Source organism: Bidens hawaiensis, unplaced genomic scaffold (genome assembly GCF_021521415.1).
Source record: "Bidens hawaiensis isolate Kalapana, Puna unplaced genomic scaffold, B.hawaiensis_p1.1 tig00419617_1, whole genome shotgun sequence".
Taxonomy (NCBI): Eukaryota; Viridiplantae; Streptophyta; class Magnoliopsida; order Asterales; family Asteraceae; genus Bidens; species Bidens hawaiensis.
In genome coordinates, this window is record NW_027504913.1 from 59,178 (window position 1) to 116,805 (window position 57,628).

The window sequence follows — 57,628 nt, forward strand, 5'->3', positions numbered from 1 at the left end:
TTTATAAACTCATCTTTAACGATTTAATATTATCTACTTAACATTTAGTGCATTAAAGCTAATATATTAAAGAAATGAAAGAGCAACTAATTTTAGCGGTTTATAGTTAACAAAACTAGTTGGTTCAACGAAATTGGAAGTTATGTTTTAGTTGAACGTGATTAATTATAATTTAAAATTTATTTAGGTTAAAAATAATTTTATTTAGTTTTAAAACAATTTTATTTGATTTAAAAATCATTTTAAATATTTATTTGGTTTGATATATAAAGAAAAGAAGGGTTTTAAAAATATAAAGAAAAACAAGTGCACTGACCCGGGTTCGAACCCGGGTCTTGTGAGTGTTGTACATTTGTCTTAACCAGTTGAGCTACCATAATAGTTGTTAAGAAAACCAAAACATAAAAATATATATACAATGACATATGTTCTTCTTCAACCTTAGAAAACCCTAAGATCTTTAATATTCTTAATCCGTTCTAAGTTCGATTAAATTGGTTTAGGGCTTATGCAAAGCGTAGGAAAACGATTTAAAAACATATAACAGTTACCTCTAAGGTTGCCGGAAAGAGTCAGGACGACGAGGTGACCGGAAAACGGTCGGAATTTCATGGTTATGGCTACTGAATGTATTATGATGTCAATTGGTGTTTGGCGTGAGTTTTAGGCTTACGGGATTAATCTATTTATACCATCAATTGCGCGTATAGGTGTTAATTACATAGTTAATGATAATTCCAGAAAATCCGGCGGGTCATACGGCTAAATCTACGGTTATTGGTTGCTAAATCACTATTAATACATTGATTATATTATAATATCGACGGTTAAAGAAGTTATGATAATTATTTTGATTGATTAAAGAGATTAACGGCCAATATATATTAACCGGCGCCGGATTCCGGCGACCGGAACACCACCGGAAAAACGAGGGTGACCGGGGGGGGGGGGGGTGGGATGGATATAGGCCGTTAAACGTTATTGTTAAAGGTCTCTATAATATTTATTTCGATTATGTGGGAGAAGTCGAAATATTTGAGCTCGCCGGAAACGTTTTCCGGCCGCCAGACATGGCGCCTGAAAAACCGAAATTAATCGGTTTAACGAATATAAATACAAGAATATGAAACGAAGCTATAAGATATATATATACAAAACCGAAAATTCAAAACGGGTCGGGTTTTCGAGTTTGAAAAGTAACGAATGTTACAAGAAACCCAGTATAGATGTGTCTTTCTGAAGAATAAACATAGCATATGATTGATAAATAAACAAAGGGACTAAAGGTCTAAATGTTTTATATAAACAAAATGATTTGTTAAGGTTAAAGCTATACAAAACATACTAAAGGTCTAATGCTAGATTGTTTATCTAGATATTTATACAAAGGTTATTCTCGTACTATAGGTCCGAGATAACAATTAAAAATCAGAAGCCGGGATCAGTAACAAAAACTGATCTTAAACGTGATTCAGTATCAAAAACATATTACAATAAGAAAAGGTGAATATGCCCTAAACTTTACAAACTCTTTTAGAGTAAAAATGATTGCATAGGATCTATGAATTCTTAAAATCTTGTGTTATAATAATAAGAAACGGACAATCTGATTAAAAGTATAGATGTGTCTGGATCCATTCATACATGGTTTCTCGGATTTACCCGGGGCCATGCATATCATCTATACGCCTCTGGAAGTCCACTGGGTTGTTTAAAGAAATAACATTGTGTATATGTTTTAATCGTACATGTACTTAAAGTCTCAATGTTTTATATAAACAAAATGATTTGTCAAGGTTAAATCTATACAAAACAGACTAAAGGTTTGATGCTAGATTGTTTATCTAGATATTTATACAAAGGTTATTCTCGTACTATAGGTCCGAGATAACAATCAATCGGTCAATCAAAAATCAGAAGCCGGGATCAGCAATAGAAACTGATCATAAACGTGAATCAGTGTCAAAAACAGATTACAATAAGAAAAGGTGAATATGCCCTAAACTTTACAAACTCTTTTAGAGTAAAAATGATTTCATAGGATCTATGAATTCTTAAAATCTTGTGTTATAATAATAAGAAACGGACACTCTAATTAAAAGTATACATGTGTCTGGATCCATTCATACATGGTGTCTCGGATTTAGCCAGGGCCATGCATATCGTCTATACGCCTCTAGAAGTCCACTGGGCTGTTCAGAGAAATAATATTGTGTATATGTTTTAATTGTACATGTACTTAGAGTAATTTTATCCCAATTGAGTTGGGTGCATAATGAGTAGTCACTAAGGTATTATTGTTGATTTCACAATGGTATAGAAAAGATTTTACAACAGAGTCAGCGTCATTCACCAGCTGTGTGCTGATGTATTTTTCTCCCACATTTATGGGAAACAGAAAATGTTAGATCAGAAAAACACATATTAGAAGATTAGAGATATAGTCATTAGACATTATCTGATGGCTTAGATATTTTATTCAGAATATTATAAAAAATTATATTTTCAAAAGACAGGTATTTGAATTACCAAAGGGTATTCAAATCCCGAGTTTCCAATATTATAATATTTTATTCAAAGACTTCCACTAAAAGAACATAACTCTGATATATTTACAATTTATACACATATAACATGTACCAACTAACGGGTGTCATGCCTAGGCCCTAAGTCGGGGTGTGATACCTTGTATGGGAAACTTATTTGGGATCGTTTATTGTAAATCATAGGGTAATGTAATATATCTTGACACGTTTTTATAGTTTTCTTGTAATTTTTGTAAGAATTTTGTAGAATGGATTGTTAGGTATACTGTATGTATAATGTATTTGCAAACTACTATCAATATCTGAATTTATTGTAGACCAATATCGATGAAGAAATAGAATTAAGCACACACAAATCATTGAGCGTGAGATGAATACATGCCGTTTTAGGTTTACGATGTGTTTTTTAACGGCTAAAGTACTCCTAATCCACCTAACCTGCCTACTGCATGATTTGAGCTATCGACCTCCGACGGGAAGGAGCACCTGTTACCCGATTTACGACGTTGTTAGTTGAGAAAACCAAAAGAGCTTTCTTATTCCCTTGTATACTTTTCCGATGGAATATTGGTGATAGGTGCAGAAGATTGTGATTAAGGTTTATATCATAGTTCGGTGTGCCTCCTAGACTCCGTTTGTTCCTCTCGGGGTTTGTTTGTGCCTTTCGGGGTCCATTTTTGTTTATGCCTTTTTGGCTCAATTTATTCATTTTGAGCTCCGTTTGTGCCTCTCGGGCTCCACTTGTGCCTTTTGACTATGTTTGTGCTTTTTGTCTCAATTTGTGCCTTTTGGGGTTCGTTTGTGCCTTTTTGGAGTTGTTTGTGCCTTTTGGGCTTCGTTTGTGCCCTTTGACTATGTTTGTGCCTTTTGGGCTCTACTTATGCCATATGGGTCCGTTTGTGTAAGGCCCCTGAACCGAGTGACCTACGTTGACGTTAGATTTACTCATAAACACCATTATAAAATCAGAGTGAATTAAAACATTTTACGGAATACTTGAACTTCAGTCATTCATCACACATAACCATTCAACTTATTACAAACGTAACCAATTCTTTGTCTTAACAATTTAGAAACATAAAACAACCATTCTTCTCTTTGTATTCGAGTCTCGTCATTCCATGCCATGTGTCTCTGTCATGCTAGCTGCTTTATCCTATTTGCTTGTGTGCATACTAAAAGTCAGATACGTTAAGTGAGTTCTAGTTTAATAGGTAAAATATCATACATTCACATTTATATACATACACATTCTTACATACATTCTTTCTTACCATACTTAACACCTTAGCACTTACTCATTCATGGATATTATAAGGTCCGTAACCCTAACCTTCATGGACATTATAAAGGGTTCGTAACCCTAACATTCACGGATATTATAAGGGTCCATAACCCTAACGTTCATGGATATTTTAAGGGGCTGTAACCCTAACATTCATGGGTAATTTAAGGGTCCGTAACCCCAACATTCACGGAAATTTTAAGGGTCCGTAACCCCAACATTCACGAATATTATAAGGACCCGTAACCTCAACATTCACGGATATTATAAGGGTCCGTAACCCTAGCATTCACTTGCATACATTCAATATGTGTGTGTGTGTGTATAACATTCGCATACGCTGCACATTGCTAGTTCAAACAAGCATATTACTTTCTTACTTAAGAGTATGCAAACCCCCCCCCCCCCCCCCCCCCCCCGGCACCTAAAAAAAACGTTTAAAAGGAAAGGGGGCAAGAAACTCACCTGGGTGCTTAAGCGTTCGGAGTTAATCGTAATCCTTTTTCTTTAATTGATTAGACTTTGGATCGAGCCCAATCACACTCCCTTATACCTGGTCCAGCTCCCTTATATACAACATGAACTAAAGCAGTACTAGACTTGTAAGACAGGCCCAATTGCCTGCTATTTGGGCCTCCTGATTAATAATGGGTGATTCAGGTTTGGGTATCGGGTTTTCGGTGTTCGGTAATTAGATTATAGTGTTCGGAGTTCGGGTTCGGGTTATATTGGTTCAGAGTTCGGTTTTTGGTAAATGATTCTTGGGCCCAAGCCCACTCGAGGTTCGCTAGTGGATCGTGGACTTCAGGAATTGGGCTGGGGTGTTCAGATCTTAGTGGTCCGTGTTCTCTATTCGTTGTAGGGCCGTCGAAACTGCTCGTCGCTCGAACTTGCTCGCCGCTCACTCCGAAATTGCTCGGAAGTTGCTTGCTCATTTTTCGCTCGATTGTAAACGAGCCATTCTGCTCGGTTCGATTTGCAAACGAGCTAAGCAACGAGCAAATGTCCGCTTGGTTCAGTCCGTCTCGAATATTTTTAATTTATTTTATATATAATTATATATGTACAAATATATAATTAATTTTATAATTATCTTCTATTTAAATTTAAATGAATGATATGCTCCTTACATATTACATATTTAGTTCTTTGTTTTTTTAAAAAAGCTTTGTTTTGATCTCTAAATGTGTGCCTATCTTATCTGGGTTTTCCCACTCACCCACCCATCTACCATCATTTACAACTCCCACTCTCCAAAAACCCTAGAAATTCTTCTTCCCAGTTAGAGATTGATTGTTTCAGTTCAACGCTAAACAAATACAAGAACGAGGAAGATAATGACGGTTGTAGGTCTTCCTGTTTCGATTAATCTGTTGCGAGGAAAACCTATAATTTGAAATTCGTTTTAGGTTCAAGTAGTCCTATCAAATCGTCACCGGTTAATATCAGTTGTTGTTGCAGCAATGATGGCGCTGAGTCCGGTTATGCCACGCCTTCGAACAGGGTATGGAATCGGTGGAAGACGGAAGCCATCATTTTTCTATAATTGTTAACGAGCAGAACCGAGCTGCTCATTTGTAAAACAAGCAAGTTCGAGCAAGACTTTTCTGCTTGTTTCCCTATATTCGAACCGAACCGATCTGCTTGGTTTTAATACGAGCCGAGTTCGAGCATACGCTTGCTCGGTTTGGCTCGTTTTGTGACCAACCCTAATTCGCTGTTCATCAAAAAAATCATATACATGTTTGTGTCTTAGGGGCATTTCCATTGTCTATATACTATATTTTTATTCCATGTTTGTTATTATTATTATTATTATTATTATTATTATTATTATTATGTATGTATGATATTTAATGTCGTCATCGTCATCGTCGTCGTCGTCATCATCATCATTGTTATTATTATTATTATCTTTATCTTTACCATTTTTTATTACTATTCTCGACCAAGATCTAGCTCGTTTGGGAAAAAGTTCGAATCTTTATCGATTTATAAAACCCGCTTTAGCTAGATCTTGAATTCTTAATGAACCGAACATAAATGGACAAGCTTTTAACCATGAAACGTACCTTGTAAATGCGATCTTGATCCGGACTAGATCTTAAACGTTTTTGTTTCTTAGATGTTTTAGGACACCAACGAGCCGGACTCCTCATGTGAATCTTGGATTTAAAATTAGGAGAAGGATGTGTGTGTTTTCAGTGTGTGTTTGGCTAGTATGAAATGTGAGATCTCGGGTTTAGGGGAGGTTTAAGGTGTTTAAATACCCCAAACTCATGGACCTTAGGCTCATAATACTCCTAGTCCATGTTCTAAATTCTAAGTCCATATTTTAATGATTATCTATTTTAAAACCATAACATAATAACACACCATATAAATATATTTATTTATTATTCGATAAAGTCGGACATTACAGTTTGTGCCTTTTGGGGCCCGTTTGTGCCTTTTGGGCTCCGTTTACTCCTTTTGACTCCCTATATGCCTTTTGACTCCGATTGTGCCTTTTGAGGCCTCGTTGTGCCTTTTGTGGTCCCTTTTGTTCTTTTTGGGCTCCACTTGTGCCTTTTGACTCTCTTTGTTCCTTTTGATTATGTTTGTGCCTTTCGGGTCCGTTTGTGCCTTATGGGATTTGTTCGTGCCTACTGGGCTCCGTTTGTGCCTTTTGAGGCCGTTTATGCCTTTTAGGCTCCGCTTGTGCCTTTTGAGGTCGTTTGTGCCTTTTGGGCTTTGTTTGTGTTTTTTGACTCCTTTTGGGCATTTTGACTTCGTTTATGCCTTTGGGGTCCCTTTGTGCTTTCTCTTTTGGGGTCCCTTTGTGCCTTTTGGGGTTCCATTTGTGCCTTTTGGGGTTTCATTGGGCTTGACCCCCAATCACAGTTTGGACATGGGATGTACGGACGTCCTTGCTTTTATTGCTCATTACTATCCTTCTTTTCCACAACCTATCATATCTGCAATGACTTCATCACTATTCTTCTCCAAGATCATATTGGTGGACTCAAGGTCTTTATGATAATCAATGGACTGATGTTTCTCCTATAATGGGAGCTTTTGTAATGAACGCTGAAGATTATCTGCAGACATCTCTCTTAAGTTGCAAGCTTCAATATTGTTTTATTGGTCTATTATGTTAAAAACTTGGTATCTCATGCTTGCTTGATTACAGTGGCGGATCTAGAACATAATTTTAGGGGTAGCGCAAAAATGTTTTTGACCGTACATTAACGAAAAACGTTTGTAACCATTTAGCACGTATGGGTAGCTGGTTTTCGCGCTTTACGCATATGGGGGCTCGGTAACGAGTTTCGTACTTCCCCAATCTGGTTACGCACTGCACGTACCGGCGTTAGATTACCTATTTCGCGTGTACTGGCGCCCAATTACCAGTGTCGCGGGTCTGGTAATGCAATTCGAGTGTACTGGCATCGGCTAACGCGTTTCACTCATACAACCACCTTGTTATGTGTTTCACGCATCTCGGGCCTAGTTTAGCATTACGCGCGTCTCCACGCTCGGTCACCTATTTAGCGCATACGGGTGCCAGGTTACGCGTTTTGTACCGGCGCACGATAACCCGTTTCATGCCTACCTTCAGCCGATTATTTAAGTTGGGTTTTTAAGTTTTAATTAAATGGTAGGCTTTTTGTCATCTTGGGCTTTTAAAACTTTAAAAGGTAAAGTTTTGGGCTTTTCTAAATTTTTGAGGGGTAGCATAATATAATTTTCAGGAGTAACGTAATACATAAAACGTAAAAATTTCCACTTCACCGGAAAAGTAGAGCAGTAGCGGGTGCTACCCCTCATTATAATAAGCTATGTCCGCCACTGCTTGATTACTGTAATTAACAAGAATGAAAAATATGCGAAACTATGATTTTTCTCTTAGACGTTAACAGCATAGTGTCTTATTATCAATCGATTGGGATTTTGCAGTTGATTACAAACTATAACTTTGTGAGTTTGCAACACAAACCGGTGGCAAACAAGGTTGGGCCAAGAGTATCGGTGGCATAATTCATTACCACGGGCCGGTTGAGAAATCGAAGGAGTATGAACCAATTAGTGAGTTGCTTTCAAAACCCCGGCCAAGTATAGGACGTAGATTATTTTAGGACAAAAGGACTTGATGGTAATGTAATATATCAATCATCTAAACCATTTAGAAGTCATTTTAAGAATCATACCAATGGGTTAAAGCTGTTATTTGTTTTGAATCATATGGTAATATAATATATCTTGAAACATTTTTATAGTTCTGGTGTAATTTTCGTATAAATTTTGTTAAATCGATTGGTTGGTATATTTGTATGTATAATGCATTTGCAAATAACTATCAATCTTTCCCACAACCTGAATTAACAATGTAGACGAATTCTAAATTAATGCCTAAATTTCCGTACTAATATCCTGCCAATATCAAGACCCAATCTTTTAGTTATTCCATTTATTTTCCTTCCTTGTTTAGTGTTTATGGCTAATTTTTTTGCTTGACTTTTGTATTTGTTTAAAAAGAACTTGTAATCGAATGGAATGTGCAGAACATTAATCTCAATTTTTATATGGCATCAGAGCCAAAATCCTCAACAAACCCTAAAACCACCAATTGGTGTTCTTAGTTTTATGTTTTCAAGATCTCCTCAAAGCATCTGTTGTAACTTTCGCGACTCGATGGATTCTTGAACCGACAACAATTCGCCATCCTACATTCACACTTCCGCATATACTCGATCACAAGGCAGTATATTGATCCAACTTGATGTGAACAGAACTCAAACCGACTTCAACTCAAGCCCATAACTAGGTTTGAACACCGAACGATATCATGTACTCTTGAGTCACCTTGCGGGAAAGGGAAATGGCTCCAATGACGAACCATCACTAGAAGCCAACATGGCGAATAAAGTTAATCAAGGTAATGATTGGGTAATTGACTCGGGTTGCACCGAACATATAACAAACCAATCAGAATGGCTAGAAAATAAAACGGTATCGATTCATGAGTCTCCGGTTATGGTACCAAATGGCGATTCCATACCCGTTAAGGGTAAAGGAAACTGTCGTTTGCCGAATGAACCACCATTAAAGGGGTATTATACGTACCAAAGTTTAAATGTAATCTCTCATCCATAAGTCGGTTGTCAAAAGAGCAACAATGCTCCATAACCTTTTTCCCGGAGTTTTGTTACATGCAGGAGTTGCGTCCGAGGGAATTGGTTGGAATGGGTAAATGCAAATATGGGCTATATCGGATCGAGATGGTAGAAAACAAAAGGAAGGCAATGTTGTCCATGGTCGATATTTGGCACAAGAGGCTAGGTCACACTTCTAGTAACAAACTTTCTCATTTCGATTTTGTTAAGAATGTTTCCTTTAAAACAGTGGACTCTGACTCATGTGCTAAGGCCAAACATACTTGATCACCATTTCAAATAAGCTCTGCTAAAAGCAAGGAGTGTTTTGAATTAATTCATTGTGATATATGGGGGCGGTATAGACATTCATCACTTTCAGGGGCAAATTATTTTTTAACGATCGTAGACGACTATAGTCGATCCGTTTGGGTTTTTCTTTTGAAACATAAATTCGAAGCAGGCGACCCCATAATAAACTTTCGCAAAATGGTTAAAACCCAATTTGGAAAGTTAATTAAAAGGATTCGTTGTGACAACGGGGGAGAATTCATTTCAAACCGAATGACAATTTTTATGCCGAAGAAGGAATAATCATCGAGGCGACATGTCCACACACACCGCAACAAAATGGTGTTGTGGAACGAAAGCACAGGCACCTTCTCGAGACCGCACGGGCCCATAGGTTTGAGGCAAACTTACCAAAAAAAATTTTTGGCGAATGTGTCATGACCGCGGCTTATATAATAAATCGTCTTCCTTCAAAGACCATTGACAACAAGACCCCGTTTGAAATTTTGTTCGAGCGAAAGCCCGATTACGAACATATGAAGGTGTTTGGATGTCTTGCTTACTTCCGAAACACCGACACAAAGGGTGACAAGTTCGAGTTAAGAGGAAGACCCGGAGTCTTTCTAGGCTACCCACCATGAACAAAAGGGTACAAAATATATGACTCGAACCATAACAAGATTATTGTGTCAAGAGATGTAAGTTTTGCTGAAAGCAACTTCCCTTATGGCAACTCTGAACCTGTTGACAGAGAAGAAAATAAGAGACTCTTTGATTTCCCACCATGGTATTATGGAGCTGTCGATAAAACCATTAATGAAGTAACGGCCCCAATCAACAATAAAACAAAAGTAAATGAGTTTGAAATAATGAAGGCAAATAATAATAAACAATTGGAAGGTGAAAACGAGTCTGGTGAAAATGGGTTACCTAATAATAGTCACACAGAACCAATCCCTGAAGCTGTGGATGGCGAGGCTCACACAAAATCAAATCTTGAAACTTTGGACAGTGAGGTCCATGCCCAAAACCAACCAAGTGAAAATCTCATTGAAGTGGAAATGGGTCGTGAAGGGGTTGAAACAACCAGACAACAAAGGGTCAGAACTCGACCTAAATGACTAAATGATTTCATTGTCAGCTTACCACCTTCTATCGATCATTACTTAACCACTTCAGATCAAGAACCCTCGACAACGACGGTATACCCTATAGCAAATTTTATTTCTTATAAAAATTTCACTAATAAACATAAAGCTTTTTTAGCGGCCATCACTTCAAACGATGAGCCAAAATTTTTTAATCAAGCCGTACAGAATGAAAAATGGAGAGAGGCGATGAAAAAAAAAATACAAGCGTTAGAAGAAAACGGAACATGGGCCCTTGATGAATTGCCCGCAAGGAAACGAGCTATAGATTCAAAATGGGTGTATAAAGTGAAGTACAAGCCTAATGGTGAAATTGAAAGGTACAAGACAAGACTTGTTGCAAGGGGGTTCACACAATTGGAAGGGGTGGACTTTCACAACACGTTCGCTCCGGTCGCTAAACTTGTCACAGCGCGTACGCTTTTATCCATTGTCGTAAAAAGAGATTGGGTCATCCACCAGTTGGACGTAAACAATGCCTTCTTGCATGGGGATCTCTATGAAGAGGTGTATATGAAGATTCCACAAGGATTTGATAAGGGAAATGAGAACAAATTTGCAGATTAAGGAAATCATTTTACAGCCTAAAACAAGCCTCACGAAATTGGTATCAAAAGTTTACTTCAGCTCTCTTAGCACTTAATTTTAAACAATCGAAAGCAGATAATTCACTTTTCATATGTAAGGATAAAATTTCTTCCGTTGCTGCCTTGATATATGTTGATGATATCATCATTGTTGGCGACAGCCCATCTAAAATCCATGCCACAAAGAGTTATCTCAACGAAAAGTTTAGCATTAAAGACCTGGGGAACCTAAAATATTTTTTGGGAATTGAGGTAGCCCGAACGAAAGAAGGTTTAGTTCTTAGCCAACGGAAGTACACGCTCGACATTTTTAAGGATAGTGGTGTTCTAGGGTCTCGACCTAGCGCATTTCCCATGGAACAAAATCTAAAATTGGGAAAGGATGACGAAAGGGCGAGAGTGGACGCTAGTCAATACAGGCGCCTCACAGGAAGGTTACTTTATTTACAAGCTACACGACCAGACATCATTTACTCCGTGAACGTCTTGAGTCAGTTTGTCACTGATCCTCGCCAAAGTCACATGGAAGCAGCCATGAGAGTTTTAAGATATTTGAAAACAACCCCTGGACAAGGAATCCTATTACCAAAAGAAGGTGGAACCGACCTTACTACATATAGTGACTCCGATTGGCATGGATGTCCCTACTCGAGGAGATCAAGAACCGGTTACTTACTTCTCTTAGGTGGAGCTCCTATCTCGTGGAAATCTAAAAAGCAATATGTTGTGTCCCGCTCTTCGGCAGAGGCAGAATATTGAGCCATGGCCACTACCGTAAATGAAATTTTATGGTTGCGATGGCTCTTGAAGGAACTTGGTTTACCACAAGACAATCCAACCCCTCTCTTTTGTGATAATCAAGCTGCAAGTCATATTGCCAACAATCCCTTTTATCATGAACGCACCAAACACGTTGAGATAGATTGTTGTTTCGTTCGTGAACGAGTGGAGTCAAAGGACATTCAACCAAAGGCCATTGACACAAAGAATCAAATAGCCGATTTCTTTACCAAGGCTTTGGGTTCTCAACATCTACAATATCTCCTTGGCAAATTGGGCGTTCGTGACTTGCACGCTCTAACTTGATGGGGAGTCAAAATTAATGCCTAAATTTCCGTACTAATATCCTGCCAATATCAAGACCCAATCTTTTAGTTATTCCATTTATTTTCCTTCCTTGTTTATGGCTAATTTTTTGGCTTGACTTTTGTATTTGTTTAAAAAGAACTTGTAATCGAATGGAATATGCAGAACATTAATCTCAATTTTTATACGAATATCATGAAGAAATAGAATAAACACATCATTATGTTTAAGATGAATACATATTGTTTTAGATTTACAATGATTTTTCAATGGCTAAACTACTCATAAATTCACCTAGCCTGCTTACTGCATGATTTGAACTCTCGACCTCGGAAGGAGCATCTATTACTCGATTACGACGTTGTTAGTTAACAAACCAAAGGAAATTCCGATTATGACGTTGTTAGTTAACAAACCAAAGGAAATTCCGATTAAAATGTGCAATCGAACTTAGCAATACAATAAATGACGTAAAATTTGTTTGTTATAAAATTTAAACAATATAACAAATATATGTGCTAAGAGCTTAAAAATTATAAAAGCATACTATTTCTTAATAAGTATTAGGGCCGGCCAAACTCTATTAGAGGCCTAAAGCGAAACGAGAATTTAGAGCCATTTTCGAATTTATTGTTACAAATTAAAACAAGTAACAGCAAATATGTTTGTCTTTTCAAATAACTTATGGTTATTTTAATCATTGTATGATTTTTTTCAACTTTAGTTTAAATTAGAGGCTTAAAGCCCTAGCTTTAGTTTCGTCCATAGAGTCCCCTTGATAAGTATAATCCAAAAATATTTTGGAAATAAGTTCAAAGAAGTCGTTATCTTGACTTAGAATAAGAGATAAGTCGTTTTGGCTGCTATCATAGGTGATAATATTAATATATATTTTTCTTCTATGTATTTAAAAAGAAAGAAACTCCAATTATTCTGATGAGCAATATGGACACGTTATATTTATAAACTCATAGTTAAGTTATAAATATCATCCTATTAAAATTTAAAGCTCATTAGTCGTTATTTATCACTTCTCTAAAGAAAATGGTTCTGAGTGAGAAACTGGTTCTTAGTGACGCGTCTGCCCAATTACCGGACTATGACAGGAAAGCGGAGCTCACAGTGTTTGATGAAACCAAAGCAGGCGTCAAAGGACTTGTTGATTCCGGAGTTACAGAGGTCCCTCGAATATTTCATCTGCCTTCACCTGAAAACCTCAACAACGAACAACCACAACTAACTATTCCGACTATAGACCTCCAAGGAATCAACGAAGATCCTATACGACGTAAGGAGGTGATCAGGCAAGTGGAGAGTGCGTTGGAGAGCTGGGGATTCTTTCAGACGGTGAATAATGGGATTTCGGTTAATGTTTTGGATGAGGTGCTAAAGGGAGTGATGGATTTTTATGAGCAAGACACGGAGGTGAAGAAGCAATGGTACACGAGAGATCGGAGTGGGAAGATGAGGTTGGTGTATAATAGTAACTTTGACTTGTACGCTGGACCTGTGACTAACTGGCGAGACACCTTTTACTGCAACATGGCTCCGAACCCTCCCCAACCACATGAGTTGCCACTGCCTTGCAGGTTTTATTTCCATAAACGAATTCAGATAGTGATATCAACTATCCAAAAGTTTTGGATATTTGAATTTTCGGATATCGTACTCACACGCTTTTAGTGACTTTCAATGAAATCAACATGTGTTATGCTTAATATATTTAATTTTAATAACTTTTTATGCGCCAAAATGAGCTAAAACTCATGAATTTTGTCAATATTGAAACCGAAACAACTATATTTTTTTAAGCTACAGATTTAACAAGAACTTACGTTTAATCATTGGATACTTTTGTTTGATCGGGATATAATTTCAGGGATATACTGATGGAGTACTCTACACAAGTGATGAAACTTGGGATATCGTTATTGGAGTTAATCTCTGAGGCACTTGGGCTAGACCCTAATTATCTTTTGGACATGGGATGTGCGGACGGGCTTGGTGTTCTTGGTCATTATTATCCTTCTTGCCCCCAACCAGAATTAACAATAGGCGCCCAAGTCCATACCGACAATAGTTTCATCACTATTCTTCTCCAAGATCATATTGGTGGCCTTAAAGTTTTTTATCAGAATCAATGGACTGATGTTCCTCCTATACCTGGAGCTCTCATAGTAAATGCCGGAGATTATTTGCAGGCATCTCTCTCCAAGTTTCATGCTATTATGTGTTTTTATTGGTCTTTTTCAGTTTAAAACTGATATTTTAGACTTGCTTTGATTGCCATAAAGCTTTTTACAATAATCAAATAAATATAAAAACTGAGATTTGGTCTTAGAAGTTAAAAGGATAGTGTTCTGATACAAAATCCATTTGAATTTGCAGCTCATTACAAACGACAAGTTTGTGAGTTCACAACACAAAGTGGTGGCAAACAAGGTTGGGCCAAGAGTATCGGTGGCTTCATTTTTTACCACGGGTCAAACTGAGACATCGAAGGTGTATGAACCAATAGGTGAGTTGCTTTCGGAAGATAATCCGTCCAAGTATAAACGCATAACAATAAAAGAATATGAAAAATATTATTTGGCAAAGGGACTCGATGGTGTCTCAGCCCTTTTGCATTTCATGATTTAACCCATTTAGAAGTCAAGATAACAATCATCGCAGTGGGTTAAGGCATGATACTTTATGTTTAATCATATGGTAATGTAATATATCTGAAACACTTTTATAGTCTATGTCTTATTTTCATAAAATTTTGGTTAAATTGGGGGTGGGTGGGGGTTTAGGAATGATATTGAGCGATGCTTCAATTCGGGACCTGGAAGATACGCGATACTACTAATATGTTGACTTGTTAAAAATCTTTCTGAAAAACAAAGCGAAACGAAGCTTAGCGAACAACGAAAAATCAATAGATGAGTTGATTTGGATAAAAAAAATAATTTTTTGTCCATCCTAGTTATATAACGATTGATTAAATGAGCCGACACACCCACTGCCGCCACCTTAACAATTTACGACACCACTTACAACACCACCACAACCGCAAACACCAATTAGGGTCGTCGCTGAGAGCCTTCATGGACCCTGTACGATTTATACAAATGGGCCTACAACTGCACCAATAAGTAATTAGAAGTACATATTATTTTAATAGAAGTAGTTTTGATATTGGGCGTGGTTTGATTTGATAAAGCCAACTTAAAAAGTAGCCAATTTTAGTAGAAAAGCAGAAAAGCGGGTGTGAAAGGGATGTTCCTTCTATACGGGGTGCTCTTGTAGCAAACAACGGAGATTATTTGCATGCATCTCTCTAAGTTTCAAGCTATAATGTCATTTTACTGGTCTAGTTTAGTTTAAAGGGATTTGATGGAACTTCACCCCATTCGCATTTCATGATCTAACCCATGTAGAAGCCATTTTAAGAATAATCCCAATGGGTTAATGGTGTTTGTAAGGCCAATTTAAGTGATTTGTGATATCAAATAACGAAACCTATTATATATTAATGGTCAAGATAATATTTAATGTCGGCGAGCAAAACCGGACATGAGACGAGAACTTCGACACTGTCAACAAACCAAGGTCTGATGATATTCCTCCATAGCTACTCCTGCACGAAGTGAGGGATTAATTAGACTTTGGCACCCAGTCCATAGTAACACTGGGTACACCTGACTCATTTACACTCGTTACGGGCTGCCATGACATATCTTCTCGATTATCTAAAATGGTAGAAGAAACCTTCTTTACCGGAGACTTAGGCATCTATTTATGTTTACCATTGTAAGATTTACTGTTGTTTGTACGAATGGATGGTTCGGTCTCTGGTTTGCGTGTAGAGGGAACAGACGAATTTGTTCTCCCGACAGGCTGTGATTTAGAGATCGAGTTAGTTTTTGAAGTCGAATCATGGTTTATATCACTTCTACTAAACAGGTTAGGCTTGGTCTAATGAGGATTAAACCTACCAGATTTGTTCTTGTTCCAATCACCTTAGAGGGATTTGCCTTATGATGCCCGAAATTTCATCGATAGGTATCACAAGGCATATTCCTCTGATAAAATCCATAGTAAGGAACATATGGACGATGTGGACAGTTTCTAGCAATATGACCAGGAATCCCACAATTATAACAAGTTTGACGTTTTATATAAAAATCATTGTGGTGAACTTTTTCTCTTGACCTATTGTGTGGGTTAGGTCGCTTAGCTTGATGTTTACCATTAGACATGTTGTTCGGTTCGACCCCCTTTTGTTCATTTGAGCATTGCTCTTTAATGAACTTGGGTGGTGGGTAGTTTTTAGCAAATTTTTTATTTTTATTTTTCTTATTAAAAACCACATCATCAGATTTCACAGTTTTAACAGAATTAACCACACAATTGTTTTTGCTCTTAAAACCAAAACCCACACAAACAGTCGAACTAACAGAATTCAAAACGGGCAGTTTTAAAGAAACATCAGAATAATGTCTTTATTAAACGAAACACAAGAATCATCATCCTCATCAGTCCATTCCTCAACAATTACTTTCTCTACACATGAAGCAAACACGTTAGAATCGTTCACTCCTGAAGTGGATACATTTGTATTCACAGGATCAGACTTGTCATTCTTATCTTGTTTACCGTACTTCATGCCCTGTACCTTTTCATCCTGTTCTTTGGTGATAGGAAGTCGAACATAGTTGTCATTGTAAGGCAAGGGTAACCGATTATATCCTATGCCCTCACCTTCTTTTTCCTTCCACCATAACTGATTATCAATCATTGAATTAACTACTTTACTGAAACCCTCGAATTTTTTAAAATCAAGTTCAGCTCTTTCAAATTTAGCATTTAAATTCAAAATCTCTATTTTGGAGGCTTCCAGTTTAGCGGTTAATTTAGCAATTTCCTGCTTGGCATCTAGGTGGTGACAACACTTTATGCTGAATTTAGACTTAAGCTTAGAAAAATCCTTTTGATTTGCTTCTATTTTATCTAAGAAAGCTTTTTCATTTTTCTTAAGTTTAAAATTTTCAGATTCACTCTTTCCATTTCTCTAATCAAGTTATCATTGTGGAGTTTATATAAATTAATTTTATCAACACAATCTTGAGAACATGGTTGAAAGCTTACCTCAGATGAGCTGGAAGGAGTGAAGGCCATGAATGCAAATTGAAGTTCCTTGATTTGCTCCTCAGTAGCATTTTCTTCTTCAGTGTCTTCAACATGAGCATAATTAGCAATCTGATTGCTAATGTTGAGAGCAGCCATCTGATCAGCCCAAGAAAATTGTTGAGCAACCAAACCCCTTTCAGCATTTCCCGAACTACCCCCAACTTCTCCTCTAGCGTTTCCCACTGGAACCAGCGCCCTTTCCGTGTTTCCTTCCTTTGCTGGGTTGATACATTCACGAGCAAAGTGACCCGGCTCGTAACAGTTGTAGCACCTCAGAGTGTCCTTGTTAAAACCCACCTTCTGATTATTCGGCATATTCCAATTATTCCTTCCCGTTCTCTTAGTGAATTTCTTAGCCCGAAACACGACCATGGCGATCTGCCAAGAGATATCCATTTCTTCAACATCATCTGGATGGATTTGATTAAGCTCAGCATCAACAACAGGTTGAACCAAATCTCCAGCTAGGAATGCATTGTAGCAGTTCATGAATCCCGCCATTAAAGCTATGTTCTCTTGAGTTTCCTTTGGGATAGAGGGAATATGACTGGAGTTCTGACTGGGAGCATCACCAGATGATTGAGGTTGGATATTAGCATCAGGAGATTGAGCAGGTTTAGTGAAGAAGACTGGAGCTGGTTGTGGTGAGGTAAAAGATGATTGACTCTGAGTGGATTTAAATATTTGGAAGTTGCTTTAAGGTTGAAATTGCGGTTGTCCCTGAGTAGTCTTGAACATTGAGAAGTTGTCTTGTGAGATGAGTGCATTATTGGAAGCAACGTTGTACCCAGCTGCACTGTAGGAGTTTGCGTGATTTATAGCACGTTGCTTGTCATCCATGTCACATGCCTTAATGGTAGCCATCATCTCGAATATAGACATCCTGTTGAGATCTTTTGTCTTCTTGATAACGGCAACATTCATATCCCAACTTTTAGGCAGTGAGTTCACCAACTTGTTGTTTATTTCAGAAGTTGCCAGATAGATGCTTGCAGATTTCATCTCAGTCACAAGAGCTATGAACCTTTGAAGTTGAGTTTCCAACGACTCTCCCAAAACATGATTAAACATATTGAATTTCTGTCGCAGCAAATCTTGGCGACTTCTCTTCATGTCTTCGTTTCCATCATACACCTCAATCAACGCCTCCCACAACTCCTTAGCAGATTGAAGTTCTCTAAAACCCAGAGCAATCTCATGTGAGAGTGCCATAGTTAAGGTTGAGAGAGCCCTTTCATCCTCTTCAATTTTAGCAAGATCATCATCATCGTACATAGCAGTAGGCTTCACAACAACTTCAGTTGAGTTCTCACGTTGATACGTAATGATTTGGAGTCCCCTAACTATGCTTCTCCAGATTTTTGCATCTTTCGTCTTAACATACTTCTCGAATCAAAATTTTCACTTGCTGAACCCCTCATGAGACAGTAGACGAGGCACACGAGTGGTGGTCCCCATTATGGAATCCATTTCTTGATGGAGTGAAGCATTGGATGACATATTACTGTTAGTTAATTGTTCCATTTTAGTTTAATCAGTCCACAAATCTTACGTTCAGAAAACTCTAAAGTACAATACACAAAGCCCAAATCAGATTGATCAGGCCCAACTACGTTCACAGTATGCGTTAACCGAGAACCAAAGATGACCTAGAACTGAATGAGTTGACCGAGAACCAAAGAATGTTGACCGAGAATAAAGGTTGGTAACCGAGAACAGAAATTTGTTGACCGAGAACCACAGAATTTGGCCAAGAACCCTTAAATCTAACCAAAAACGATCAGATTTTAGAAGAAAACTTGAACAAATTGCCGAAAACCCTCAAAACTAACCGAGAACCGATTTCCTTGGCCGAAAACTAGAGATTCAGTTGGATTTTGAGTGTAACAAACTCCCGAGTTTAGTGGGATTTGATTTGTTTCCAAAACAAAGTCAATCTTTCACCAAAAACAATCCTTTCTCTTCTCCGATCAACAGTTCGCCAGAAATACAACCAAACCACCAAACACTTAGATCTTGAATCCGTTGATATCACAATAATGAGCCTGAATAGGTCAAAGGCTCTGATACCAATTGTAAGTCCCGAATCTGGATCACTACAATATGATATCAAGTATCTTGATGTTAGTGCGGAATCCTAACACAAGATGATTCAAGATAATAAGCAAGAACACGTAAAACACACGATGGGATGCTTCAAAACACACGTTATTATAAACGTCGGGTGCTTAAGCACTTGCTTACAATACTCGTTCTACCAACAACGCAGTGAACGACTAATCTCTCTCTATCAAAACGCCAAAAAAACAACCCCAAAAACCCTATACAATATGATCTATATATAGGGTAACAAAACAACTAGCCCAATAAAGCCCAAACCCACCGAGATCCTATTAGGTGATCTCGGTTTACATCCACAAGCACACTAACACGATATACAATAATATAAATAAGTACAAACCACAAAATATAGACCCAACAATTTATGATCAAGATAATATTTAATGTCGGCGAGCAAAACCGGACACGAGACGAGAACTTTGACACGCGTTTAAGTTTAACGAGAATGCTTCTAGAATGTTTTCTTTTTACTATGTTTAGCTATAAATAGAAAACTTGTTTTCTTTTATAGTGTGTGTTTTCTAGTGTGTAAATCACCCACCCAAGGGGAGCTCACCTTGAGTGGGGTCGGTTCGTTTACTTAGTATATTAAATCTTTCAACCGATAACGAGATCGTTCCTATACTTTATATTATCTTTATATTATGTTCGATCGTTTGATTTACCGTACCCGTCTCGAGTACTTACCAAGAACAAAGCTTTTCGTTGTCGGATCCGGTTTCGGGACCTACAGTGTTATCTATTTTTATGGCAATGTAATATATCTTCACACATTTTTATTTTTATAGTTTTGGTGTTTTTTTTAAGAATTTTGTTAGAATCAATTGCTCGGCATGTTGCATGTATAACGTATTTGCAATTTACTATCCATCTTACCCACAACTTGAATTAAAATTGTGGACGAATATCGACGAAGAAATAGAATAAGCACGCATATCATTAAGTTTGAGATGAATACAAACCATTTTGGATCTACGATATTGCTTTATTTGATGGTTAGTTAACTATTCCTAAATTCACTTAACATGCCTACTACAAGCCAGATTTGAACCCTCGACCTACGATAGGAGGGAGCACCTATTACCCGATTTACGATGTTGTTAGCTGTGCATACCAAAGGAAATGCCAATTAACATGAATTATCAAACTTAACTAAGCAATATAATAAATGATATATTATTAGTTTCTCGTAAATTTTTTAAAAAAATTGGATTTTAATAATCTCAAATATTGACTATTGACAAATAACAGTCTCAACTAACGATGCCTGCTAACAGTCATATCTTTTAGCATATATACTCACAATAATCTACGACTAAAAGAATTCTAATGTTGTTAGTTGGCGATCATCGGAAAAATGTTTCTGCCGGAACACTCAACCTTTTCGTCTCAAACCTCTTTGTAGCCTTAGATCGGGCATTTAGGAACTTTTTTCTAGTAAAAGTCTCAATTATTTAGATCGCTGGAACCTATAACCACCATCAGAGTCAATTGGTGGTGGTTGGTTGGTGGTGGTTGTCGGCAGTGGTTGTGATCAGCGGTGGTTACAAGTGGTGGTGGTGTTTAGGTGGTGGTTGTCGGTGAAGGTGGTGGTGGTGGTGGTGGTGATATTTAGGTGATGGTGATCAGCAATGGTGTTGATGTTCAAATTGAGTTTTCTGGCGAAAAAAGTTGAGTTTTCAAGGTAAAAATGCTTTTCCAACGACCGGAATAACGACGTTAGGATTCTGTTAGTCGCGGATTGTTCGAAGCAAATATGTTAAAAAATGAGACCATCTGCATACATTTCATTAGTTGCGACTGTTATTTACCAATAGTTAATAGTTGGAATTATTTAAATGTCTTAAGTCAATTCGTTGCAGATCCAAGACAAAATCACCTTGATGCCGTGCATAGAGTCTTACGGTATCTAAAAGGAACGCCTGGGCAAGTCATTCTTCTCCCTCGTGAAGGAGGTTGTGCTCTCACGGCCTACAGCGACTATGACTAGCTCGGGTGTCCGTATACTAGAAGATCACGAACAGGATATTTGGTTTTACTTGGTGGGGCGTTGGTTTCTTGGAAAACCAAGAAACAATTAGTGGTTTCACGTTCTTCCGCAGAAGCAGAATACCGATCCATGGCATCTACAGTTAGTGAAGTTTTGTAGATAAGATGACTTTTAAGTGAATTAGACATTCCCTCGAACAGACCAACTCCCCTATTTTGAGATAATCAGGCGGCTAGACATATCGCTAACAATCCAGTTTTCCACGAACGAACCAAACATGTGAAAATGGATTGCTACTTCGTTCGAGAAAGAGTCGAGTCAAAAGAAATCAAACCTATGCCCATTGATACCAAAATGCAAATTGCGGATCTCCTTACCAAGGGATTAGGGACACAACAACTCAGGTTTCTACTCAGCAAGTTAGGCATGAAAGACTTACATGCTCCAACTTGAGGGGGAATATTGAAGATGGAATATGCTCTCCTTAATCATCTCCCTAATAATTGCTAAATCACTTTTATTCTGGACCTTATTTTTAGCCTTCATTCCAGCCTTCTGTTTGCTAAATTCCTTGTATATGGATCTATGTATAGTATTTATTTTCATCTCCTTTTCATTGTAATTCATTCATAGAATATACAAGATTACTAAAGGCTTTAACCATCAACTTTTATGAAAATATATGTGCTAAGAGCTTAAAAACTATAAAAGCATACTATTTCTTAATAAGTATTAGGGTCGGCCCAACTCTATTAGAAGCCTAAAGCAAAAAGAGAATTTCGAGCCTTTTTCGAAACAAGTAACCGTGAATATGTTTGTCTTTTCGAATAACTTATAGTCATTTTCATCATTTAGTATGTTTTGTTCCAATTTTATTTTAAATTGAAGGCCTAAATCCCTAGCTTTAGTTTATCCCTTAGAGTCGCCCTGATAACTATAATCCAAAAATATTTTGGAAATAAGTTCAAAGAAGTCGTTATCTTGACTTACCATAAGAGATAGTCGTTTTGGCTGCTATCATAGGTGATAATATCAATATATGTTATTCTTTTATGTAATTAAAAAGAAAGAAAACTCCAATTATTCTGATGAGCAATATGGACACATGATGGTTATAACCTTATAATTAAGTTATAAATATCTTCCTTTAAAATTTGAAACTCATTAGTTATCATTCAACACTTCTCTAAAGAAATGTTGGTAATCAATGAACAAATCAATACACACAATTCATAATTGTGTTGAATAAGAACAAGATTATGATCATGAATTCTGAATAATAATAATAATACTAAATCTGCGATTGTTAAAATTGAACACGTAATATAAATCTGTCTGATATCATTCCCTATTTATAGACTAAATAATTTCATATTAACCCTAGTGAATACAATAATTACAAACAGACCTCCCTATACTTAATATAAATATTAATAAGTTGAGTTTATACACTAATACTCCCCCTTAAACTAAACTTCGTTTAAGCGAGGTCTTTGTATCTTCTTTGAGATTTGGCGTTTCCATCACAGTAGTATTGAATCTTCATCTTCTTCCCAGATCAGGTTTGCCTGCTCCCTTCTTTTCCAATTTGGACATTCATGCCTGAAATGCCCACGCTCATTACACTTTGAAACATTTTTTTGATCCTTGTTCTGCTGGGTTTGATTTCCTTGTTTATTCTTCCAAGTCTTCCCATACTGGCCTCGGCCACGTTCTTTGTTTCCTTGCTTTGAACTTTCATGACCGCAATGTTCACACTTTTGTTCATTTACTCTCTTTTCCTTCATCTTAAGTGAACATAAGTCTGTCATGCATGTCTACTTCCTTGTTTTTCTTCTTGGTGCGTTCCTCGAAAGCCTTCAAACTTCCAATGGCTTCTTGGAATGGCATTGCACCAAGATCAACAAACTGCTCGATCGCAGCAACAATCTGAATGAACTTTTCTGGCACTGAACTGAGTAGTTTTCGGATCAGTTTCTTGTCATTCATAGTATACCCAAGATTGCTTGCTTGTGCTGCAATCTCACTAAGTTTCCCGGCATACACATCAAGTGACTCGTCAACACCTATTTTTAGGGACTCAAAGTCTGACTCGAGTATTTCTAAATGCGCCTCTTTAACTCTATCAACTCTGACATGTCGAACCTTTAATGCGTCCCAAATTTCTTTGGCTGAAGTAAGATTAGCAATTTGCAATACCATTTTTCTAGAATTGCTTGGTATAGTAACGCAATTGCTGTATTATTCTTTTTCTCATCAACTTCACTGCCCTCTTTTGGTTCGATGGCTTCCAAATTCCATGGACGTTAAAGATCGATCTGATCTTTATAGCCCAAATGGTGTAATTTGTTGAGTTTACACAGGGCATTGAAAACTCATTGATGTCCCTTCTTCCTTCGAAGTCATAACTTCTTTATCTTTGGACTCAACCATTTTCCGAGTTTTCTTTTTCCCAATCTTGATAAATTGGCTATCACAAAATTAAAATAATTTGTTGTCAATTTACTCTAAACGGTACTTGGGTTATTAACAAAGCAATTGTTAATCCCAGAAATAGTGAACGGGTTTTTCGAAACCAACTATTTCAAAAACGGTACTCGGGTTTTCCGGTCACAATGTAAATAAAAACCAAACCGTTTTCTACCAAGAATAGTACACGGGTTTAACAAGGCAAAGCAAAAACCAACTGTTTGTCTCAACAAACAACAGTACTCAGGTTTATCCGTTGCCTAAGCCGACTATTCTAAATTCAAAAACAACTGTTTCTTTTAATCAAGAATAGTGCATGGGTTTAACAAGGCAAGCGAAAACCAACTGTTTGTCTCAACTGACAACAGCGCACGGGTTTATCCGTTGCCTAAGCCGACTATTCCAAACACAAATAGTATACGGGTTTATCGGTCACAAAGTGAAACAAAACAACCGTTTCAAGCAATATTCAGGTTTCTTTATAACCAATGGTTACTAATAACAATGGTACACAGGTATCAAAACCAACCGTTAAATAACCAAAACGAACCAAACTCGTTTTTAACCAAAAACACAATACTTTGGGCAGGCCTGAATTGTCCCAAATAGAGTTGTTTCTAAATAATCCCACAAAATCACTTGATTCTGTAACCAGATTAAACAATCAATACAATCTATTGTGTTCTTGAATCGATATCCGATAGAGTATGCAACCTTCAAGAATCACAAATTAAACAAGAACCAGATTGATTATGAAAAACTCAAATTGATTCTACATAAACGAATTTTGATATAATTTCAATTCTGATTCAGTAATGAATTGATCAATGGCTTCAATCAGATTGTTTTCTCCTCTTATTTTCTGGATATCAATTCTTGATTGATCAGATGCCCTTAGTAGACCGACAATTACAGGGCCTCTCAAATCAATTTCTTTTGGAAAACAAACCCATTTGATCAAATTCTTAATCAATTTCAAAAGGCTCTTGTTTGATCGATCAAATCCTAGAATTCAGCAGATTGATCGATAACTGCAGGACTTCCCTTGATTTAATCGATTCAGTTGTTCACAATCAATTATCTTAAAGCCTCGTTCACAACCTTCTTCTGATCGATGACAATCAATAGATTCAATTGATCACAATAGATTATCAAATTGGTTTTGATACCACTGTTGGTAGTCAATGAACAAATCAATACACACAATTCACAATTGTGTTGAATAAGAACAAGATTATGATCATGAATTCTGAATAATAATAATAATAATAATAATAATAATAATAATAATAATAATAAATCTGCGATTGTTAATATTGAACACGTAATATAAATCTGTCTGACATCATTACCTATTTATAGACTAAATAATTTCATATTAACCCTAGTAAATACAATAATTACAAATAGACCCCTATACCTAATATAAATATTAATAAGTTTAGTTTATACACTAATAAGAAAATGGTTCTTAGTGAGAAAATGGTTCTCAATGACTATGACAGGAAAGCGGAGATCACGGCGTTTGATGAAAGCAAAATGGACGTCAAAGGACTTGTTGATTCCGGAGTAACAGAGGTCCCTCGAATATTTCATCTGCCTTCACCAAAAAACCTCAACAACAAACAACCACAACTAACTATTCCGACTATAGACCTCCAAAGAATCAATGAAGATCCTACGTAAGGAAGTGATCAGGCAAGTGAAGAGTGCGTTGGAGAGCTGGGGATTCTTTCAGATGGTGAATCATGGGATTTCGGTAACTTTGACTTGTACACTGGACCGGTGACTAACTGGCGAGACACCTTTTACTGCACCATGGCTCTGAACCCTCCCCAACCACACGAGTTGCCACCGCCTTGCAGGTTTTACTTTCGGAGACGAATTCAGATAGTGATATCAACTATCCAAAAGTTTTGGATATTTGAATTTTCGGATATCCTACTAACACACTTTTTAGTGACTTTCAATGAAATCAGCATATGTTATGCTTAATATATTTAATAATTTTAATAACTTTTTATCCGCCAAAATGAGCTAAAAGTCATGAATTTTGTCAATATTTAAACTGAAACAACTATATTTTTTTAAGCTACAAATTTAACAAGAACTTATGTTTTATCATTGGATACTTTTGTTTGATCGGGATATAATTTCAGGGATATACTAATGGACTACTCTAAACAAGTGATGAAACTCGGGATCTCCTTATTGGAGTTAATCTCTGAGGCACTTGGGCTAGACCCTAATTATCTTTTGGACATGGGATGTGCGGACGGGCTTGGTGTTCTTAGTCATTATTAACCTTCTTGCCCACAACCAGAATTAACAATAGGCGCCCAAGTCCATACCGACACTAGTTTCATCATTATTCTTCTCCAAGATCATATTGGAGGCCTTAAAGTTTTTTATCAGAATCAATGGACTGATGTACCTCCTATACCCGGAGCTCTTGTAGTAAATGACGGAGATTATTTGTAGGCATCTCTCTCTAAGTTTCACAATTGATATTTCACACTTGCTTTGATTCCCATAAAGCTTTTCACAATAATCAAATATATATTAAAAACTGAGATTTGGTCTTAGGAAGTTAAAAGCATAGTGTTCTGATAAAAATCCATTTGAATTTGCAGCTCATTGCAAACGACAAGTTTGTGAGTTCACAACACAAAGTGGTGGCAAACAAGGTTGGGCCAAGAGTATCGGTTGCTTCAGTCTTTACCACAGGTCAAGTTGAGACATCAAAGGTGTACGAACCAATAAGTGAGTTGCTTTCGGAAGACAATCCAGCCAAGTATAAAGGCATAACAATAAAAGAATATGAAAATTATTATGTGGGAAAGGGACTCGATGGTGTCTCAGCCCTTTTGCATTTCATGATCTAACCCGTTTAAAATTCAAGATAAGAATCATCATCGCATGGGTTAAGGCATGATATTTATGTTTAATCATATGGTACTGTAATGTATCTTAAAACACTTTTATAGTCTGTTTTATTTTCATAAAATTTTGGTTAAATTGGGGGTGGGTGGGGGTTTAGGAATGAAATTGAGCGATGCTTCAATTCGGGACCTGGAAGAACGTGATACTACTATGTTGACATGTTAAAAATCTTTCTGAAACACAATGGAACAAAACTTAGTGAACAAAGAAAAATTAATAAATGAATTAATTTGGATAAAAAAAATAAAATTTTGTCCATTCTAGTTATATAACGATTGATTAAATGAGCCAACTGAACCACTGTCGCCACCTTAACAATTTACGGCACCACTTGCACCACCACCACCACAACCGCAACCACCAATTAGGGTCGTCACCAAGAGCCTTGGTGGACCCTGCACGATTTATACAAATGGGCCTAAAAAACATAAGTAATTAATTTCTTAATTAACTAGAAGTACATATTATTTTAAATAGAACTTTTGATATTGGGCGTGGTTTTATTTGATGAAGCCAACCTGAAAGTTAGCCACTTTTTGTAGAAAAGCATAAAAATGGGTGTGCAAGGGATGCTCCTTCTATACCGGGTGCTCTTGTAGCAAACAACATAGATTATTTGCATGCATCTATCTAAGTTTCAAGCTATAATGTCATTTTATTGGTCCAGTTTAGTTTAAAATTGATATCTCACACTTTGCTTTGATTGCCACAATTTTTTTTAACAAGAATTCATTTGAATTTGCAACTCATTACGAACGACAAGTTTGTAAATTCACAACATAAGGTGGTGGCAAACAAGGTTGGGCCAAGAGTATCAATGGTGTCATTCATTACCACGGTCCCGTTGAGACATCAAAGGTGTATGACCAATCAATGGATAGGTTTCAGAAGATAATCAGGTATAGAGGCATAACAAAAAACAATAAAAGAATACGTAGATTATTATAGGACAAAGGGATTTGATGGCACTTCACCCTTTTGCATTTCATGATTTAACCCATTTAGAAGCCATTTTAAGAATCTTCCCAATGGGTTAAAGGTGTTGTATATTTTCAATCAATCATATAGCAATGTAATATATCTTAATACATTTTTATTTTTATAGTGTTGGTGTTTTTTTTAAGAATTTGTTGAATCAATTGTTCGGCATGTTGTATGTATAACATATTTTCAATATACTATCCATCTTGCCCACAACCTGAATTAAAATTGTGGACGAATATCAACGAATAAATAGAATAAGCACACAAATCATTAAGTTTGAGATGAATACATACCTTTTTGGATCTACGATGTTGTTTCATTTATGGTTAAACTACTCTTAAAGTCACTTAACCTGCCTACTGCAAGCCAGATTTAAAACCCTCGACCTATGACAGGAGGGAGCACCTTTTACCCGATTTACGATGTTGTTAGCTGCACAAACCAAAGGAAATTCCAATTGGCATGAGTTATAGAACTTAAATAAGAAATACCATAAAAGATGTATAATTAATTTCTTGCAAATTCTAAAAAGGAAAATTAGATTTAAATAATCTCAAATATTGACTATTGACAATTAACAGTCTCAACTAACGATGCCTACTGACTGTCATATCTTTTAACATATATACTCATAACGATCTACGACTAGAAGAATCCCAATGCTGTTAGTCGGCGATTACCGAAAAAACGTTTTTGGCTGGAACACTCAACCTTTTTATCTCAAACCTCTTTGTTACCATAAATCGGACTTATAGAAACTTTTTTCTAGTAAAACTCTTAATTATTTAGATCGTCGGAACCCTAGAACCACCATCAGAGTCAATTGGTGGTGGTTGGTCGGTGGTGGCAGGTGGTGGTTGTCGGCAGTGGTTGTGATCAGCGGTGGTATACAATGGTGTTTAGGTGGTGGCTGGCGATGGCGGCGACGATGGTGGTGGTGGTGGTGATGTTTAGGTGATGGTGGTCATCGATGGTGTTCAAGTGGTGGTGGTCAGTGGTGGTGGTGTTCAGATTGAGTTTTTTTGGCGGGATAAAGTTGAGTTTTCAAGGTAAAATATTTTTCCGAGGACTAGAATAACGACGTTAGAATTCTGTTAGTCGCGGATCGTTCAAAGCAAATATGTTAAAAGATGAGGCTGTCCGCAAACATTTCATTAGTTGCGACTGTTATTTACCAATAGTTAATAGTTGGAATTACTTAAATTCAATTTTCCTTTTAAAAAAATGTATTGTCACACCCCGACCAAAAGTGATGGAATTTGCCAGGGCACAACGTGATTGGTTCAATACGCACGACACTTTAAATGTCAATATTTAAACAACAAATTCATTTCGTTTAACAGAAAACACAACACAACTTGTTCATACAAATACAACAAAATATAAGAGAAATAAATAGTTCATTTTGCTAATAATCCTAACGGTTCAAAATGAAAATAACGTCTTCAGTCTTCAATCAACCAACAATTAAACCTGTAACGTTGCATAAAATATATTTTGTCAACACCAATATTGGTGAGCAATTCCATGATTTTTGTATATATATAATATGAGGGAAAATCCACAACTCTTATGTGAAACCGTAAATAATAACGACAATTGTGATATATAAATCATAAATAAATGAGGCTCCTTTCTAATAGGCAAAAATTACCAAATCATAAATAACCATGGCCCCTAACTGTCACACCCCGACTGACGGCGGAATTTACGTCAGGGGGTAACGTATAGATTGTATAAAACACATGTGACACTATTAAAGCGACAATATTATCATTATCATATTAAAATTCAAGTACACAAGTTTGAAAGGAAAATAACATCATAATAAAGCAAACTAACTATTACATCATTTTACTAAAGTAACCTGAAGGCAATCTAATGTTTTCGATCTTGGTAAATGCATCAAACTATTTTACCTGTAGCTAATAGTTGGTGAATTTCCCACAAGTTTGATATAATATAATATGAGGCAAAATTCATACAATTCCATGAGACAAGTATGCTAATTCAAGCATAGATGAATTATGTAAAAATAGCAAATGAGGCCCTTTTCTATTTGAAACTAAGTCGAAATAGTAAGGGGAGCATATGATCATACTTATTGAGACTACTGCGGCTATGAGACAACAACAATAAATAAATAACACAAACTAATAATCGTTCGATAAGGCATAAAAGATCAAGCAAGTAATTAACACACAAGTCCATGTATAAATTGTAGTTTTGAGGCAATGACGCTAAAATAAAATGTTTTGCTATGTTATATATGCTACTCCCAAAATATGTAAAAGAGTAAAAGGGGGTGTGAGAGGTTCATTTGTTAAGTAAGCGAAAAATATTAAGCAAGCAAAAATGTCTTAAGCGAGTGAACCAACAAAGTTCGGTTCAACGAGCGACTTTAAATAAGAAAATAACTAGGGTCAAAATGAGGTTGAGGAGATATAAGAGAAAGATGGCCGACATGTTCGGTTTATAAATTCATAAATAAAAAGTTTGTTAAAAAAATAATTTTATTTTATTTTTATAAGTTAAGAGAAAAATAAGTTAGTTACTTGACTTTTAGTCAATTTATTTTAGTTTTTTTTTTTTGAAAATATAAGTTATAATATTTAATAGTTAATTTTAATGAGTTTGGTTTCTTGTCGAATCGATTATTATTTAAGAAAGCAAGTTAATCGAATGGTTCGTTTTTGGTCGGACATGAACTCGTCTTTGAGTTGGGTTTATGTCTAACATATTTAAATAAAATGATAAGATGAAGAGACATGTTGGAAAGGTTTAGTTTGGTTTTATTAATTTTGCAAAAGTTAGTTTTTTTAACATAAAACTTTTATAACCGGACATTAGACGGACCGACAAGCGGTAGTGAAACACAGCCATGATTGTCAACATAAGGTGGCAAGGTGGTGATGATCACAAGATGTGTTGTACGGAAAATAATAAATTACCTGAGGATGAAATAACAAAAGAGAAAGAACTTGAACAGCATAACTTTCTTAGTCAAACTTTGACTTTAACACTAATGCAACAAGCTAGAGAATTAGTCAAAAGGCTAGTCTTAAGCAAAAATAATGAAGAATTAAATGTTTTTGACTCAATTGATAAAAAAATGAAAATATTAGAATACTTGAATATGGTCTAGGTACATGAGGATGAAACATTCATAAAAATAATAAGTAAATATATAAAAGTGACTATATCAACTTATATATTAGTAGTACACATTACATTTGATAAACGATATATTGGTTATCTGAGTTTACAAATTAACAAGATATGAATGCCGTTTCATTAATTCGGGCGTAAAACTATTAGTGAATTCATAAACATATAAGACTTAAAGCTACTATGAAAATAACTAATATAAATACATGAGAAGTAAATAAATTAATTACGATAACTTAGTCAAAGATCGTATGATGTAGACAACATAATAATAAATTATAAAAAAAAACGAATCAAAATGTCATGAAATCAATATTATTATTAATAAATGCGAATCCAAATTATATGAGAATTTTAAAATGGGTCGGGTTCGGGTTTGAAAATTGACGAATGTCACACTAACCCTCCCCAGCAGCACGAGTAGCCACAACCTTGCAGGTCTGATATAAGTTAATATACAAACATTATGAGTGTAAGAGTCTACATAATAAGTCAAATGATTTTTCTTTGATTTGATATTGTTGTAGGGATATCTAATTGGAATATTCAAAACAAATTATGAAACTCGGAGTTTGTTTATTTGAGTTTTCGACATGGGGTGTATCGATGGACTTGGGCTCAACGCTAATCACCTTTTCGACATGGGATGTATCGATGGACTTGCTATTCTTGGTCATTGCTATCCTTCTTGCCCACGACCTAAATTAACGGTCGGCACCCCAGAGCATACCGATAGTGGCTTCATCACAATTCTTTTGCAAGATCACATTAGCGGCCTTAAGATATTTTATCAGGACCAATGGATTAAGATATTTTAAGTTCCTCCTATACTAGGAGCTCTAGTAGTGAACGCCGGAGATCTTTTTACATGCATATTTATTTCTGAAGCTTTATTTCTGTTTTGTTGGTCTATTATAGTGTATAAACTTGGTAACTTTTCAGTTGTCAAACATGGCACAATCTGGACCCAGACCCAGGTTCGAATCCTGGCTCATGTGAGCACTCTTAAATATAGGCAAAACCACTATAAGGGGGAGTCAAACTTGGGTAACAGGTATGACAAGTGTTATGACTCTTTGGAAAAGACAATGCTGCCACTACGAAAGACAATGCTGCCACTACGACATGCGCCTTTAAGAAACATGCCACGATCGCCATACAATTTTTTAATGGTAGTCAAAATATATTTTTAAAGTGGGATTTCATCTTTGAAACTAAAAACGTATTAAAATGTGGGTAATCCTTGGAATCTATCAGTTGATTTCAAACGATAAGTTTGTAAGTTCACAACACAAGGTGGTGACAAACAAGGTTGGGCATGATGGCATCATTCTTTACCACAGGCTTAGTTCAGACATCCAAGATATACAAGCCTATCAAGGATTTGCTTTCAGTAGATAATCCGGCTAAGTACAGAAACATAACCGTGATAGAATATGTAGATTTCTATAGAGCAAAGGGACTTGATGGCACTTCTGCCCTTTTACATTTCAAGATCTAACTCGTTTGGAAGCTAAGTCAATTAATAAATCTTCGTGATAAGTTAAAGCTTTCATATTCATGTTAGTCGTGTGGTAATGTAATCTATCTTAAAACCTTTTCTTTTTTTCCGGTTTTTTTGTATCCTGTAGTATGAAAACATTCGTTATGGGTTTGATGTTACTTAAATTAATTTTATGCGCTCCTACGGATGTGCGATAGTTTCACATGTCGATGGCTATTTGGTCCACCGAGTACTGGGGTGGAGAAGACTTAATTTGTGACCATAAGGTCATAAGTTCGAATCCTGCGTTCAGCAAAAATCTTACTGCTATTAACAAAGATAACATTGAGCTCCCATATAGAAAGTGGAGATGTTAATTGATGATTTGATTTTAGCAAAAATATTTATGTTTTAAAATTTAACAAAAGATCATAAGCTATATTAACTTTCATGAATTCTAAGTTTCGTAATAGATTATATTTAATGATACAATGAACCATATAAAAGAGGTAGGAGAGAGTAGAGGTGGTTAATGACCGTGCTAGCTTCAGTTTTAGTTCAAAATCGAGCTAGGTTCAAAGTCAAACGAGTCAGCTTGACTCGACATGGTTATTTTTAACAAGATGAAAGTCAAATGAGCCGGTCGTTTATTTTAAAGAATCTTAGAATAAAAGTTACCACCAAAGTTATCGATTCAAACACATGCAAAAGTCACTTACGAGACCAAAAATTATATTATTATGAAACCAACTTGGTTTTCTATAAAACTTATATTGGAATGTTCGTTAAGGAAAATTAAACAACACTGTTTATTTAGGTTATTTTTTTTAAGTAACGAAGAAAAGTTATTAAATATTGTGAAATTAAATGATAAATAAGATATTATTAAATTAATTTATGATATATTACGACTTTGTTTTTGTTATTACACGATAATTTTGTGTAATTAAACCATCACGTGGGATTACATTTCTAATTATATCAGCATGTGATCACTATGATATTTTGTGTGGCGGCCTTATGGAGAGTTGTTAATGTATTTTATTTTCATTTGTTCTTTTTGTATAATGAACAACTAGGTTATTAACCCGTGTACGACACGGGAGGAAATATAAAAATCGACAACTAAACACATGTTATTTAAGATGACAAAAGTTTTAGTTATATGTTTATTGGGAGGATTGTTTAATATACTTGCAATTCAAACTTGTATGCAAACAAAGTACTTAAAAATATAAAGTTACAGAAAAAAAAAGTCACACTACATTGTTTGAAAACATAATCTAAAAACTTTAAAAATTGCAAATTCGTAAACTATTAAATATTTTCAGCGGCAATCATATTTATTGTTTTGTTTGTAACTTTACCTTGCTTATCTAAAATAAGCATTTTAATATCACATCTACTATTTATTCTTGATAAAGCTATATATATAGTAGAACATGAGTAAAAACTGTATCTCTCAAATATATTCCAACTCTTGCTAGAGACTGCCTTTGAAAATTTGTTAATGGTAATTGATCGATTGGATTAAGAAGACGCTTGATTAAAAGAGAAATGGAGGCTGCGATGAGGGTGAAAGAATGTGATTTCGGTTAGTTGTTGTTTATCATGAATAGGGTATAGGGTTAAAATAAAAAACAAACGGTTCCATCCAAAACATTGAAAACATTTTAATTTTGAATTATTTAAATCACAAGAAAACCTTGGAATGCATAGTATATATGGAAACTATAGGAGTTGGCCAATGAAAAGAAGACAAGTGTACAAAAATCTTATTGATTTAATAGTATAGGTAGATTGACCCGTGTACTACACTGGTGGAAATATAAAAATCCTCAATTAAACATATATAATTTCAAACGCCAATATATTTTTTATTTGTTTGTTGGGACGATAACATGATTTATAAATGCAAGTCATTCAAATAGAAACATAAAATTGAAAGATATAGACTTATAAAAGATTACATTACGTAGTAGAATGCTTATAAAGAACTTTTAAATGGCATTCAATATACATTGCCGCTACTCACAAATCAAGTTTCAAGAAAAGTTTGAAACTAATATTTAGTGTTATAATGCAAAGTTTACTATAAAAAATAAGAAAGGAAAAATAGTAAGTTATAATGTGGTTGAATAAATTTAAAAAAAAAAAGATCAAAAGAAATATACATGATGTATATAATCCAACCTCCTTGTCTAGTTCCTTAATTTTTGAAATAATAAACCAAGATTTTTAATTTTTGACTCTGTCCTCATCTTCTCTGATGTTGCTTGATTTTTGGCATATTAGAAAGCATTTAACCATATACCAATAATTAAAAAATTAATATACTATGTAATAAAGTGTTGAATTTTACATAAAGTTTATTTATAAAATTCCATCTAGATTGAAGAACATTAACTAATTATAGTTGAAAGACATCTTTATTCTTTTAGAAATATATGTATATAAAGTTGAACTTTTAGCAGATAGTCATGATAGAAATATATATGAAAACAAAGCCAAAATAAAATAAAAGAAGTTTGCATTCGTGTATATTATGTATGAGAGGAAAGAAGATGTGTAGATTTCTTAGTTGTTTATTTAATGCCTTGAACCTGGTAAAAGAAAAGGATAGCAAATAATTTGTATGAGTTAAGTTAATGAAATTAGACACACATAAAAAGAAATATATAACCTACTTGTTGTGATTAATCCGTTTGAAAATTTTCTATTGATTGAAGAACATTTAAAAATTAAAGTTAAATAGATAGAATCCTTGTTGTCCTTTCTTTTCATTTATTCAAAATTAGAAAGTAACATATGGTTAATAGACATAAATGCAAATTAAGTTTCAAAATGACATTGGTGATTTTCAAATTTATTTTTGAATTATTATATTATCAAGAAATTCTAAGAATGCTTTGTATTTATGAAAATTAATCAAATGACCAATAGAAAATGGGCAAACATGTTGTTTTAATAGATATATAGATTGGACCAAGTTGTGATTATAAATATCATCATATACTAAACTTAGAAACTCATCATATACATAACTTCAAAGTTTTCTTTTTACTAGACCAAAAGAAAAATGGTCCTTAGTGACACGTCAGTTCAACCGGACTATGATCGTAAAGCAGAGCTAACGGCGTTCGACGAAACCAAAACTGGCGTCAAAGGACTTGTTGATTCTAGTGTAACGGAGGTCCCTCGAATATTCCATCTACATTCACCTGAAAACCATAGCTCCGAACAACCACAACTAACTCTTCCAACCATAGACTTGGAAGGAATAAATGAAGATCCTATACGGCTAAAGGAGGTGATCGGTCAAGTTAAGGACGCGTTGGAGAGTTGGGGATTCTTTCAAATGGTAAATCATGGAATTAATATTAATGTTTTGGAGGAGATGTTAAAAGGAGTGAGGGATTTTCATGAGCAAGACACGGAGGTAAAGAAGCAATGGTACACACGAGATTTGAGCGGAAAGACTAGCTTCGCATACCTTAGTAACTTTGACTAATACGTTGCAACGGTGACTAACTGGCGAGACACTTTCTACTGCTTTATGGCTCCAAACTCTCCCCAACCACACGAGTTGCCGCCACCTTGCAGGTTTTACTTATTAATCCACTCTTAACCCTTGTTAGAGGTTTTCAATAGTGCTGAGCAATAATCAAACTATTAACCGAACCAAGCCAAACCAAACCAAAAACAGACGAAATCGAACCAAAATTAGCCGATATTTTTTTACTCGATATATTGGAATTGATCGGAAAGCATTATTGGTTATTTTTTTTACCGCCGGTTAACGTAATTAAACAAACCGAACCAAGCAATTCGTATTTTTATATTTTTCAAGCTTTTATTCCTCCATTTCATGTATTTCATTTTTATACCACAATTTCATGTATTTATACATCCGCTTCATGCATTTGTAAGTAAAAATTTTAGTCCAAATATGATATTGGTTATTACACGAGATTAACTGAACTGACCCGAAAACCGAAAAATTAACCGAATAAACCACCCCGAAACTGATTGGTTGAGTCTATTAACCGAACTAAACCGAACCATACACACCCTAGTTTTCAATCAAACCAGTATATGGCTATATGCTATCCACATACCATCAAATTATAGCACATCAATAAAAGATTAAAATGACAAAGCAGATGATATTGATTTAACCCTTTAAATACTAAGTTTTTGGAGTTATCAATCAAGTCAAGATATGTTACATGTGTGTAAACCAATACATACACTGATCAATAGAGACGTTTTAGATTATATTAAGTGCCTTATTTGTCCGTAAACCATCGAATTATATCACTATATACTAATAGATGGACGATTAATAAAACATTTATAGTTTTGTACCCACTGATTAGTGAGTTAGGTAGATTAAGTTTAACCATTGTATATTTTGTTTGATTGGGATATTGTTGTAGAGAGATTTTGTTGGAGTATTCGAAACAGGTGATGAAACTTGCGGTTTGTCTATTTGAGTTAATGTCTGAGGCTCTTGGGTTAAATCCCAATCATCTTTTGGATATGGGATGTGCGGACGGGCTTGCTGTTCTTGGCCAGTATTATCCTTCTTGCCCACAACCTGAATTAACAATAGGCACCCGCGACCATACTGATAGTACTTTTATCGCCATTCTTCTACAAGATTATATTGGCGGCCTAAAGATTTTTTATCAGAATCAGTGGAGTAATGTTCCTCCTATTTCGGGAGCTCTTATAGTGAACGCTGGAGATTATTTGCAGGCATATCTCTCTCTCTCTCTCTCGATGCTTAAATGCCATTTTATTTATGGATCAGATGCATATATCTCCCTCTAAACTTAAAACAATTGCATATTTAATGAGAATCAAATATTTTTGAAACCGAGATTTGTTCTTGGAAGTTAGAAGCATAGTGTCTTAATATATATTCCGTTGGCATTTTTCAGCTGATTACAAACGACAAGTTTGTGAGTTCGCAACACAAAGTGGTGGCAAACAAGGTCGGGCCAAGAGTATCGGTAGCGTCATTCTTTACCACAGGTTCGATTCAGAGATCGAAGGTGTATGAGCCAATCACTGAGTTGCTTTCAAAAGATAATCCGGCAAAGTATAGAAGTATAACAATAAAAGAATACACAGATTATCAAAGAGGAAAAGGACTTGATGGCGCTTCTCCCCTTTTGCACTTCAAAATCTAATCTATTTAGAAGCCATTATGGGACTTATCAATCCCTCTGAGTTAAAAGTGTCATCTTATGTTGATCATATGTAATATGCTTGTAATGCAGCTAGGGGTTACACCCACGATTCGCAAAGGGCACCGTGGCTATCTTTAATAGAACTTGAATAAAGTTTAAAGTTAAGTTTTTAAATAAAATGATTTACTAATTACGAAGTTAAAAAATGCATGTTTGACACATCCGACCAGTTTTTAGAAGCAACATAACCCAAATTGACCCACTTTATAACTAAACGTATCAATATTGCAACCTTCAATTATCATCGTCAACTATATATTTAATGTCAGCGTTGCTTTTGTTATGAATTATGATCCAGCCCAATTCAAGTATGATCCAGGCCCAAGTTAAGAGTTAAAAAAAGAGCGGTGATATAAGGAGTAACGAAGAATGGCATAGGCAAGAATGAATTTGCAGAAGAAAGTCTGTTCTCTCATCTTCTTCTATTGTAATAGGATTATGTTTCCCATTTCTTTCTTGTAACCAATTTCTTATGAATTAATGAATTATGAACAGATTACTCCATAGATCTCTCGTGTTGATTGTTTAGTTTTATCGGTTCACTTCATTGGTGCTTTCATTAATCCTTAGCATAGATGGCTTTGGAAGAACTCCTACAGGAACAACCAAGATTACCCCGTTTCACTGGATCTAATCCCGCCCTATGGATGTCTCAAGCTGAACAATATTTTCACTTTTACGCGATCTACGATGACGAGAGGTTTCCTTATGTCATTGAATCCTTCGATGATGAGCCATTCTGGTGGTTCAGCGGCTGGCATCGAAGTACAGACTTGATCACCTGGAATGATTTCACTACTGCAATGATTACTCAATTCCAGACTACTTCCGTTGATCCAATCGCAATTGAGGCATGCTCGATTCATCAAACTCAAACTGCAATGGATCCGATTCAGGAACCAACTCTGATTGATTCCATGTCTGCTGCTAATTCCATTGACGCTTTTTCATTTGCATCAGGTCTGATTTACTATGTTTCGCTTCCGTTTGTTACCAGTGCTCTCAAGGTGTTCGATGAAATGCCTGATAGTATTACCTATGAAATTGCCAATGACATTCATGCACCCATTAGAGATAAGGTATTAGCAATTCAAAATGACTCTATGACTGGTGTTCATGAGCCACTCGGAGTAAAGGATGTTCAAATGGATGTATTAGTGCTTCAACTTGTTGTTGAGTATTCTCTACTTCATGGTACGGGTTGCTCAATATGGTTGCCAGAGTTATTGCAGATTTTGAATGGAAACTGGGATGGCAATGTGGGTTGGTTATGCAGCCCACCAGTACTGTGATGCTGACCCAACCATTCATAATATTGTTTTCTACAAATCATGTTGCGCATGAACCTACCAGTTTGATCTTTTTTCCTAACCACTTAGATCCTCATTCAGAGAAACGTAACCCATTCGAACTAAAATTAGGTACTCCTAAGTCATTGGTTACCTTTGGCTTTGATCCGGGACCACGTTTTGATTCTGCTATTTCAGTGGAGAGCATCTATTTGGCTCCATGTCACAACAAACCCAACCATGATGTGATGCCTGGTATTGCTGACAATGACACATGCCAGATGAATTTGGATGCTTATAGGGCTTGCGTTAATAATCGCTTTCATCTTGTTGGTGATGCTCTCAGTGGCAGTGTTCATCATTTTTGCTGGGTTGATATTCAAAACTGTGCAGGCGAATATGCAATTATAGAATTTGAGCAACAATATGTTCTTATGAACACTAATATTCCATCTCATCTGCTGGGTTCGAACGCACACGATGCGACTGCCTCTCCATTTGGTTCTTCTTGGAAGGTATCTAAATCAGGTGTTCTTAATAAGTTTATTGAAATTCCACCTCATACACCTCTATATTATGTAACCAACACTCCTATTCCACACCACAGGTTTGGTAATTTTGGTATTCTCTTTGTTGGTCTTTATTTGAAAATTACTGTTAAATTCCACAAAACAGAATTGCTTTATGATACGGGTCAATTTTTTATTGCCACATCTTCTTTTCCTAATGATGTTCAGACATTTGAATCCAATAGTGGTCCTCCTTTTGGGTTTATAACAGATTCGTTGTCTAGAGTCACTCGGTTAGCCGACCCGTTTGATAAATTGCTTGCGTGAACTTGGCCGTGGTCTACCAGCACCATACTCTTCCCTGCCACACAATTTGGTGCTCCTGATATGGTACTTGATATGGTACTTCAGTTTAACGTTTGGGATAAACGTGTCCGTTGGAAAGGCGGTACAACAATCTTGCTCTATTTCCGAGTTAACGAACAACCATGTCGGCCTATTGTACCTCATGAATCAATCTCAGACTCTTATGCATCTTCATACCTACATCTGTATTACTATGACTCGTACGTGGCAGCAGTTGCAAATTTACTAAGGGCTATTGTAACTGTATCTAGCTTTAATTCTGGTGGGAATTCAAGTGGTACTACTTTTGGTTCAAAACAAGTTGGCCCGAATATTGGTAGTTTTACTAATTTCCTTGTCGGGTGTGATTTGAATTTTGGGGATAAATGGTTACGGAGGAACTTTGATCCGGGTCCATGTTTTGTTAACTCGCCTTCTTTTGATCGAATTATGAGCATGTCCGATCTTATAGCCACGACTTTGTTAGTGTCTCTTCGTTTCTCACATGTCCTTAACCAGCAATCTCAACAACTTGGTGTGACCTCTGTTACATCGCATACAACAATTGGTTCTCCCTTTAACTATCCGTTGTGCCATATCTTGTATACACCACATAGTATTTCTCATGACATGGTTAATTCAGATTTCCAAATTGCTATTAATGGGTGTGATGATCAGGTGTTGATGGTAAATATGGGACTAATTTTTGGGGGGCTTCAATGTTTATGGGCTGCATAGATCATAACAACGATGCACTTGCAGAATTATCAAAATAGCATCACTCTTATTCAGATTCATCCTCTTCGATCTTGTGTACATGACAAAACTTTGTTTCACACTGTAAATACTGAATCCCTGTTGACACTTGGTTTTAAACGTAGAGTTTTCACAAAAAATTCACTAGATATTTCAAATTTTGTTTGGAAACCAAGTTGGCTATATGATTCGACTAGGAACTTTAGGACAGCTCCTACAAGGCGCATGCTATTAGTGAAAGCCCGAATGGGCGTGTCTCATGCTCTTACATGTGTTTTGGTTGTGAAGTATGTTGTGGGTGTTGATCGGGACACGCTGTGGATCTTAGACAAACTTTCTTTTGTCGGCTTCCTTGTCATGGGTGATATGGTTTTAAACGAAACTTGCGGCGTAGCATTGAAATATAATTCGCATATAAGGCGGATTACAATTACTAACATAAACAAACTTGATGGGAGCAGAATTGTTACTTTGGATATTACTGATACAGTGGCGTTACGAGTTCTTGTGGCCCAAAATGATGATAATTGGGGACTCAGTATACTTGAAGTGGCTACAAGTCTTGAAATGTTGGATAATGGGTTTCTTACATTGATTTTTCCAAGAAAGTTTGCTTATGAGTGGCGCACCTTAGGAATTAGCCACATTTGGCTCTTCCCTTATTTTTATGCACATGCTACAAATTTTGTCATTTTTGTTCCTCTCATTCAAGTTGTTACAACAGGACACAGATGGGAAAAAAAACATTAATGGGCCCACCAACCATGACAAGAAACACAAATCGTTAGCTATTGGTTTTCTTGGATTGCATTTGTTTGCTTTAGCCCAACTCTTTAGGAATTCTCCTTCACCTTGAGGACAAGGTGAATTTGAAAGAGGGGAGTAATGTTATAAGTTATGATCCAGCCCAATTCAAGTATGATCCAGGCCCAAGTTAAGAGTTAAAAAAATAGGTCCAACCTGGTAAAGAGCGGTGATATAAGGAGTAAACGAAGAATAGCATAGGCATGAATGAATTTGCAGAAGAAAGTCTGTTCTCTCATCTCCTTCTATTGTAATAGAATTATGTTTCTCATCTCTTTCTTGTAACCAATTTCTTATGAATTAATGAATTATGAACAGATTACTCCATAGATCTCTCGTGTTGATTGTTTAGTTTTATCGGTTCATTTCAGCTTTCTAGTCAGTCTCTAATCTTTACGAAATCTTTATTTTACATCTAAAACTTTGTGTTTGACCAGCATGTAATATTTCCTCTTATTTTATAACAAAGAACTTATTAAAAAGAAAACTGGAAGATAATAATGGTAATTACTGATGAGGCTTCAACCTCTGCAACTTCTTCACAACGTTCACCGGCCTCCTAATTGCAACATATCACAATATTTTGTTGTTGGTGACAATATATTTATAACTTTATTTACAAAAATAATATGAAAAATGATTAATATAAAATAACTTGTCCCTGAGATAACACAATAGCCAACTATTTTTAATTATTTTTTTAATAGCTAAATATTATACTCTATAAGATTAAACCCTTAACCTCCAATTTTACATTTAAATCACATTTCGACCCCACAAATCACTACTACAAAAGGCTCCTATTTGAAGCGGGCTAGATTTTATGTTACAAGCGGTTTGTTAGTGGAACCTGTAGGTCCCTATTCGGGTGGATCTAACAACGTCTTTGGATCAACCTAACTTAGTGCTAGCGGAAATCACACTAAGCAACCAAGAGGTCTCGGATCTAGAGATTATTTCCGAGCAAGGAAGTTAGTAGGAGAGAAAGAGAGACAAGAGAAAGAGAAAGATATAAAACAACAGGTTTTTGATTATCAGTGAACAACAACTTACTCTTATGGCATGCTTCCTATTTATAGGGAAGGATGCATGAGAAGTAAGTTACATCAAGTGCCCAATGGGCTTTACAACTTTGTTTCCCTTGGGCCTAATACATACAAAAAGAACAATTTAAAGCCCAATATAATCTAACCAATACAAAAGACTAATATGAACAAAAAGGGGCCTAACAATCTCCCTCTAGTCTTTAGTATTGGAATCCGTCGGTGTTATATTCCAAGAATTCATCCTCGGATAGTGGAAGCTCAACAAGTCTGCGCACGAACTTGTTGAAGGCTTCAACTATCCGGTCTGTGTTCTGACGTCCCAAGTCCTCGACAGTTCCCAGTGGCTTGTTGTAGAGCTTCTTTATATCTTCAATGTGCAGACCCATAAGCTCATGCTCGTCAAACACCCTAAGCTCGTACATATCACGGCAGTGGATGACGGCCTCACCGGTTTTATTGTCAAACTCCCAACCAATGAAATCTCGGAGTATGTTGGGAAGAAAGGGCTCGCCATGATAAATCGAATGACAGTCTTTCGGCGCCCTGTATCTCCACATGGTGCGTGGCTCTCCGGTTGCTGGGTCTATTTCCCTTGGGTTCTTGAACTTGTGACCTTATTCGGCTCAAAATCTTTGTAGTCGACGTTTGACTGACGATGAAGATAATCTGGGACCCAACTTTCCAACGTGCTCCCAACCGCACCATGACCTAGAGCTTTACGTAGATAATTGAGGTCGAGCTCAGGTAACATCTTCAACTGGTGGTGGTTGAGATAGATGAGATCCCCGCTGTATCGCCGTATCGCCCAACACTATTCAGCTTTCATACTTCGCATAAACAATAAGTGAATCGTCGTGATAAGGGTAATTGAGCACCCGGGTAGACGTACGGCTTGATACAATGTGCGTCTTTCTCTTCTTCTTTGGCGGTTGATCGAAGACGGGATTTGTTGCATGAGCTTCTGAAGCTTGAGCAGGAGGAGTTTCTGGATTTGGCGAGTAGTTAATGTCATCGTCTGGTTCATTCACTGCCTCCTTCGTTCTTGTTAAAAAATCTTCAAAACTAATACCTGCATCAATAAAAGCATCAACCACACCTATGTCATCAGCCGGAGAGATGACATCTTTATATAAGCTGTCAATTATTGAGTCGTGCTATTTGACTTTGCTGGCAGAGTCGGGGTTAGTAGGGTCTTGATCATCGTGTTGAGAGTGTGGAGGTGATTGAGTGTTATCTCCACCTTCACCTCTTGCTGTCCCGACCCCTCCGTCCCCTCCATCGTTATCATCATCATCTTGTTCATCAAAGCTGTCATGAGGGTTGTCATCCTCGTCACTGTCCTTTTCATCATCATCATTGTCATCATCACTATCACTTTCATCACCAACATCCTTCTTTTCACCTTCCATTCCACCTGCACTACCACCACCTACACCACTGGATTGGCCACCCTGTTGTACTAACCGACCAACAGTCGCCTCACCTTCAGATGCCACAACCTGAGCTTCTCGCTAGGTCTCAGATGGACCTACGGTAGGCCGTGAACCACCATCTTGAGAAGTCTCACTGAATCTTTTCCATGCTCCAAATACTGCATCAAGCCTATCCTCCAGACTATGAAGATCATCTTCATGAATTCCCATCAGGTCTGAGGCTTCTTGGTATTTTCCCACCATGTCTTCATTTGTCTTGATTTGAAGCTCATTCAGACGATCTTGTTGCTTGATCTTTTCCTGAACCACCTCTAACTCAGCTCGGAGAGCAGCATTTTTGGCTAAAAGTGAGTCGATGGATGTGGATGGAGTCATCTGGTTCTCTAAACTTGTGACCCTAGAGTTTGTAGCTTCACTCTCAACATTCCATCTTCTTGTTGAATCTTCTATCTTCTTGTTAAGACTCGTTCTGGGAGTACTTGCACTTGGTAAGTCTCTTTCAAGAGTAGCCACTCGATCTGCTAGTCTGGACTGTTCAGCTCTCAGTTCTGCATTCTTGATCAATTCTTGGGTCATAAGCAGCTGCTGATTTTCAACTCGTGTATGCAAAGTGTTGTTTAGCAATCTGTAACTTTCTATCTTAGCCTCGTACACGGTCTTTTGGTTGTCCAGAGCCTGAACCTTCTCTTTCAACTCAGCCTTTTCTTTCTCATCTTGAGTCTCTTTCTATTTCATTTCCTTGATGAATTTGAGAAGCCCAATATCCCGTTCTGCCCGTTTCGCGTTAGATTCCTCCAGTGCGACGATCCTATCGAGGATAGGATCGGCATATACTAGAGGTGTCAAAGACTTTCCTCTGGTAATCGGTTTGGGTGAGAGGATGGTGGAAGGTGGGGTTATGGACATAGTGGGTGGAGAAATTGTATGGATATGCAAGATAATTTGTTGAGTGGTTGGTGGTGATATTGTGGTGATGGTTGGTGTGGGCTGGGTTGTTATTTTTGTGAGGAGATAACGGTTTGGCTCCATTGGCTGGTTGATCGGATGGGTGAACTAAACATGGTAGACGGGAATATTTGGGAGAAGGTGGGTTCAATGGTGGTTTGAATGGGTGATGTGATGGTTTGGGTTGGTTCAGTTAAGGTTTCAGGTTGGGGTGGTGGTGTAAATGGTGAGGTTTCTGTGTTGGTTGGTTGATCTAGTGGTATGATTAAGAATGATCGCTCTGGTTCGGGTTGGTTAAGGTCTGGTGGTGTGTGAGGTGGACATTCTGGTAATTTGGGTAGGAATGTGGAGATGGGTTGGTCAGTGTCTATGGGTTCGGGTGATGAGTCGGGTGAATCATGAAGTAGTGTTTTAGTGGGTTTGGCCATGGATTTCTTTCTGGTCTTGGGTTTCCTATAGGGTGGTACTTGAATTTTGGAAACATCTAAATCCCTAAGTACTTGGGCTAGGGATTCTTTGGTTACTACAGGGGGGAGAGGGTTTACCTTTCAAGGGAGTCTTGACCGGAGGCTTGGATGACTTCTGAGAGTCTCCAACCTTCCTAATGCGTTTGAACTGCGGCTGCTCTTCCTCTTCCTCCTCTTCAACCTCCACGGCTTTCCGTTTCAAGTCATGCTTTGACTTGGTTCTTCCCTCAGTTGGCTCATCAGACGATTGTTGCTCAGCCTCAGTCTCTGGCTCATCAACCTCTTCTTCCTCAACAGATGCCTCATCCCCGAAAGGCTCTATTTCCTCGAACAATCCAAACTTAGGACCAGGTCGTGGTCCCGTATACTGATGACCTCTGCCCTTTGTGCTCAACAACACACCAAACACTGACACCTTGATCTCATGTACATGATATGGCTCGGGATATGACTTCTTGTCTTTCGCCTTCTTGGTTCCCGGCCTTTGGGCATCTGGAATTAAATCGTCCAATAACAGCTGCACGAATCTTGGGTACATCAACCATGTAGCCCCGCTCTTGATATTCCCAAGCATGCATAAAAATATCCGCCTTGAGTAGTTGAACTTCTCCTTGTTGGTCAAAGCGAACATAATACAAACCCAGTCCATACTCATGCTATCAAATCCACCTCGAATGTCTGTGAAGCAATGAGTGACAATGTGAAAGAGAAATCTCCAGTATGGTGACAGATGACTCTTCTCTAAGCTCTTCCATTCTGTATCATATCCCATCTGTGCAACGAAACCTTCCAGCTTCTTTTTGTTTCCCTTCTCATACTTGTAATCCGGCTGGTCAGCAATCTTTAATACTCTTCGAATATCTGCTTCTGTGATGATTAACTCCTTTCTTGCCACTGTTGTTGTGAAGGATAGAGAATCGTCAGCAATCCTGGCAAATGCCCAGAAGTCTAAAACCCACTTGTAGTAAATGGCTGGATTTGCAGTGATAGCATAGGCAAGGGGTGATTGCCTTAGCCCCTTGACCATAGGAGAGAACACCTTATCATCCTTTGCCTTAGGTAACCCAAGAGCACAGAAGTTGTTATGTCCCTGAAATTTAAGCCAAGAGATCATGATAATCATCATTAAGTTAAAGCTAAAGCAAGATAAGATATATACATAATCATTACGGATTTATATGTTTAGTAAGTTAAGTATGTAATACATTTTAGTTTTAATAAGTTAATAAGTTAATTCATAAGTTAACTAGTCCAAAAAAAAATCCAAAACAGTTTACACGTCCAAACAGTACAGTAGGTCAAAGCAGTCCAGTAGCTTAAGTCCAGAACCCAAGAAAAATTTTCTAAGTGTAACTTTTTCGCATGGAACCTATTTCGCTTTGCATGTTCAAGCGAAGCGAAACAGAAAGCACTTCGCTTCGCATGTTCAAGAGAAGCGAACCAAAAGCATTTCGCTTCGCATGTTCAAGCGAAGCGAAACAGAAAGCATTTCGCTTCGCATGTTCAAGCGAAGCGAAACCTTTCTCAAGCGAAAAAAAATTCCTTAGTATCCCTTTTTGATTCCTTTTTCCCTTTCTTTGGTGTCGCCCAAATTTGAATTAGGGCTCTGGAAATTTTAAACATGAAACCCTTTTGTTTACATGGTCAATTTGAACTTTTAGAACCTGTGAATGAACCTAGATCTACAAACTTTACAATAAACCTAAAAACTAATTAATAATGATGATAATCAAGATCTAAAGTCTTTAAAATCAGATATTGAACATAATATGAACACCAATTATGAAGATCTGTTCATAGATCCAGCCGACGGTTCATAAGAATCGTCGCCTCGATCTTGATGAACCCAGAAACGAGAAGATGAAAGATTTATGATGTTGTAAGGTTATATCGGAGTGGATATTCTTGATTCAACGGCATGTTTGTGATAAAGAGGATCAGATTCGTTAAACAATTTAAGAAGGTTTAGGGGTTTGAAGGTTTGAAGATTGAGAGAGAAGAGAGAGAGTGAATAGTAATTTGTGTTTGGTGAATAGTGAAAGATATTTTGAGTTCCCATATATATAGGGTTAGCCTATCTCGCGATAAGGTCAAAACATCGCGAGTATTCACCGAAAATACACTCTCAGTCATCGGTCTTTAAAACAATTTGCATTTTCAAACACGAAAAACATTTACCCACCGAACCCACACACTTGATTGTTTATAATATTTTCTTTTGTTGGTCCATAAGCGTTAACATTTGCACGATCGATCTCTTTTGTCAAAACAAAACGTAATAAAAGAAGACACCGAACTAAAAACAAAAATAAAATTAAAATTTAAAATTAAAGATAAAATAAAATAAAAATAAAATAAATAAAAATAAAGTTTAAGATATTAAACTATGCAGATACTTAATATTTTAGAAAATACAAACAAAATAAAACAAAAAATTTAAGACATTTTAAAGTTAAAAACAATAATATTAAATTAATTTTCATAGTTTTTTTCTTTGGTTAATTTACAAAGAACGATCACGATATGGAATCATATTGATTTGCAAACCCCTAGATCGCGTTTCCATTTTGAAATTATTGTGACACAAGTTCATCATTGACTATAGATATTGTCCTCCTTTTTAACTTGACAAGTGTTTTGATGCCGTAAATGATACGTTTAAAGTACAATTAGGCACGGTGCTTATGTGGTCCCCACTTAATCAGACATGTTACTGATTTCATCATATCTCAGGCCTACTTTGTTTTAACATATCACCTCAACTTGACTTAGACCTTTCTTAGTTGATCACAGTACTCTTATTAACAGACTGACTTACTGTACACTTTACACATGACCCTTTGTGCTTTGCACACTTGACTCGATCTAGAAAGATTAAAATAAGGCAGAAGTTCAGGCCATAACAATCAGGTCGGATAATACCATTTATCACGCAAAGAAAGTCTAAGGCTTTAACAAAAGAAAGAAAATAAAACAAAGCAGAAGACTCAGGGTCTTAACAATCAGATCTTGTATGACTACAAACATAGAAAGTCCAAGGCTTGAGTCGAAAATAAATGAAAAAATAAAGCAGAAGTTAAAATTCCTATGACTGACTCCTTTTCTGACTCTTTTTCTTGATTTTTCTTTTTCTTTTCTGACTCTTCTGTTTTCTTTTTCATGCTTTTCTTGACTTTTTACTTGACTCAATAAAAAATTAAAACTGACACTGACTTTCGTAAGACGACTGTGATCAGGTAAAGAGAGGCTTGTGTATGACATGTATAGTTACATTTTTGCCTTCATGAATATGACTTTACGGAATCATGCAACTGCTTCATAATCGTATATCCACTAGTACCGGCAGGAATTTTGGTTTATATCATCCGACACTTACTTATTTGTCAAGCCTACCTACACATATATGAATAACCTTGTAGCCTTTTGTTCTATTCTTTTAACACGGTAGAATCATTACAAACCAATGTACTATCACTTTCCAAAGGGTTGGATCGGATTCTAGATTGAAAATTTTAAATATCCGACTCCCTCTAAACAGGAGCTCCCTCTAAACGGGATGATTCTTTTTGAATTTTCTTAGATTTTACTTAAATAGGAGTAAAGATGAAATCAATATTATATATTAAAATAAAATCTTTTTGTTAAGTCAAGTGACTCGATTTTTGGTTTTCTTAAAATAAATTTGAAAAATCTTTTTGGTGAGTTAAAGTTAACTCATTTTCTCCCTTTAAAATTGTGACATATTTTAAAAATATTTACAATTTTAAAACCTAAAAGATAAGATTTACTCAAAAGAAATCATGCCCAATGACTCAACGAGAAACAAAAATCGGGCACGACTGAAAGCTTTTGTAAAGAGATCTGCAAAGTTAAAATCATTATGGACCCGTTTTATGTCGACAAGCTTACGATCATAACAATCACGAATAAAATGTATCCGGATGTCAATGTGCTTAGTCTTTGAGTGCTGGACCGGGTTTTTGACAATAGCAACAGCCGCCTCATTATCAAATTTGATCGTTGATCCATAGAAATTCAAACTGTAATCCAGCAGCTGATGCTGGATCCATATCACTTGAGAGCAGCAGCTGGATGCAGCAATGTACTCAGCTTCTGCTGTGGAGGTGGACACAGTGACTTGTTTCTTGCACTGCCAGGAGATCAACCAATCTCCCAGGAATTGACATCCACCAGATGTAGACTTTCTGTCCAAGTTGCATCCCCCATAATCACTGTCGGTGTAAGCATGAAGTTCCAAGGGAGATTTCTTTGGATACCAAAGACCCAAACGCGGTCTACCCTTCAAGTATCTGAAAATACGCTTGATAGCCGTCATGTGGGATTCTCTTGGGTCTGACTGATATCTGGCACACTGACAAACAGGGAACATGATGTCTGGTCTGCTTGTCGTGAGATACATCAGAGAACTAATCATTGACCTGTAAAGGTGTTGATCGACTGGTTTTCCCAATGGATCAGGAGCTAGAACAGGTCGCGTGGCGATTGGTGTCATGAAAGATGATGAGTCCTTGAAACCAAAATTCTGAACATTGTCTTGAACGTACTTTTCTTGGTGAATCAAAGTCCCGTCCTTCTTTTGCTCAACTTGTAAGCCCATGAAAAAGGTCATTTCCCTTAAGGAACTCATCTCAAATCGCTGTTGCATAACCTCAGAGAACTCCTTGCACAGATCCTCATTTGTGGACCCAAAGATGATGTCATCTACATAAACTTGAACCAGAATCAAATCACTGTTGACCTTCTTGACAAAGAGAGTTTGATCGATGATTCCTCTCTTGTAACCATTTTTCACCAAATGATCAGCCAGTGTGGCATACCAAGCATGAGGTGCTTGGTGAAGACCATATAGTGCTTTGTCAAGACGGTAACATGATCGGGATGAATTGGATCCTCAAAATCTGGAGGTTGACTGACATAGATCTCTTCTTTTACTTTCCCGTACAAGAAAGCAGTCTTCACGTCCATTTGATACACTTTGAAGTTCATGTACGAGGCGTATGCCAGAAAGATGCGAATTGCTTCCAGTCTGGCCACAGGTGCATAGACTTCATCGTAATCAAGACCTTCACGTTGCCAAAAACCTTGTACAACAAGCCGAGCTTTATTTCTGATGATCACTCCCTTTTCATCCTTTTTATTTCGAACACCCATTTCGTTCCGATCGGCCTTTTATTTTCTGGTTTCTTTACTTGCCTCCATACATTCAGCTTCTGAAACTGTAACAGCTCTTCTTGCATGGCCTCTACCCAGGAGTTGCCTTTCAGTGCGACTTTGTAGTCCTTGGGTTCCACTTGAGAGATAAAACAAGCAAAAAGACATCTGTTAATGTTACCGGAAGTGCTGCGTGTTTTGATGCCAGTGGATGGATCTCCGATGATGTTCTCAGTCGGATGTCGACGATGAATTAGCAGCTGTGGAATTTGGTCGACATGCTCGACTGGTGTGGCCTCAAGTTGGTTGGTCAGACCCTTTATGGGATGCAAGACAGTGGTCGCAGGGACAGAAAAATTTGGTTGAGGATCAGTTCCATCTTCTTGTGGTTCAACCAAATGTTCTGCAGCAATGGGACCTTCCCACAGGTTGTCATAGAATGGAACAGCAACAGTTGGAGCATAAGTTGTGTTGGTTCTATCAGATTTTTCATTCGGACTAGGTTCAACCTGCACAAATGATGTATCAACCTCCATTGCAGGACCTTGATTGTCTTCTTCTGAGGGAGGTGTGGGGACTGATTCCACCACACTTGGTTCTGCAGGAGGCAGATCTGCTTGATCGACTTGAACATTTTGGTTGTTGTCTGCTGACATGTATGAGTCAGAATCTGAATCAGTCATGTCTTCAACAGCTTGCATTTCAATGGTGTCGGCAGAGGGCTGCTCATCACCAATCAGGACTTGGTGGTTATCCTTTGGTTGTACATTCAGTACGGGTGCAGCAGCAGCTATGTCAACGTGTCCAAGATCTTTCAAAACAGCATACATCAGGATAGACTGATCATCATCTGGTTGAACAAGCGGAGAAGCAACAGGGGAAACCATTGGTGCAGCGGGTGTCATATACATTCCACGAAATTGCTTGAACAATCCTTCATAATCAAACATCCAGTCCGGACCATTGTGTGCATCAGTAGGGTTTAACTCTTGCCAATCAATGTTGAAGGATTCCAAGATTAGTCTTGATTTCTTGTTATACACACGATAAGCACTTTTATCAGCAGAATAACCAACAAAGTAGCACTCATCCGCCTTTTCAGCAAACTTGGAAGTTGTTCCAACATTCGTTTGGAGTATGGTACAGGGACATCCAAACGTTCTGAAGAAATTTACCCTTGGCTTCGATCCATAGAAGACTTCATATGGAGTCTTGTTTAGTCTTTTGTTCAGCAGCACACGATTCTGGGTAAAGCAGGCAGCGTTGATGGCTTCTCCCCAGAAAATCAATGGTAGTTTTGAATATGAGAGCATTGTTCTAGCGGCTTCCACCAAAGTACGGTTTCTTCTCTCAGCCACCCCATTTTGTTCGCGAGGGTAAGGTATGCTGAGTTGATGAACAATTCCCTTGTTTTGACAGAATTCATTCACCACCTTGTTGCAGAATTCTGTACCGTTGTCACTTCTGATACATTTCACCTTCTTTTCAGTTTGATTCTCAACCAACACAATAAACCTGAGTAGAAAATGTGACGTCTCGTCTTTGTGCCCTAACAGAAATGTCCAACTGAAACACGAAAAGTCATCAGTAATAACCAGACAATAGGCTTTTCGACCTATTGCCATTGGTTGAATTGGACCAAAAAGATTCATGTGCAACAACTGAAGAGTGGAATTGATGGAATTGACAAGCTTGGGCCTATGAGGGAGTTTGTGCTGTTTGCATTTAGAGCAAGATAAACATTTTTCAGCACAGTGAAAAGATTTTACTGGCAAACCCCTCACATGGTTACCTTTAACCAACCTTTTCAAGTTCTTAAAGTTGACGTGACAACCGTCGATGCCATAAGGATGAGTTGTTCTCCGAGGCCTTGGACATTAAGCAAGAAGCAGATCGCATGGAATAATTGCTTCTCATGTCCAGAATGTAGGCATCGTTGTGCCTCGGAGTACGCATCATAATCCACGCCTCAGGGACTTTAAAACCTAGTTTCAGAATGAGACATTCATTTTCAGTAAATAGGGTTAAAAATTTCTTATCACAGATCTGAGAGACGCTTAGCAGGTTGTGGTTGAGCTGTTCCACCAAATTGACTTCTTCAAATGTCAAGGAGCCATTCGAGACCTTCCCTTGTTTGGTTATCTCTCCTCCAATATCACCGGCAAAAGAAACGTGACCACCGTTGAATGGTTTGATGTCGAACAACAGTGATTCATCTCCTGTCATGTGTCGAGTGCAGCCACTGTCTAAGTACCAAATGCTATTGACAGGCCGTCCAGGCTGACCCTACACACGAAGAACCAGTCAGTGGAGGGTTTCCCGAGACACTCTTGTCTCGGGAAGGTTAAACACAAAATCACCAAGTTTAATTTTATGTTTTTTGAAAATATAATCCTTTGGTGAATCATAATCTGAAGAACAATCCCTCGAGGAACTTGAATTATGATTTCCTTAGTTTTTGAAAAGTTTTCTGGATTGCCTTCGTTTTGGTTTAGGCTTGACCACAAAATCATCTTGATTAGCTTTTGAGAAAACCTTTGAGGGGCTCTTGGGCTTTTCAGCTTCAGAACCCTTGGCTAACCGCTTTCTTTCTCTTTGGGTTAGCCAAAATGGTTTCTTGGGTTTTTCGGTTCTTTTGGATTTTAAATTTGTCTCACTGGCTGAAGTGTAAGTTTGGTGAGACATTTTCTTGGTTTGAGCATTATACCCAGGAAATGTCTGACCAAACTTTCTGTTGAAGTCACTTTGTTGTTTGTGCCAGTTCTTGCAATGTCTTGCAAGATGAGACGGATTTCCACAAATGAAGCAACATTTTCTTTGGTTACATTTATAGACATCTTGGTCATTGTGATATGTGGGATGAGGTGATGATGTTTGGTTAACATGTTGGTGACCTCTATCTGATTGATAATTGTAAGCATTTGAATGATGAGTTGCAACATAAATTGATTGCCTAGGTTTCTGTCGAGAGTAATAAAAGGTACTATCAAACTGACCATAATATTGGGAACTATTGTTATAATTTGTATTTTGAAAAAATGAAGTTTTCTTGGGTGGCACATATTTACATGAAGTGCTTGGTTTTTCATTTTCAAAGCTAACTTTCTTTTTTATTAAGTTCTCAATTTCATCATCAGTAGATGAGCAGCTTTGACTAGTCTATTCATTAACCTTGACTTTGACAGTTTCATCAAATACAGTTTCACATTCTGAATCAAAGGAGGAACATTCACTTTCATTGCAAACGTTTATACAACTGTCATCACTTGATGATTCACAAAATACACCATTTGATCTAGACATTAAACTTCCTATCAATGATTCACACACTTTGTTACAAACAGGATTGTTAATTGTTTTTGTTAGACCCACACAGGATTCAAAACGTGGTTCTAACTCTCCTTTTGATTTACAATCCTGGTTAACCTTCCCACCACTTACATCACCTGCTACACAAGACATGTTGACGTTAGAATTATCAGATAATGAAATTTTAACTGTTGATGGAGAGGCGGCTGAAACGAATTTAACTGGTTTTGGTATTTTACCAATACCATATGCCATCTCTTCATCAGGAGAAGTATTATAGCTAAAATGAGGTAGGAAAATGTAATTATCATTCATTGGTAAAGGCACCGCTGAATAATCACATCCTAGTCCCGTTTTAACTTTAATACTTCTCTGAGCTTTGATAAGATCATCTAATTGTTCAGAAGCTGCCTCAAATCTTTCAACTTGTTTTTCTTTTTCTTGTTTATCAGAAAGATCAAGTTTCAACCTTTCAATTTCATCTTTTAACTTGTTTACAATGTCTTTGTAATAGATGACGTTGTGCTCTACTTGAAAATTTTAAGTTTAAGATTTGCAACATCATCGTGATGTGTTTTAATCTTTTCAACATATATCTTGTCAGCCTTTACATATTCAGCATTTAGTTGACGAAGTTTTGCGTTTTCTTTCAAAACTTCGTCCTGAAGATATCTATAATATGTAACTTTATTTACGCAAGCTTCAGTGCATAGATTTCTTTTTACCTCATCTGATGGTGACGCATTAGAACTTGCAGCAGCAGATGAGGAAGCTTCATTGTCTGTGAGAGCCATACCAGCCATGTTAAGTGGATTATGCAGCTCTTGGAATTGATCATCCCAATCCACTCCAACTTGGACCTCCGATTGGGAGACAAGGACTTTTGAGTTTGAGCTTGAGTTGCCCTTGTGTGGATGACTTCCAATTCTTTGTGATGAGCTGCTTGGTTTCTGCATCTCGTGCCTTTTTCCTGCAGCCTTTCCGTTCTCTTCCTCTGTCACCTCAGTCACACGAATATCATTGGCAGGTTTTGAAGGATTCATGCATTCTCGGGAAAAGTGACCCATCTCACCACAGTTGTAGCAACACAGCTTTGACTTATCAAACCCGATCCTTTTCCTGTCTGAATCATTAAAGCTATCCTTCCCGTACGTTTTCATGAAGTTAGTAGCCCTTTGTACCGCCATTGCCATCTGGTATTTGATATCCATCTTTTCAAGATCTTTCTGATTGATATCCCTCAAGTCTGCAGCTTCAAACTGTGGTGGCAATAGATTTCCTTTCATCAACTCTTCATGGCTTGAAAGAAAAGCGTGAACTATTGCGATGTTGAAGTCATTTAGCATAGGTAATGCTTCACAGAAACTTGAAGGCTTGCTTGGTTGAGGTTTTGAAGATGATGAAATCCCTTGAGCTTTTAGGGCTTGGGCAACTGCACTGTCGACCGCCTTTTGGAACGAACTTGTATTGGAAGAATCTGATTGATTTGTTGTTGAGATGAATGTTGTTGGTTGTGAAGGAACACATGAGGAGTACTTAGGAGTGTTCACGGGATACACATTCGGTTGAGCTTTGCTTATAAAAGCAGTTGGCATCGAGGAAGCAGAACTCACTCCAGCTTGATTCAATGAACTGAGATGATTGTTCATTCTCATCTGCACATCCATTTCAAATGACATGATAGTGGATATCAAGTCAGTGTTTATCATCATGTTTAGATTGGTAGTTCTCTTGATCGTGACAGTATTGGTACTCCAGTTATATGGCAAAGTGTTCATCAACTTGTGGTTGACCTCAGCATTTGCAATGTTGACACTTGTAGCCCTAATTCTTACCATCAACTTCTCAAATCTCTTTACCAACTCCAAAATAGCTTCACCTTGACGATGATTAAACATATTGAACTCTTCTTTTAAGAGGGCCTTTTTGTTTTCCCTGATTTCGGCATTTCCCTTAACCTTTTCAACAAGTGCTTCCCACAGACCCTTAGCACTTGTGTGTTCACGAAGAGTTTCAGAGATTTCGTTTGAAAGACAGACAGTCAATATGAGATAGGCCTTATTATCTTGTGCTAATAGGTCCCTGTCTGCTTGATCATAGTTTTCTAGAGCCTTAAGTTGTTCCCTAGCATCAGTGCGAGTCACGGGAACATGGGGACCTTGTTCAAAGCATCTCAACAAATCAGTCTCAGTCAAAGAGATATAATTCATAAATCTCCATTTGAAATCTGCAAAGTTATCGTCTAAGGTCATATATTTTGGAGGCTTTGTAGGGGTTCCTACTTGGTTTTCCAACAGCAAATAACCCTTCAACAGCTCTGAATCAGTGTTAGCCATGGTCTAATCAGTTACAAGCCTTCAACAAAGCTTAATCTTCAAAACAGTCAACTTTTTCGCATAAAATAACTTCAAGCGAAGCGAAACAGCTTCAAGCGAAGCGAAAGAGTCTCGTGCGAAGCGAAAGAGTCTCGTGCGAAGAGAAATTCCCTTAAGCGAAGAGAAACAGTTTTTAACTTTCTGAAAGAAATCTTCCTCGGGATCTGTTTTCACCTAACCTTATCTGTACTGGGTCAAAAGTTGTTGCACAAACTTTCATGCCATGAGAAGCGAAATTTTTCTTATCAACTTTTTGAAACCAAAGCAACCACTTTAACACTTTTCAACCCAAAACTTTTTGGATCTAGAGCTTGTAAACTTGAAGTTTTCACCAAGAACACTTTCTAACACGTTTTTATGAAGATTTTGCCCAATTCTTTTTGTATTTTTCTATTTTTTTCTTGTTTTTGTTGTTTTTGAAGTTTTTCTTGTCAAGAACACTTGAACACTTGTTTTCTTCTTCTCAAGATCAAAACCCAAGGTTGTAATCCAAAAACCCTCAACTAATGAGCCGAAGCTCTGATACCAATTGTAGGTCCCTATTCGGGTGGATCTAACAACGTCTTTGGATCAACCTAACTTAGTGCTAGCACAATTTAAAGCCCGATATAATCTAACCAATACAAAAGAGGTCTCGGATCTAGAGATTATTTTCAGGCAAGGAAGTTAGTAGGAGAGAAAGAGAGACAAGAGAAAGAGAAAGAGAAAGATAGAAAACAACATGTTTTTGATTATCAGTGAACAACAACTTACTCTTATGGCATGCTTCCTACTTATAGGAAAGCATGCATGAGAAGTAAGTTACATCAAGTGCCCAATGGGCTTTGCAACTTTGTTTCCCTTGGGCCTAATACATACAAAAAAACCAATTTAAAGCCCGATATAATCTAACCAATACAAAAGACTAATATGAACAAAAAGGGACCGCATCTAAGTTTTGAAACACTGTGAGTAAAAGCGGTTTTCTTAACATAAACCGCTTCAAACCTTCCTAAAATCCCCAAATTCCTAAACAAAGAACAAAGCCAGTACTTCACCAAATCTCCAAAGGGAAGCTAGACGAAGAAGAAAGACGCCACTTCTTCATTGAATCCCCTAAACGATCTAATAATCCTGCCAAGAAGAAACTTTCAAGGGCTATGATCTTTGTTCACCAAAAATCCCAATCTTTCGGAACTCTTTGGGATTTGATTATTTGTTTCTTCAGATCCCGTGGATTCTTAATTTCTCGAATCAAGGTTAGATAGCCACTACGTGTCATTTGGTATTAATAATTTGATTATTTAAGATTTGTACATTAACCAGGGATTGCAACTTAAGTTAGGTTTTTATGGTTAGGGACCGAGGGTTTGAGCAAATTGTTGTTGGCATATATATATATATATATTTACACATACGACGCTTAATTGCGGAAATCGGCTTGTTTACTTGTAGATTTGGGATGATTTTTCTTTGTTTTTGGGGGTGATAATGTTATGGGTATTAAGTTAAGAGAAGTTTACTTACAGG

At 37.0% G+C, this 57,628-nt stretch overlaps 1 protein-coding gene and 2 pseudogenes across 3 annotated transcripts; all 3 read left to right on the forward strand.

The window, feature by feature from the left end:
• Positions 1–12,943: 12,943 nt before the first annotated feature.
• LOC143609404 (1-aminocyclopropane-1-carboxylate oxidase homolog 1-like) lies at positions 12,944–14,851 on the forward strand. The gene is made up of 3 exons (XM_077084165.1): positions 12,944–13,667; positions 13,958–14,279; positions 14,467–14,851. The coding sequence occupies exons 1-3, from the start codon at positions 13,123–13,125 to the stop codon at positions 14,716–14,718; spliced, it is 1,119 nt and encodes a 372-aa protein (XP_076940280.1). The 5' UTR covers positions 12,944–13,122; the 3' UTR covers positions 14,719–14,851.
• A 10,446-nt stretch (positions 14,852–25,297) lies between these two features.
• Positions 25,298–26,741, forward strand: LOC143609405 (1-aminocyclopropane-1-carboxylate oxidase homolog 3-like; annotated as a pseudogene). The gene is made up of 3 exons (XR_013149416.1): positions 25,298–25,698; positions 25,993–26,314; positions 26,467–26,741. The product of XR_013149416.1 is annotated as a 1-aminocyclopropane-1-carboxylate oxidase homolog 3-like (transcript).
• Positions 26,742–35,466: 8,725 nt separating this feature from the next.
• On the forward strand, positions 35,467–37,732 carry LOC143609407 (1-aminocyclopropane-1-carboxylate oxidase homolog 3-like; annotated as a pseudogene). Its single transcript, XR_013149417.1, has 3 exons — positions 35,467–36,014; positions 36,851–37,195; positions 37,327–37,732. The product of XR_013149417.1 is annotated as a 1-aminocyclopropane-1-carboxylate oxidase homolog 3-like (transcript).
• The last annotated feature ends 19,896 nt before the right edge of the window (positions 37,733–57,628 follow it).

Bases quoted from the DNA above. Each gene is read 5' to 3' on its own strand.
- LOC143609404 (XM_077084165.1), top strand. From the start codon at position 13,123: ATGGTTCTGAGTGAGAAACTGGTTCTTAGTGACGCGTCTGCCCAATTA. The intron at 13,668-13,957 runs GTTTTATTTCCA...ATATAATTTCAG, and splicing joins GAGTTGCCACTGCCTTGCAG to GGATATACTGATGGAGTACT. The intron at 14,280-14,466 runs GCATCTCTCTCC...TTGAATTTGCAG, and splicing joins ATGCCGGAGATTATTTGCAG to CTCATTACAAACGACAAGTT.